This window comes from Pipra filicauda, unplaced genomic scaffold, assembly GCF_003945595.2.
Source record: "Pipra filicauda isolate LSUMZ 115617 unplaced genomic scaffold, ASM394559v2 scaffold1_size10287979_pilon, whole genome shotgun sequence".
Lineage (NCBI taxonomy): Eukaryota > Metazoa > Chordata > Aves > Passeriformes > Pipridae > Pipra > Pipra filicauda.
The window spans coordinates 6,621,341-6,693,429 of NW_024104310.1; positions in this window are offsets into that span (position 1 = coordinate 6,621,341).

The following is a 72,089-nucleotide window of genomic DNA, read 5'->3' on the forward strand; positions in this document are numbered from 1 at the left end:
TTGCACAGTGTGTTATACAAGGGACAACAACTCTGCTTTACTTGTCCATTCCAGATGTTTCATATTCAGCAAAGTATTTGTGATAGGAAATTTCATGTAGACTTCTGAAAAACATAGTAGGATGTGATCATTCTGGAGAGATGGAGAATGGTGAGAGTGCAGAGGTACAGTGAATGCAGTAGGAGTGTGGATAGAGATGTTAATTAAAATTCTAGTATCTAAATAATATCTCCTTTTTGTAGAAGTTTGCTAAGAAAGACAAAAAAAAAAGGAATTTTTTTTTAAATTTTAAACTCCCTTGAAACAGAATACCTCAAGCGGGGTCTGGTTTGTTGCTGAAGTCTTTCTCAGGGATTGTATTCTGACCCACCATAAAATGGTTAACACTGGAAAGCTAAAATATCCCTCTCCTGGACATTCCTCCAATGTGTCCATTTTCACAGGCTCTGACTCCTGCACTCCTTGAACATGGGAACATTTTCTGGTTTCCAAAACTGCAGGCTTATATTAACTTTCCCCTAGTCAGGTCACCAGCAAAGCTGTGTAAACAAATGACCTGTAGCCATAATCTTCTTCAGTTCCCCCTATTGATTTCACTCTGCTGTTTGCCTGCCAGATATTAGCAAAGCTTCCTTCAGAACTGGAGAAACTTCTGAATGCTTCTTAGAGGGGGTGAGTCAGGGTAGACTCAAAACAGCCTGTTAGTATGTTATGATCATTGGCTGGGGTTGAGGAAGTGTACTGGTTTGGGCTGGGAGAGAGTTAAATTCTGCAGTCATGTGTTTTGGCTTTGTGATGAAAACTGTGCTGATAACACACCAGTGTTTTTGGTGTTGCTGAGCAGGGCTCACAGAGCCTCGAGGCCTCTTCTGCCCCTCCACTGCCACGCTGGGGGTGCACGAGGTGTTGGGAGGGGACACAGAGGGCACAGCTCACCCCAGCTGATCCAAGGGGTCTTCCAGGCCATATAGTGTCATGTTCACATATAAACCTGGGGAAGGAGCAGGAAGGGGGGGATGTTCAGGGTTATGGCATTTGTCTTCCCAGATCTCATGGTGGAGCCCTGCTTTCCTGGGCTTGGCTGAACACCTGCTTGCCAGTGGGAAGCAGTGAATTCATACCTTATTTTGCTTTTGCTTTATCTGTTAAACTGTCTTCAACCCATGAGTTTTCTCACTTTTGTCCTTCTGATTTTCTCCCCCATCCCACTGGCAGGGAGGGAGTGAGGGGCTGTATGAGCTGAGCTGCTGGCCAGGGTTAAACCACTACAGGAAGGCAACCACACTGATATGGCCAATAAAATTCCTTTAAGGAATATCACCCACGATATTTTGATTTTGAAAGTGTTCATTTTGCAGCATCAAGGGGTCAACAATTAGGTGGACCAGTTCTCTGCTGCATTTTGAGAGCTATTAACACCATGACTCCAATGAGCAGAGCTATTTTGAGGTGGCTTCCTCAGAGATTGGTCTTGCTTCACCACTGTTAAAGGTTTTGTATAAGTCATTTTGCAGTGATATAGAACATATAAGGGTGAGGAACATTTTGTGGCATTATAGATGACACAGAAATTTTCAGGCTAGAAAATAAAGAGGATATGGGTTACTCATACTGAGAGATATGGATTGTGTACTTAACTGGTCATGGTTCAGCAGGATGCTTTTAGTCCAGCTAAATTGAAGGGAATCCCTCTGGGATTGAAGAATGCAAGGCTGTGCTTACAGAATAGCAAGCTCCGTGTTTGAAAGCACTGCCTTGAGGAACGACTTCAGGGTCATCTGTGATAACCTCTCAAGATGAGCTCTCACCGTAATTCCATGGTGAAAAAAAAAAGGGGATAATCTTCAGAGCAGTTAAAAAGATAGGTGATATCAACTGGGACAGGGAAAATACAGTCTTGGGAGAGAACTGTGCTGAGTCCAGTCGTGTTTTGGGAGAGCAAGTGTGAAGAAGAGTTCAGAGAGACACCCAGAGATGGATGATGGTATCTGGAAATCAAATAAATTCGACCCCAAACTAGACTTCAGCTTCCTAAGGCTGGAGATAACTGACCATTTGGCTGTCTGGAGAGAGATGGTGGGCTGGGCTCTCTCCAAACAAGCTGTTGAGCCTTTGCCATAGCTTATCTTCAAGGAGACCTTATTTAAGGATGGAGCTGGAGCAGTGGTGGCCTCCTGGACCAGGTGAGGCTCTGGCTGTGATGCCCCATTTTCCTTACTTCTTTTCAGATCTGGCAGCTGTTGCTGGACCCCAGTAACATAAACTTAATGAGCTTCAGGCCATCCTGAAGTGTCCCAGGAAGGAGTACAGGAGTACTTCTGTACAGGAGTCTTTGGGTTTCTTGAGGAGAAACTTGAGGAGGAATCATTGAGGCTGGAAAAGACCTCTAAATTGAGTGTAGTCCTTACCCCAGCACTGCCATGTTCACCACTAAACCACATCCCCAAGTGTCACATCCACATGACTTTTGAACACTTTCAGGGATGGTAATTCCATCACTTCCCTGGGCAGCCTGTTCCAATTCCTGACCACTCTTTCAGTGAGGAAATCATTCCTAATACCCAATCTATACCTTCACTGGTGCAACTCAAGGCCATTTTTCCTGATCCTGTCACTTGTTACCTGGGAGAAGACACCGCCCCCCACCTGTCTACAACCTCCTTTCATGTAGTTGTAGAGAGCAATAAGGTCCTCCCTGAAAGTCATTTTATCCAGGCTGAACACCCCCATCTCCCTCAGACGCTCCTCATCAGACTTGTGCTTCACTCTGTTCCCCTCTCTGGACATGCTCCAGCATCTCGATATCTTTCTTGCAGTGGAGGGCCCAAAAATAAACAGAGCACTCGAGGTGCCTCACCAGTGCTGGGTACAGGGGGACAGTCAGTGCTCTGGTCCTGCTGGACACACCATGGCTGATACAATTGGCCCTCTTGGCCCCCTGGGAACACACTGGCTCATACTCAGCTGGCTGCTGACCAGCACCCCCCGGTCCTTCTCTGCCAGGCAGCTTTCCAGACACTCTTCCCCTGTTCATGACTTGCTGGCCTGTGGTTCAGGAGGCCACTTAGATGAGGCAACGCTCCCTTTATGCCAGAGATTCCTGTTCCTCAGGTGTGGGTGCAGTGATATGTCTGCTCATGTGCAGGTGAGTGTGCAGCCACACATCCCTGGGACGTCCAGAGCAGTGCCCTGACTCCTCCATCCACTCAGCCAGATGGATTTTGATTTCCCCCTGTTCATTTGCCCTTCAAATTCTTTGAAGCACACATACAAGAGGGAGTTGGTTGCCTTTTGCTTCCCCTGCAAAACAAAAGGAGAGACAGAGAGAGAGAGAGAGGGGATTGTATATATAAAGGAAAAGCTCCAAAAGAACAACCTTACAGCTGATAGCTCAGCCAGAGTCTCCTCCAGGGAAAGGAACACATTATATTAACTGTGATACACTAAGGAGCCTCGTGCATACATCACTTTCCAAAATGTTTTTAAAAGTTCATTAACTTCCAGTGGAAAGTTGTGGCTGCATCAGTTGCCTTCGAGCCATTTTCGCCGACTCTTGGCCCTGGCTGGGGAATACTTTGTTGATTTAGATGGGTCTATTAGAAAGTGTAAGCCTTCAGGGATATATAAAAGGGAAAGCTTCACTCTCCTGAACATTTCCTTAGTGCAGCACTTTAAAATTGCACGGGAAGCAGGCTTTGAATGCCTTGCTGCTTTTTAACGGCTGGACTTTCAGCTTGAATGTTTCAACTTGGTTAGTAACCTGTAAATGACACCAATAAAAGGAATCTGAATGGAGAGGGAGGAGACAGAGGAAAAGATGAGATTCATCCAGCACTTCTACAGCCTCTGGGAATTTGTTTCTAACCAGTAATGAAAACACCTGGCACCCAGTGAGGTCCACGCACTGGAAAATTGGATTTGACCGACTTTCCCAAGGGAAAAGTTGTGGGTTTGGTTTTTTTAGGGGGGGAGGTGGGGGCGGGGGGAGGGGTGGAGGAACATGTCTATAATGCCAGAGCAGGGAGAATAGTGGGGTGGAATATTATCAGGGCTGTCTCCACTGCTTTTTGGAGGTGCTCTCCCAAACCAGCGCTCCAAGAGCTTCAGATGGGGATGAAACAACTCCTCCCAGAGTCTCTCAGGGTTGGGAGCTGTGCTGTCCACAGAGGACCTGGGGATGCAGCCACAGGACAGCGCTGGCTGAGAGCTCCTGAGCTCCTGCCACCATCCAGAAAGATTTTGCTGGTGTTACTGCTGGGGGAGATGGAGAAGGTCCTGGGCAATCAGGTAAGGCCTGTCTTAAACACGTTTCCTTGTGAAACTGTTCACTAAGGTTGACTACAACTTCCAGGGAGATAAAATTGATCCCTCTCCCTCCCTCAACAAATAATTAAATTTTCTATTTTTGTTCCTGTTTCTTTCATAACCTCAACCTCCAAAATTTCCTCAGATACCGTATTTTCCCTTCCTTTTTATTTTCTTTTCCTCCAATTGGACTGATGCAACATTAGAAAAAGAAGGGCATTAAAAAAAAGGGAGAAGGAGATATCAAGGTGCAATCTTCATTTAAAAGCAAAACCAATACCAACTGTTTGCTAAATAAAATATATTTAATGCATTTATCCTTTTTTTTCCTTCCTTCTTTTTAATCAGAGCAAATATTGCTCAGTGGCCAAAGAGAAACTTCTGTATGCTTCTGGCTCTGACATACACTGTATGAAGTTAAGCCTAATACATATTTATTTAAAATATTAATGCAGATGACTGAGCGCTGCCCCACTGATAAGTGTGTTCATAGGAGACTTTTGTGCACGTTGTCTTCTGTTGCTCACTGAGCCTCATTCAGGGGCCTCGTTGGAAGGAGAAATATACTGGAGAGTAAAGGTTTGCTTCCTACCCAATAGGAATTTTTTAATTACTGTTTTGACAGGGAACAAGTTTAACTGGCTCTTCAACCACGGACTATAAGGTCATTGCTATCACAGACCGTAAAGAAGATACAAAAATGAGGTAATAAAGTATATGGGCTGTGTATGTCTGGTAATTTAACATTATTCTTGTAACCCTGTGAGTCACCTGTGACTAATTTAAAAACGCTGATGCACTTAGATGAAAGCCACAGTAAACCACCTAAATCAGAGTCTGAGAGCAGTAAACACTGGGGGTGGGGAGCAGGATGGAGGTGAGGAGTGGATCCAAGCTTTTATCTGAAAAGATGCAGTCAAGATGTGCCCTGTTGCAGATGCTGAGAGGATATCTGCTTTGCACAAGCATCTCAGTGTGCTGTTCACCCACTGCACACCTGTGCTGTGCCCCAGAGCCCTCCCACCAGGGCAGGAGCTGAACCAGGTCAAATCCAGAGGATTTTGGGTAGGCACTGATTCCTAGGGGTGACAACAAGTTCCAGGGGGTGCAAGTACTGGTCTCCCACTGAATGGGCTGTGGGAGTTGCTGGGTAAATGGTCCCAGGGCAGCATCTCTTCAGCTGCTTGCTAAAGCTGTTTTATCCCAAATAAAGAGGGAAGAGACATGAACTGCTGCTTCTGCTGCTCTGTGGCCAAGAGACACTGCCTGTGTCAAATTTGGAGTATTGCTCTTTATTGCTCTTTAGATTTCTTTTTTCCTTCGTCCTTTGCCATCAGCTGCTTGTTGGTTTTTTAGCAGTTGGTATAATGGGGGTGGAGGAAGTTCTTTTTGAAAGTAGGTAATATTTTCAGGCAGGTCTCAAGAAGACAGGCATCAGGTTTGGGGTGCTGGCTGCAAGGGTGGGCTCCACCCACCTTTGCTGTGACTGAACTTTCAGCAAGAGTAGAGTAATTTTGTCCTGGTGAAACCAAAGCAAATCAGCTCAGCCTCCAAAATCCTGTCTGTTCCCAGTCCTTGCCTTGCAGGGACCAATGCACAGCTCACCCTGGGGTGAGCCAATTCAGGGAAATGAACCAGTGGGAAACTATTTGCTTGTTTGGGATGTTTTTGCTGCCTTAGCTCTCTGAACCAGCTGCCCACAGAGGGAGGGCAGGTACCTACAGGGAGAGGATGGGATGCCCAGGCAGGACTGTGTGGAGGGTGGGATTCCCAGTGATGCCAAACGTGGTGAGTTAAAGATTCAGGGAATGTCCTGCATCTGGAAAGACCTCTTACTTCCTCATCTCCTCTACCCCATGTGTGGATGCAATGAGACATTTTCTGTGCTGATGTTGACCACTTTTTTTCCAAGCAGAACGGCACCATCAGGGCTTTTTAAATGTAATACCTCAGTTACTTTCTATCCACAAAGACAAGATTTCCACAGTAACTGCAGTACACAGACAAACATTATTCCTATTACCATCATTTTGGGTTGTGAATCAGTACTGGCTCTGAGGAACCCAATTCTGGAGCTCTCTTTGAGGGGGGGAATGAGGTGAATTCCTGATGTGGAAAGCAGGCCAGGAAAGGACAGCAGATATATAATGATGGGGGCCAGGGACAGTTGAAGGAAACAGCGATGGTCGATAGATATTGATCCCCCTCTTTGATGTGCTCAGCCGCTGCAGGCTGGGGAAGAAAAGCCTTTTGTTCCTCCTGGGAAGGTGCAGGAGGCGGGTTGTGCTCGATGGCCCCAGGGAGCAGATGGGCCAGAGATTTTTTTTGTGTGTCATGTGGCACAGAGAAGGCTGGTCTCTGGTGGGGAGGAAGGGATGCTCCCACGCTGAACAGCCCCAAACCAATGTTTTCTGTTGAAGCCTCATCAGAGTAACCCAAGGCAGCATTACCCAGGCCTTCTGCAGGATTGCACAGCCCTTCAGGGCATGGGCCATTTGATTTTGGAAACCAAATCATTTGAGCTGATGGTAATGGGGATCTGCTTGCCCTGCTGGTAAATCTGCTCCAGGCTTCAGAGTGGTTCTGCCTTACCTAGTGCAGGACCAGTGGCTTTGGGGGTTTCCTGCAGAAGGTAGGTGCAAGAAGAGAAAGGCATGATGGACTGCAGGGGGACATAGATACAGAGTCCCTCAGAAAGGATGTTGGAGATTGAGCCATCAGGGCTATCCAAAAGACCCCTCAGCGCAGGTTGGAGAGAAGTGGATCTCTGTTAGAGGCCAGGTTGGTTATCCTGGTCTCAGGAGGCAAGGTGATGACCTGAGCAAAACACCCTCCCTTATTCACTCCTTCCTTGATGAAGCCATCAGACCAATCCTGCCACCTCTGGACCGGGAATCTGGAAATGCCAGTTTTCCTCCTGGCTCTGACCTGGCCTGTGGTATGATTTTGGTTGAGTCATTCCACCTCTCCCTGCTTCCCTTTCCCCTCAGTGCTTTGTCTTGTCAGATGAGCGCGTGAACTGTTTGCTGGCAGTGCTGCCTCTTGTGTGTTTGTTCACATGTGGCACAATGAGACACCAAACCCCACCATGACCTCTAACCCTCACTGAAACACAGATAGCAGTGATTTATTTCAGGCAGTTTTCACAAGAAAAGCCTTGATATTCAGCCCTGAAATTTTTGAATTCCCCGGGAACGCAATTTCTGCTCCCCAAAATGTTGCAACATTGGCTTCACTATGACACAGAGTGAAAAAGGTGACTTGGGAATTAGCCTCACCTGAGTGTCTTCACAGAATAATGAAGTCTGACATATGGCAACAGGGTCTTGGGGAAAGATTTCAACATTTTTGACAGAAATGATAACATTTTCAGCTAAAACCTTAACATTTACAAATGGTGATTCGAAAGGGAGGGGGATTAAAAAAGAACAAGCTGTTTGCTTAGACTTGGTGAAAAAAATAGAATATCATTGAAAGTTCTGGGTTTGAGTCAAAAGTTATGTTTTGACAGAATCTCCTATTTCATGAAGAAAACCCTCTTAGTTGCGAGACATCGACTGACTGACTCTGTTCCTCCCAGAATCCTAAGAAGACACATAGTTCTGCACAAAATCAGGGAGAGACACCAAGCCTGTTCCAAGCAGCTTCCTAACACGCAGACTAATTCTTATCTCTCACTTTTGATTTCTTCACTTTGTAACGTATATTTTGAGAAATGGAGGCAAAGCCTAGGAGCAAAATTGCCCAGTGTGTGACTTTGTGACATATAATCAATTGTCTGCTCACTGACTACGGTCTAGCTGTGTTAATATGTCCGTGAAGTCCTTCAATTTATCAGGCAGGGCAGAGGCATCTCTGAACCTGGAGCTGGCTGGCAATAATAGAGGGGGAGCAAAGTAACTGAATATAGCCACTCTTCCCTGAAGTAACTTATCATTCAGTCTATATTCATGGATCAGTCTGTGCTGGGGTTTTCAGCCTCTGTCAAGCTTGCAAACTGTGCACTGATTTTCGCTCAGGATGTGTGAAAAACAGTTTGGGTTGGGAAAATGTTAAGCAGTGTATAGTAATAAGGTGCTTCTAGATAATATATTTTGGTGGAAATTTTGGAAGAAAAACCTTTTGTGGGCCAAATATTTTCTTTTTTTGGTGGATTGGTGATTGCCTGAATCACCCATTAAATCACCCATTAAATCATCTTATCCTGTGGGTAACTGTGACACAGGCATCATCCAAGGAAAACCATGTGGAAATCCTTTTTTATGTGATTAAACCACATCAGAGATGCAATTGCAGACCTGCCAGGAAAAACCTTCTTAGGGCAAAAACGTGGACTCGACTGAGTCTTGGAGTTTTAAAATATTTGCCTTTTGGATGCTCAGCATCCATATGGGAAGCAGGCAGGGAGCTGAGACATCATGTGACCGTTACAAGAGGGTGGCAGCAGCAGAGGTGGCTCAAGATATAAACTTCAGTTTCTTCTCATCTTGCTTCCAAATCTGCAGCGAACCATGGGATGGATGTGTTTGCCCTTTGCAAACATCCAAGCTTTCCCCCCTGTTCTGCCCTTTAGCAATGGCAATCAGAGCATTTCTCTGCTGAGACTTTTATTCTTTGTTCCTTTGTTTTTTCTCTGCTCCCTCTTTATTTGTGTGCTTCAAGGAGTTTAGTTGGAGAGGAGGTGAGCTGTGCACCCCTCATCCATGTAAACTTTGCTGGGCAACAGCCCCCAGTGCAGCCGAAGCTTGGACTAGATTAAAGAAAAATATTATGGGGATTTTTAATTTCCCCGTGTGGAGCTGGGAGATGAAGAGCCACCACGAGAGAAGTTTGCCAGGGGCAGTGAGTAGATGAGAATGTCAAGCCCAGTGAGAAACTACTGAGAAGTACCGGAGCAGCATTTTTATTCGGAAGGAGTTCTCATCTCCAGCATTTGCCGCTCCGGGCTCCAAGCTGGAGTGCAAAATGAGATCCCTGGGGTCCCACCAACAGGACAACATCTAAAGAGCCTGCTCAATTACAATCACAAGGCTGTTGTCACTCCCAATCTTGCCACGTTCTTGGCGTGAGGGGAATGAAACATGAGGATGGGGGCTCCACTGCCAGCTGCCCCGCGCAGGCTGCAAGGGGGGAGAAGGTTTCCTTGGAGTGATGTCAGGTGTTTGTTGAAGCTTCTGCTAATGTGACCCTCTCCCTGCTCAGTTTGCTGTGCTATCCATCATCTTTTGGTGACTAGTACATCAGGATTTGTTTCCTAAGCCCTGATTTGTGTCACTTGGTTCTTCACAGCACCTCTAGTCTTAAAGGAAAACAATTTTCAAAAGCACTGGCATAATTCAAATCATAAGTTCCATCAGAAATTAGGAATTAGGATCCTGCACAGGTAGAATTCAAAGGGAGTTAAACCAGGGCCCTGCACAGAAAGGCTGGGTATCCCCCCAGTCCTTGCCTGCAGAGATTCCTGTGGTTATTTCGGATCTTCACAGCAAACAATCTAACAGGAGTCAGACAGGGCAGGTAGCACCAGCATCTGTGTTTTAAGATTTAGGATGGGACAAAAGTCTTGTGATATATTTCTGTTATCTTTTTTGCACTAAGAGCATTTTCTTGCTCAAGGTACTGGAGATACACTTCCTAGAATACATCTCAGAAAAATCCTCAGTCTACCAAGCTTAAAGAAGAACAGAAAAAAAAAAAAGACAGTTTGGACATGGCAGGGGACTTGCAACTACATGATCTTTAAGGTCCCTTTCAACTCAAATCATCCTGTGATCCTATGAATTGAATTAGTTTCTTTTCAAGTGAAAAAAAGTTTTCAAAACTTAAAAAAGTATGTATTTTTCAGGGTCCTCTGTTACATATCTATGAATACACACACTTGCTGATTTCAACCAAATTTGGCAGGAGAGGTGTCCCAGTCTTTCCTAAGTATTTTGAGGAAAAGGAAGGCTGAACTAAGGAACCTATAAGGGTTAAACTCCTAATACATGCCCCACAGTGGGAACAAGGCTCACCTTCTCAAATATCTGTCTTTCAAATTAACCTCCCTCTTCTACATTAAAATCCTGGGACACAGATGCAAAGGAAGACAGGTTTCCTCAATTTGTGCTTCCTGCCAAATATTCAGGGAGTGTCTGGCTAACAGTTGGGATTTTAGAAACTAAAAACGAGCTGAAGGCTCAAACCCCTGTTGCACATCAAAATGCCAGAGCTCTTTGGTGTTGCTCGGTCCTTCTCCCTGCACTGGTTAACTTGAATTAGCTCGTTCGAGAATGATGCCTTTTATCTGGCTGTCACATGCATGTTCTGTGTGAACAGCAACAAGGAGAATAGCAGAGGAATAAAGGCCTTTGATGGGGATTTGTGGAGGTCACGTGCCTTAATTTTGCAGGAGTGGAAGTGTGCATGGAAGGCCCATGGAATGTGAGCTTGGCAGGCACCTGTAAGTGTGGAGAACTGGACGAAACGGAGCAACTAAGGGGAGAAGGGGTAGTTCCTGAGGGGAGACAAAACAGATCCAGATGCACCTTTACTGAGTGGTCTTTCCCTTTCAGAACCAGTGGATCAAAAGGTCTCTCCCTAAAGCAGCAAACAGGCTGAGAGCTGGAAGTGCATGGGCAAGCCCATGGTCCAATTGTCCGATTCCCACCACAGTTTGGTGTCACAGGTCCTTTCCTTTGAGGAAACATTTCAGATACTCTATCACTGGCTGGTTACCAAGTGCTGGGTTGACACAGAGCTTTTAGGTGGCTGATAAGAGCTTTAGGAAAAAGGTGAGACCAGCTCCATCAGCACTGTGGGGTTCCCACTGGGCAGAGTGACCCCCACCAGCACAGACACATTGCAACCATTACATCCATCAGGAGAGACTTCAAATCCAAAGCAGATCAGTATTTCCCTGCAAGATCAGTCCTGTGGGGTCTGTTCAGTGGACTTGGTACCAACAATGAGAATCACTGCAGATGACCCCTGTGAGAAGTAACCCTTAGACTCCACTGCTAAGTAGATCTGGTATCTCCCCCTCAAGATGTTGGGACTAGAGGTGGGATCAGTCAACACTTCTTCGAGGCCTGGAAACAGGGTATTCCAAGTGCACCTGAGGATCTGGAGACAGGCAGTGTGTGGGTGCAGTAGAAGAAGGGATGCATTCAGTGAAGAATGGGTTCAGGTTCTTATTCCTGCAGCCAAAGGCACTGTGGTTCCCCTTTGTTTTATTGGTCCTGTCAGCAGGTTTTTGCTGTGCTGGCTGCTGTTTTCCTTCTCTCTTGAGAAAGCTCCAGTGCCTGGGAGCACAAGGGTACACCACTGAATTTTTCAGGACAGGGACTGGAACTGGCCACGTGTGCTGCTTTAAGGAGAGGCTAATGATCTGATCCCTGACAGTAGCATGTACTTGCACATGCCAAACTCATTTGGTTCATAGCAGGCAGCTTCTTGCTGGATCCTGAAACTCCCTTGCACCAACTGATATGCAAGGAAGCCCCTTCCTTTGCCTCCCTGCCTTCCTCCCTTGGCCCAGCTCCTTGCTTGACCCCTGACTGAGGTCACAGAGATGTTTACTCCCAGTCAGTCTCACCAGGCCTGCAAAAGCTACGGTAAATCTTGTCTCCTTCTGTAACAGGAGGAAAGTTTGGGTGATGAGTGATGGAAAAAAACCACGTGAAAAACCACGGGGCAGACACTGGGTAACAGACAGAGTTCGGGACTCTGTTTTTGGATGCTCTCATTCCCATCCCTGTATCTTGTTCCCCTTATCTCCACAGCAAGTTGTGCCTTTTCCTGGCACCGCAGGATGCTTGAAGCAAAACAATGATTTTCCTATTCTCTCCCGTCAAAGGACTGCGGTGCATGCGTACCCTCACAGCAAAGAGTGCCCTGTTGAAGGCTGCTTGGCTCCAGCCTTAAAGCAATTTAGTAATCTGCCATCTTAAACTGTCTAATGACAGCTCTTCTAGCAATTGGAAGATTGCAGCCTTCAGTAAACTCTCCAGCTGAGTGAGAGCCGGTTTGTGCCTCTTCCACTCTCTCAGCAGGGCTTGGCACTCGCAGTGGAAGTCAGGCTTCTCTCCGTGTGCTTGGCATGGCACGAATGCAAAGGCAGGATGCTAAGGGTGCCTTGAAGAGTGGCCAGGGTTAAGTCTATATTGTTAAATAAAGTGGGCAAGGGCTTGCTCCCTGCTGCACGGGCAGCAGGTGGTAGAGCTTACATGCCCAGGCATAACTCTCCTTCTCTTCATGACAAGGTGACACCCAAACCACCAACAGAGGACATGCCCTTGGCTCAAGCATCAGCCTGATCTTGGGCTTGTGGCAAGATTTCAATGGTCAGAGCTTGGCCAGGGACTGTTTTTCTAATGGCCTGGCTGATCACAGGACAGGTTGGGGATATGCCTCAGCTTGCTGAGTTTGGTCACATTTGGGCAGCCCCACACTGCTTGTCGCGTTTGTAGCCTTGGCTCTCCATTGCTGTACTGGAGGAGTGGGCAAAGCAGCATGTGGTGGGTTAGCACATACTAATGTCTGCTGTGCAGCATGTTTGGAGGCTCCAGCTGGGATGCTGGAGAGATATAAATGCCTAGGAGGGATCTTTCCAGTCTCATCTTTTCTTTGCCATCAAACTGGGTAAAAATGGAAAAAAAAATCTGAGGTACTCCATGATACAAGTGGGGCAATAAGGCTTGGAGGGACCCAACAACTCCTGGAAATGCTGAGGAGAGTGACCATAAGGAGCTGTGCTGTTCTGTTTTTCTAGGAGCTGGATGCTCTTAGCTGAGGAGGGATGGGGCAGGCAAGGCTGAGGTTATCTCATCTCTAATGAAGCTGTCAGTGAAGCAGCAATCAGAGTACACTCACTTGCCAAAAGTAGGCTAAATCTGGCTGAAGAGATTACATTTTTTGACACATTCAAACCTGCCTGGGAAGCTGACAGAATTCTTGCCCGAGGAAAGAAAAAATGAATAAAAGGCATGGTGTACTACGTATAAGGCTGGGGCAGTATGGAGACTATGGGAAGAGAGGCAATGTGAAGGTGAGGTTTCACCCCATGACCACGAGGAAGGCTCCTGCTCACCCACCACACTCTGCCTCATTACATGCTTGGGTAGACCCCAATGGGCCCCCTTCCTGCACCACCTTGGTCATGCAGAAATTCATCCTCACCAGTGGGCCCTGAAAGCAAATTTCCAGGGCCCCACGGGTGTCCTGCCTTTTCTGCAGCTAGAAGGTGGGAAGTCTTACACTCTGATGAAGGAAGTCTGTGGTGCAGAGCTACAATGAAGTTGAAGTGTGAGCAGGGAATAGCGTGTCTGTGCTGGTAGCTGGCTTTGCTGGAAACAGCAGTGATAAAGTCAGCACAGCTCCATGCAAGGAGAGAGGAGAGGGAATAGCATCGTGGATATTACTGGCAATGGCTTGGCGTGCTTATAGAATTGAGACAAAGTCCTTTAGCCAAAGCACTCTACAGGTTTACATCAGGGATGGTTTCTTGTTCATGGAGGCAGAGGAAACTCACAGATCCACTTTCACCTCGGTTCTCCAACAGCAACTCATCCCTGGTACAAACTGTAGGAGTCTTGTCCCTCCAAAGCACGTGGGAGCAGCCCCCTCTGTACCTCAGGGCTGTGATGGGGAGGGGTATGGGAGATAAAGTCAGCATGTGAGGCTCTCTGCCTGCAGTCATGCTGCTGAAGGGATGTGCCAGGGGATGGCTGTGACTCCAGCTGCATCAAGGCAGACGTGCTCAGTCAGCTCTGGGACCTCGCTGGGGGACCATAGCATCACTTGCTGACACCACTACCCCTCCCTGCATGGGGCATGGCAGCCAGAGTCAAAGCCTGAACTCACAGAGGGTTTTGACTCCAGCTCTTCCCACCGTGACTTAGACTCTGCAAGGCAAACCTATGTATTCCCAAACTGATGCTGGAGCCAAATGATCCTGCAATTCGTGAAGCAATTTGATTGCACAGCCCTACTTGAGTGTTATCACCCCAGCCAGCTCTAGGGATGAACACAAACTGAAGCTGGGCTGCAGCCAACGAGACCAGCGTTGGGCTGAATGTGCATCTCTGCGACACTTGGAGCTCTGACTTTCATCTGTATTTCTTTACAGCTTATCGTGTTTGCACTAGGGCTCCGCAGATAACAATCTATTAACTGTAAAGTGAATTAGATCACTGCCTGGTTATTTTCCTCAGCTGAGGCCAAACTGCTCTTGTCCATTCAGGAAATTTGTGCTACTTTATTCTCTCTGTGCACGAAAGCATGTCACTCTAATTACCTCCCGTCTCATTCAGCCCAAGCAACTCCGAAACGCTTGCGAGACAGGAGAGCTATAACCTCATTAGAGCATGTTATCGTAAGAGATCAGACACTGGCAGGGGTTTGTTGTGACGAGCCGTTCACAGATGTTTTCTTTTGAAACTACAAAAGGGGAAGAGGAATCTGAAGCCGGTGATGGGGAGCCTTGAAATAACCCCTGCGGTAGCGAGGACCGCGAGCAAGTGCACGAGGTCACATCCTGCTCCTCGCTCGGTCTGCAAGGAAACCCGGAGGGGGTGTGGGGAGGCAGCAGGCAGCTTAACACCCTGAAATGTGTTAAATGTCCATCCCTCCCCCGATCTCAGCATTAGGAGAACACTTATCAAATGTGCAGGTAAACTGTCTGTCAAAGCAAACAGACCTTTCTGGCAGCAGATAAGCTGCCAGCACAAGGTGAGTGGAGCGGGCTGGCAAGCAGCAGTAGGGGTGGATTTGTGGTGCTTTGTGGCTTTGCTGCCTCACAATCCCTTTCCCAAATGCCTTGGGGTCTCCAATCCAGAGATGCTTAACAACTGCCCTTTGGGTTTTTTCCCCACACATGATGAAGATAAACTTTTCCTTCTCCTCTGAGCACAGCAAAGTAAAATTTCAAGCAATCCAACCCATTATTGGAAACCATTCACCAAATGAAAGAAAACCAAACTATTTTTGGTTTCATGTGGACATTTTTAATTGAAAAGTCCATTTTGTTCAAAGTTAGGAGAGAGGCAATCAGAAGTTGCCGTGAACCTGCCAGTGACTACGTGTTGGGGCTGTCCCCAAGCCCTGTGCCCAATCCTTGGAGAAGGAGCCTGGTCAGGACTGGTTGTGCTGATGAGGAGTCAGGACCAGCTGGTCATGGCCAGTGAGCACAGCCCCATCATACCACCTGCCTCACCAGAGCTTTAAAGTTATAAGTGGTGCATCTTCTTGCTGGAAGACAAGACTTTGGCCTTTAAGAAACATCACCGAGCAGCTTCCCAACAAATCTAAACCTCTTCACTTGGGTCAGAATAAACTTAAATGATCTCTTTTATTATTAGCTGTTGGAGAGAAGCTGAGGCCATTTATGTTTAATAAAGCCAGTGCCCGTGAGCAGCTCATGGCTGTTGCATGTGCCAGGCCCATCTGGCAAAGGCACAAATCCCACCTTGCCAAGGGCGTCCAGGCACATTCTGACAATTTATTGATGAAAGCAATTTAATGGGATGTTAATTTAAGTTATCAGCACAGAAATGGGAAGGCAGCTTTCAGGAACAAGAGGGTTAATGTGGATCTACTGACATCCCAGTCTTGGTCCCATAGGATTCATCCACTCAAGATGGTGGGATTACAGCTTGGAGACACAAGACCTGTAGCTTGAAATTGTTTTATTTGGCGGAATCACCACAGGCAGAGCTGCTACAAATGGAAATGTTCCCTGCTCACTGCTTCAGCAACTTCTTAGCTTAATGTTTGTTTTGACCCCTTGCTCTCTGGCAACGTGGCTGCCCCTAACGCAAGCAGAGCCAGGACAGCCTCACACAACACCCACTCCCTTCCCCTTGCCTGTTTGGGTTTGTGGGATGCAGTTTCTCCCCCAGTGGATTCTGAAGTGAAACAATGTAGGCCCTCATCCAAAGCCCTCTGAAATCAAAGGGAGGTTTGGGTTGTAATTTTTTTCCCTGCCTTTGATTTCTGCTGCTCTGGATTACACGAATTGCCAGCAATTTCCATCAGGTGAGAGATGATCAGCGCTGGGCAGTAGCCAGACAGTCTAGCTGAGTATCTGCACGTGCAGATGCACTTTAGCAATGCTGTCCAACAGATTTGGCTTCCAGTGGAAGGTCCCATTCATCTCTTGAACATGGCTCAAGCTGAGGTCCTCACTCCAAACTCCACTAAAATTTGTGGAATTAAGTGCAGACCAGAATAAACCCCAGAACACAATGCACACACATTCTCTCCTCCAGACACCTGCAACAGACCCCAGTGATAAAGTCACAGGCAACTTTCTTTCTGAGCTACAGTACATATTGGTGAAACCACAGTCCACTTCCACTTTTCTCCCTTTGAGACACCTGGGTCAACTTTTGATGCTGCAGTTGCAATTTGGATCCAGCCACGAGTTAACAATCAGGCAGTGACCTCGAATAGGGCTTGAGGGGGTTTCCTGCCCTACTGGGTGTCAGAAGATGGCATCCAGGTTTCAGCTCTCCTTCAATGACAGGATGGACAGAAAAGCATAGGTCTGGCTTTTCTTTTTCATCTTTCTTTCCTTTTTCTGAGTCTTCCATTGGAAACCACAGCCCAGGTGATGAAACCTTGAGATGGAGAGTGGTTAGACTTTAGTTGGGCCAAACAAACAAGCGTTGGCTGCCAGGCCCTGAGCAGAAATCATTCAACTGCTCCCTGCTGTGGTGCATGGAAAGCTGAGGAGCTGATCCTCCTTCAGGACAGATGCCATGACTTCTCACATGTCAGTACCTACAAGTACAACCCAGGGGGACTCCATGCATCCCTGACCTCTGCAGGAGGGTGGTATTTGAAGAGCAGAGAAAATGTTGCGCAGAGGTACGCAGGCAGACAGTGACTGAGAGCAAGAGGAGGGTGGCTGTAAGATGCAAAAAGAGAAAATCTGCTCTGATGGACACATCAAAGCCCAGAAGTGGCTGAGGTAGCATTCCCAGTGGCAGGACAAAAGGTGACTTTTGCAGCAGTGGAGTCGCTGAGTCTGTCCCGTATCCCTCAGTCTCCGCTCTGGCTGGCAGAGCTGTTGCAAAACCATCTCTGCCTTCCAGGCTCTGGCTTCACATCAGCCCAGCACATGTACAGGATGCCTTCCAATGTCTGCAAACACAAAGCCTGAAAGGAGCCAGTCTGCAACCAAACCCCTTGGGCTATTTGGGGAGCAGAGGCCACAGGGTGACAGGGGGAAGAGGATAGATGGCAAAGGGGGCAGAAGCCTGCTTAGCCCTGGGGAGCCAAGTGAAACACAGGGGCATTGAAGGCACGTACCTCTTACAGTTGTGGAGTGATTTATTGAAAGCTTAAAGAAGGAATTGCCCGGCGCTCTTCGTTTCCATGGTACCATAAAAAATGGATGGGAAGTGACTGGGCTGTCTTGTAGTTTGAATGTTTCATTGGCATGTCGCGGAAACCTCCAGAGGATGCCTCGAGGGCATGAGAACCGGCTGATGGAATGTGCTAGTTTGTTAATTTAATAGGATACAGCGTTTTCCCTTAACACTGCACATGCAAATCAGGGTGGTGAATCAGGTCAGCACATCTCCCCTGTGCTGGGACTCCGCTCTCACACGGCATCTCCTGCAGGATGCTGGGCTGCCCCAGCCCCCCTCGCAGCACTCCGCAGGATCAGGCTGCAGGAGAGATTTTGGAACTCCAAAGCGTCTAGTGGGAAATGAGAAACAGTATTTCTGTGGTGTGAAAGCCAGTCTGAGAAACGTGGTGGTATGCAAGGCAATACCAGCTCTGCTGGCTGGAAGAGATCGATGTGCACATCGACAGGACTATTAAAAAATGCAGGTTGCATGTGATTCATTGGGGACTTCATCAGTGATTCCTTCTAGATGGTTAAGACATGCCAGATTTATTTGGGATTAGCAAACTTACTATAGCATTTTCAAACTAAGCTACTGAATACCACAGTCAGGATGTGACTCTCCTAAAGCTCACAGGGTGCTTCTTCAAATCCCATGGAAAGGGTATATAAACTGTATATACAATTTTAGAATCCTTTCAATAAAACTCAAGTATTTTGATCCCCATCAATATTAACAAAAGGAGGTTGGTGAATCTTACACAAATACTCTGTGTGTGAGTGTACACACGTGTGTGTGTGTGTGTGTGTGTGTGTGTGTGTGTGTGTGTGTAGTGGTCATCCTAAAACCCAATGCACAGGTCTTGCCTCACCCATCACTAGAGGTGAATCCAATATTTCCATTGAGCTGAACGACTAAAGCCTCAGTTTGGGAAGGGTTCAATCCTGTCACAGACACAGACTCTTCAGGGGATAGACATAATCCAAAATTAATTGAATTCAGTGGAGCTCGCTCATTTAAAGCAGCCAAAGACATTTGAACTTGATGACTTACCCTGGCCCTTCTCCTCACTGCAGCCAGGAGAGGATCCCAGCTGCAGCTTTAAGATAGCCGGGACATCTGGAATTGCTGTCCTCGAGCAAGCATCATTTCATACTTCCTGAAGCTTATGCAGCTGTCCTGCAAAGCTGCTGTGAGACACTGGGCATGGGCTTCATGTCATCAACCTTCCTGTGTGGTGGTGGGGACCACAATGCTGGCACTGATGTGCTTTGACTGCTCTTGGGGGAAGTGATCTAACAGATCCCAGCTGGGCACACCCCTCACCTTGCTGTGGTCTCCACCCTGTGAATGCCTCCCATGTGTGGGTGGCTGGGCTGGCCCCACTCCAGCTACGCTGCACAGCCAGACGGTTTCATTCTCTGTTGCCTGTTGGCTTTGTGCTCATCTTCCTCTCTGTACCTTGTGCATTCCCAGAGCACATGGCTGGGTTTCAGGCTCTTTCCCCCACACTGGAGCTCTGCTGCTCCACCAACCAGGGGAAAAAATGGTGAGACATTCCCATCAAGCTGCAGAGGCGAGATCTCACAGTGCCTTTTTTTAATTTTAATTGGGGAGGGAAATTACTAATTTCTGTTGAGAACTTGCTGTTAGGTGGGAAGTGCTTCTCTTTGAACTCAAGAGTTTTGTTCTCAACCATACAGACCTCGAGGATCCTGGAAAAGAGGTTTTGTGCTTTGAGAGGAGCTCCACCAACCTTCCCCGTGTCACCCCAGCTGCTCCCAGTATGAGCCAGGAGGATAAACACGCAGCGAGAACCTTTTCCAGAGGACAAAAAAAAAAAAAAAGGAACAACTGTCACAAAAATCTGACTGAAGCTCATTCCCAAACAATTCAGTGCCAGCTGCACAGCAGGAAAGCGGATCCAAACGGACAGTTGCAGCAGTCGTGTTTGATCTCTTACATGGAGGAGGCCAGAGGCTGCATCAGTGCCAAGTCCAGCTACCAATAGCTGGCGGCTGAACTGGGACTCTGCTCCTGGCAGGACAACTGATCCTAATTTAATGACTAGGTGGTGAAGAACGTGCCACGCCTCTTTCCCCTCAGCGATTAAGCCCTTTTGGTGCTGCATTTACTCCACCTGACCGCCATTGTGTGCTTCCCTGTGGCTACATCTATATTATGGTGGGTAGCTGGGGGGCTTGATTTAGCAGAGCTGAGTGTCTCTGTCATTTCTGGGGCATTTCCAAGCCAGCTAAAACCAGGACGTGCAAGAGCCCAGGCTGACTGCAAGTGCACATCCAGGCTACACAACACCCACTCAGACTTGAACCAAGTGTCTGAACCTTTTGGAGTTCCTCCAGCAGTTGTTCTGCTCACGGGTGGCATTTTAGATAGACACACTATATGATAATCTGCTTAGGGACATGGTTTTAGATGGGTAGGGACTGCCTACCCTGGAATAGAGGGTGAATATAGCCAAAAAAATTTCAAATCATCCTGATAGCCCCTTTTCCATGACACCAGGATGTATCCTATAGATTGTAAAACCTGCCTAAAAGCTAGAGAAAGTAGCCCAATACTTTGTTTCATCTACTGTTCCCTTGTGTAAAGAATGTTTTGGTCTGTTTGCTCCATGTTCTCATGTACGAGGTGGAGAGGGAAGTGCAAATCTATCACAGAGACGTTACGAGAGGTTTTTCAGCAGCCTAGCTGCGACAAGATTGTGCTGCAGCTCTGTGGCACAATATCTGTGGGATGCTTCGTTACAGCCACGGAGACAGATGGCCAGTGCAAAGTGAAAAATCGAGTTGCATCAAACAAACTATCCAGCAAGCACTTGTCGGGATCCTATGCAAAACACGGCTACTCTGCACCTGCAAATCCATACGCACTTGTCCCATCAAGCATTCTCATCCTTGTCCCTAGAGTGACAGCAAATCCACTTTGACCTTTTTTTCCCCATCACCACTTGTCCTCCAGAGGTTTTGAGAGGGTGTACAGCATCCTGTAGCTACCAATTCCCAACATGTGTCCGGTTTAGCAGCCTCTCCAATGTGTGACACTGACCTTGCTGTGTGATGGATGCCAGGCAAAGAGAATTAACCATTCCTCTGTTCTTAGTTAGGAAGCAGTAACCTTCCTGTGCTCCCTGATGTACCAGATATGTCAGAGCATCCTACTCTGACTTCAAAGGAATGTCACAGGAATAGGAAGCACACAACCAGCAGCAGAGCAATTAGCAATATGATCCGGTAGAGCAGTTCCCCTGCTCCACTTCCTAATGCCACTTAATGTGTTTCCATTAATGTTAAAACATGTGTTAAAAGAGATTGGACACTGAGAAATGGATTCCCTTCTAGAAAGAACTGGACACCACTTTGCTGTAGATTCACAGTCAAAAATCTGAAAATCCACAGCTGTGGATTCACAGCAAGGTGAGGCAGAAGAAAAGAAAAGAAACCAGCATAGGGAATGGATTTAAAGCCTGCACTGGGGAACGCTTTTCTCTAGCATGGATCTTTCCCATGCAAGTCAGTTTATCTGAGTTTAAATACAAGAGAATCAAACTCTCTGCCTGAAATCCTCCTCTCTCTAAACAGTGGGACACAGGCAATTAGCAATAGAAATGTAAGTAGTCCCAAAGCAGTGGGAAAAGTAAAGTCTGGTTTCCCTTAGCTATATCCTACCACCATAACTGTAGTTCCTGTATGGAATGAGATAGTATGTGCATCCATTTATCATTGATGTTGATGGACTAGCCAGTTCTGCATGTGAAATGGCCAGCTGGCTACCAACATTTCTGCTTGCTTTTCCCTTATTTGCTAAGAATCCATTACTCTCTACTAGCCTGGGATCTGTGTAACCAACACCTGAATCTGGAACACTCTGCTAATAGGCAAAATATAGAGAGGATTTATGCTGCAGGAGTCCTGTTTCTAAGCCCTTCTAATATCCCAGCCCTGTCCCTGCAAAGCTGGGCTCCTGCTTTACACCAAGTGCATGTTCCCCTTTCACCACGTAGAGTGCATTTCAGGACAACTTTCTCCAAGAGGAGATATCACCTGACACCTCTACAGGTTAAAGAGGGACAAGGAAGAAGACAGGCACCCAGCTCAGCTGTCTTGCTTCTATCCCATTGCTTTGGTGTTGCAGAAGGCCAAGTAAAATACAAGAGCATCAAGAGCTCAGGAATGCCAAGGGGGGATGGTCTTATCTGGTCCCTGAAATCTGGCCCTTACTCTTGACTTTGGGAATTGTTTTGATTATTGGTGCACATGCCTCTGGAGGAACTGCTCCCTGCTAATATGTGAGGAAGAAGGAGTGATGGGTGGTGGGTTTCTTTTGAACAGCAGGTTCACCCTTTTGTGTCTGCACCTGCCCAAAAGGAGGGCGTTCTGCTGCCTTGTGAGGAGTGAGACCTACTGACAACAGCCACATCCAGCAGCTCTAGCCCATGAAGGTCTGAACTCACATCTGCATTAGCAGCATGTAAAAGCTGGAAGCATGCTTGCATTGTCCACTGCTCTTTGTTATTTACTGCCCTGGTGTTTAAAGGCTCCACAGGTTTAAAGCAGACATGGAAAAAAAAACAAGCCGGCAAACTACTGCAAAGTATGATTGTAATCAGCCCAATAAACCACATCCACGCTACCCACGGGCAGAGGGCTGGATGCTGATCCCCTCTACACCAGCCCTCAGATTTCTATGCAACAAAACTGCCTGTAGCTTGTGTTTGGAGAAACAAGGAGAAAAGGATTATTGCCCTCCCTCCTTCGGCTTCTCAGGCTGTGAGTGCTCTGGGGCAGGACCTGCTTGGTTGTTTGTACAGCAGCTCAAAAGGCACAGGAGCTTTGCTGTTCCTTGCAGGGGCAGCACCGTGACTGCTGGGTTAGCATGGACTGGTTTATGTTTTCCTTTGTCCTTTCCGTGCCCTGATTTCAACATCGAACAGCATGTAGCAAGCACAGGGATGTTTTCTTACCATTGCCCTGGGTGATGAGCAGATCCTGCAGCCTGGACAGCAGGTCATGGTGGCTCACCCTGTCCTTGGAGGGTGCAGAGAGTGCCCAGCATTGTGCCAGGATCAGGGCTGGCCTCAGCGTGGGGGCTGGCCTGACCCAATTCACCTCCCTGCTCCAGCGAGGAAGATGTTGCTGGTGCTGAGAGGGGGCAGACTCAGTGGGGAAGAGGGGGAGATGGAGGGAAAACATGCACACCAGCATCCCTGCAAATGAGGGCAGCCAGGGACAGTGCCTGCTTGTAGGCAGGAAAAAGGAAGGGAAGATGGAGCAAGGGAAGAATCAGAAGATTTCTTCAAGGAACAAATCCTGTAAATGAGAAAGGTGTATTTCCCCAAAGCCATTTTTTTTGCCAGCATGTGGGAAACGCAAGCTCTCTCCTTCTTATGCAGGTGTTTAGTGTGTCTTACAGCTCACACAACAGATTTAGGCTTGTGGCTCTTCGAGCTCCCCTCCTTTCTCTCCCTAAAGTGCCCTCCATGCTCAGCTTTTCATTCTTTACGTCTCCAACTCTAATTAGCTTTTCTCTCCTGCTGCTTCTGATGAATTGCTCTGGTTTTTTTTTCATATCTTTGGGGCCCTGCTGCTTCTTGGGGAGCTAGGCTAGAGAGTTATATTTCTCGTCTCTCTCAGTCATTATGAAAGAGAATCCTCTCAGATGAGAACATTCATTAAACTGATTTGGGATGCCTGGTCTATCTTCACTGTGTGTGTTTGCTTTAGTGTGGGTAAAATAATTAAAATGCATGGGAACCGTAGGCTGGAATAATCAGAAAGGCTGTCCCTAACCTGAGGAAATCTGGGGGCAGAGTACCCATTTACTTTTTAGTAGGTGTCTACACTCTAATTTTAAAACACATTTGAGTGTTTCTTTTCTCTTTACTCCAGTGTCTTTTCATATTGGGGTGTGTGGAAGACACAGGTTCTGAGGTCATGGCAGGACCTTGACGTTTAATAAATCCTTAATGCAGATATGGTGGAGGAAGGAAGAATGCTTATTTACCCTCTGAATTTGGACCTCTTTAAAGTTCCCAGACCCCAACTTGTCTCCACAGCAGGACAAACTCAAAAACTATTTCCAACATAAAAGCTGACATGAACCTATTTCCAGAAGATAGGAATTTAAGGGAGAAAAATATAGAAAATATGGAACACACGGAGATGACAGTGCCAGGAGTGGCTTTTTATTCTGCTGATGGAGTAGTCGAGCAGTCCCTGAGATACACCCTGCAGTGGATGAGCATGAGAATTGAGTGGTTTCAGTGGGGATGTCAGCAGAGATCTGGGACCCATGAAACCTCACCTTTACCACAGCATCTCTTAGTCTGGATCAGCCACCTCCTGTCTATATTGTTCATACCAGTCTGGTAACACTTTTCCTTTTTTTCTACTTCATGTACTGTTTTGAAGTGCCTTGGGGCAGGGATGTTTTCTGGGGGGCACGGCACCCGATGCTTGGCAGCCCCACGTGAGAGTTGAATGGTGCTTGTGCCACTACCGGGCTACAAAGAACCCTACTTTGATCAGATGCCACTGAGGTCTCTTCTTGCCCTTGGAAGTGAAATGGTCACAGCTTGCACGAGCCAAAGGGAGGCTCACAGGGCCCAGGAGAAGCAGAGCACAATTAGTCTGGCCTGACTCCATGCTAATGTGCCTAATTGGCTCTGCGCTGGTGTCCGCAGGTGAGCAGCTCTGTGGACATGTGTCTAGCAGGAGAATTAGGTTCACTTCAAGACTTTGCATATCAGTGGGTTGCCTTGGGCTGAGTTACACTGAGATACCAAGCCAGGGCAATCTCAGATACCGTTTAGAGTCACAACTGAACAAAGACCAACTATAAAGTGGACTGTAGTGGCCAGGACCTCCTACAGCCTCCTTCCGGCCATGGTGTCTGGAGGGGTTTTCCACCAGGCAAGCACTGCTGGTTCCCTCCCTGTGCAGAATCCTTGCACCAGGTCCCAGATGGGACCAGAGAGCACGATCTCACAGCAGAGAAGTGGCACATTCTGATTCCACAGAAGGGTGGTGTGAGACAAGTCATAAAGAGCAAGTTTCATGCTGTGTGTGACCCAGTGCACTTTGTGTGAGCTCTCTGGCTGGGTGGCCCGTGCTGAGGACATCACAGCAGTGTGATATCCCTGCATGCACATGCTCCACATGTGTTTCAAATAAAAGCAATGGATTTTGAGAGCGAGATTCAGCTGCCTTTAGGGAGATGTCTGCATCGCCAGCTGCTGTCCTTGCTCCTTGGTCAGTGGTGTCCAGGGGTCAGCTCATCCTAAAGGATGTAACTCCAGTGAGACAAATGGATAACACACTATAAATGGTTCTCACCTTGCTTATCAAGGGAGCTGGAATGGCTGGCTCAGGTGGAGACATCCAACCTGTAGGTATCTAAACTTAAACTGCCTAACGCAACAGGCAGCCTACTGGGGTCAGGGATGGCAAGGTTGGGGGTGCAGAGCATCTGGTTTGGGATACCTCAGCATCAGGAACCCATCAGCAGGTAGGCAGGAGAGTTTTTGTTTGAAAACAGTGCAACATGAACAAAAAGTCCTGTTCTACCTCCCTGCGCTGAGGGAGAAAGCTTGTGAGAGTGTGTGTTGTGTGTGTGTGTGTGTGTGTGTGTCCACACCAGTGTGGGCGTGAGTTAGGCAGAGTTACCCAGGGAGGGGGACTGTGGGAAGCAGAAAGAGATCATTTAGTAGCACTCACAAGGTATGTCCTGTACTTGCCTCCTCTCCAAGGTCTTGGCACCAGCACATTTCTCTGCAGAGAAGCCAGAGGTGCGTTCCTCCAAAGTGATACTCTATCAAACAGGAAAGCCATTTACTTTCTGCTGGCTCTGCAGATTTTCAGTGCCTGCAACTGCAGACCTAAAAGTTTATCTTACCAGAGGAATTTATATGGGGCTGTGAGATGGGCTGGTGTTATATGGCTCTAAGTAGTTACATGAAGCCTCTGTGGGCTAATAAAACAGTATTAATTGTATTGCTAAGGTTGCATTTTAAACATTAAATTATGGATGGCTTGATAGCATCGTGAAAGCCAGCATCTTGACATGACCTAACCATTATCTATGGAAATGGCTAAAATGCCTTTTTGCAATGTACTCTGGTTGATTTAACTCTTTGAGGTGACACTTAACATTAAATTATTTCCTCAGGCAGAGGGAGAGCAGTGGGGGCTTCTCCTTCCCCTTCTTCAGCATCCCTACTCTCTTCCTGAGCTCTTTCTGAACTGCTCCTAACCTCCCCAGCTTACTTTAGCCTAGAAATAGCAAATGGGGGGGGCAGGACAAGCCCAGATCACACACCATTCCCCACTTTGTCCAGTGCATCTGTGATGGTGCATAAGAGAGAACCCTGGCAGACACAGGGAACAGTGGCAGCAGGAGATGTGGGATTGCAGGGAAAAGCTCAGAGGAAGCCCCAACAGAGTGGGAGTGGGCCCTGGAGGGGTCCCTGCCCAACTCTGCCCCCAGCACAAGTTAAAAATGAGAGAGGGAATGCACTGGCCCTTGTTAATCTAATTAAAGGGGTCAGCCCTAAAGGCCAATTATTACACAGCCAGTGTCAACAGCAATTCTTCCCTTGCCGGCTGGTTTAGGGGTGGGGGGCAGGGCTGAAGCAGAGACTTTTGGGGCTGGGAACAGCATCTGCTGAGAAGGAAGAACAGGCAAACAGGAATTTCGTGGTTTCGCTACTATTTTATAATTTATTTTAAGAAATTGGTGGGTTCATCACTAGAGGTGACCATGTAAGGAGCAGACAGACATCCCCACCGTGTCAGGCCAGTCCCAGCCGCAGTGCCCCGCCTCCCGGTGTTACCCATCCCGGTGTTTTTCTCTGTGTCTCCCACAGCAGGTGAGACACACTGTCCCTGCGGGCTCTGGGGCGGGAGCCTGGCTGGTGCCACTCTCCCATGGCATCAGTGAGGGTCCCCAGCTGGCACCCCCGGCTGTGCAGGGCACAGCTGGGCGGTCGGGCGGCCGCGTGGGACCCCGCCGTGCCCGGCGTCCCACGGCTGACGTGTCAGACTTGGCAGCTCCGTGTTTGCAAAGCTGCAGCTCTGACGTGTCCCCGCTGACCCCGGCAGAGCAGCCGGCACGCTGCTCCCACTCCCGGCTCCCGAGCAGCTCAGAGCCCCAGCTGGAGGCCAGACCCCGAGGGGGTTTTAGGAGAAGCCCTTGGATCACACCGGGGCTGATGCACACAAGCTGCGGGAGACACTGAACCTGCAGGAGAGGAGAATTATACCTTCTGACACCACCCCTCTGGTGCCTGTACAACACTGCCCTGGGTACAGTGGGGTCCCTGATAGGATGGAGACCTCCATGCCCACTTGGATTCATCCCACAAGCCATGGGACCTCCTACTGTGTTTCCTCTCCACTCAGGAAAACATCCATGCACTGGCAGACATGGAAATGAAATGCAAATCTCTGCTGCCCACGGATCACGTAGGACACCTGTGCAGTGTGAAAAGCCCAATTGTGGCCTCTAGGAATCAGACAAAATAGGCAAAGGGCTAAAGCTCGTGCTCTGGTGACCTTGAATTTTTATACTAATAAAGCTACTTTACAGGGGTTTTATCATAAGGAAAAAAATCCTTTCATATGTTGCTGTCCCCTGACAACATTTTGACATCAGAGACCCATCATGCCTCTTGTATTATGGAGTGCTCATTTATCTTAGAAGCCAGTAGCAGCTGCTCATGTTACAAGTGGGAATTTCTTTCCTTTGTTTTCCTCGATGTTGCTCTCCTGAACTTTGGTTCAAGGGTTGATTTAAGTGGATCTGCATTACAGACTGATGAGATATTTCCAGTGAGTGAAACAACTAAAGGTGGCATGTTTAATGTCTTTGGTGGATCAAGCTCACCACTCATTTCTGGCTGCTTCAATGAGCCTTGCTTTGTAGAGTTCATAGTCTGAGAGCTGGGTTTATGTGGTACAAAGTGTACCCAAGGGAGTTACAGTGGTGAAAAATACATATAAGAATCTCATCACATTCCTCATGGCCCCCAAAGACCCCTGTTACAAAGCTGCCCTGGGAAGCCAAAATGTTACACAAATTAGCCCAGAAAAGAAAAGCCCAGAAGAGAAGCCTGAGTGCCCAACAAAACCAGTAATAACTGGAATATGAAGAGGAAATAAGGAAACCCTGCCACAAAAGCCCAGAGGATGATTTATGGGGAATGTTTGGTAATGTTGTTTAAATTTGATTTTTAAGTCTGAGAGCTGAGATTTCCTGGGACACATCTCTTCTTGGAACCCAGAGGAGCCATCCAGATGCTGGTAGGGCTGGAGATGATGAATGCATGTACTGAACTTTTGCCCCATCCCTGGAAGTGTTCAAGGCCAGGTTGGACAGGGCATGGAGCAACTTGGTCTAATGGAAGGTGTCCCAGCCCACGCCAGGGGGGTGGAACAAGATGATCTTTAAGGTCTCTTCCAACCCAAACCCTTCTCTGATCCTGATTCCGTGAAAGTTCAGGCATGTCCTTAAAGCAGCTCAGCTCTCTTGCATGTCTTACAAAATAGTTTGTTAATAGAGCTGTTCTCCTTCCTCAGGAGAAACCACCAATCCTTCATTCAACCTGAAATCCTCTGTTGAGTGTCTGATACTGGCAAGCTCATGGTGAACAGCTCAGGAGCTGTAGCTGTTGGGGGTCTGGATGGGGGTCTGGTTTGACTCAGGGAGGATGCCCCGTTCAGGACGATGTTCCTGAGGGGACAGAGCTGGTGACAGCACTGCTGCCTTAGCTGGTCCATCATGTGGTCTATGCAGAGGCTGCCTGGCTGGGCTGGGATGAGCCAGCTGGCTCTTCTGTGCATGGCTGAAGCCTAGTCCATGACCAGGCCCTGCTGGCCCTGGCAGTTTGGATACACAGAAGCCAGCCAGCTGGCTCTGGGAACACCACCATGGGCTGAAATACAGATCCTAAAGGCCGTGAAATGCAACCCAAAGAGGCTGAATCCCTCCCTGACCTGCATACTGTTTGGGAGTAGGGGTCAATTCCTCCAGAAGTAGTGGGAGCTTCTTGCCCTGTTCCCTCTGCTGCATCCCAAAGAGATGAAAGGCAAATCTCTGGCAAAAATTACAGCAGAGCATGGCCTGAGATTTTGCAGGAAGTTTTGGAGTCTGCTTCTTGCTGAGAGGGGGTTGCTGCAATCCTACGTGAACCGTAACACCAAGGCAGTCTGCACAAAGCGCTGAGAAGTGAAACCAGCACTCCCCACCCAGCTCCCTTCCCCGGTTCCCAGGCTGATGGAGACGGCTTGGCTCATCTTTACAGCTGCAGCCTCCCTCTGTTCCCAAGGTCTGCTCGGCCTCCTGGCTTCTTCTTTGTTCTTCAGACCACCAGGACAGAGACACATGCGAACCCAGCCCTGCCCTGGCTCTGCAGCGGTGGTCTCCATCTCCCTTCAACACAGACTTATGAATTTACAAGCAATCATTAATTCCTGCTGCTGCTTGCTTTTACTGTACAGGCCTTTTGTGATTTCCTTAGGAGCCCCAGCAGATGTCCATCACGGACATGTCCTTTCCAGCTGGCATTTAGCGGGTGCCTCTGCCGGTTGCTGGTGGTTTATTAATCTTCTCATTCCCAACAGATCCTCAGGGATATGATTTGCTTCTTGGCCTTTTAGCAGCAGTTAGTTCATGCCTTTTAATGACCATTTCCCCCAGTACCTACTCTTCAGATGGTGGCTTGTAATACCTTTAGGGAAGATTGGTATTGGTGAGCATCCATGTGACTATATATGTTGTGCCTGCATGTCTTAGTCCACCACTGCTGCTGGTACACAGTTAGTGACAACAAGAGGACATCGCTCCCATCGATGGGTGACCATTGAAAGATTTAGGAGGTGGGTTTGGAGCGGTATCTGAGAGTTCAGATACTTCTCTGAAGCTTAGCCAAACCCCTTTGGCCTGGAAACTGAGCTGGGAAATATAACGAGATTAGGCTGTCAAGGGAGATTTATGGCTCATCCTTCTCCCAGCTGGGTCAAAAATACCACAAGTGCAGCCTCTTTGAGAGAGCACCGGTGCTTCTGCTCTCAGCTGAGGCCAGGGAGGGGTGGACAGGTGGGATTTCCTTTCAAGTCAGTTGTTGATTATCAGTCTGGAGGAAGCTCAGCTTGTGCTTCAGGCCCATCTGTAGCTGGGGACATCTGCACCTTCATCACACACTCACCCTGACCCCGATGATGAAGGTGACATTTTGCAGGGATGGGGGGTGGGGGGGCAGCAGACCCTGGGGACACTGCCCTAGTCCTGCTGCTTGTCCTGGTTCACCAGCTTGTCATAGACACCAGATTTTGCCTCCAGCCTTCAGGGAGTTTCCTTGCTGCTTTGTCCACCGTGCTTCCACCATGGATGAAGTGGTGATACAAGGTTCAGGTCTGCCACTTCTGCTGCTGGCAACTTCCACCCTCTTTCTGTTCCTGCTTAAAAATATGGGTTAACAAAGACCTGGTGTTTTAAAAGTGGTTTAGCCAACCCCCAGCTCCTTCAGACTGACTTGAGCTAGGGCTGCATTGCGTGAGCAGCATGGCTATGGGAGAGATGAAGGCAGTCAGTGACAGGGGACTGGGTAAAGTCATCTCAGACAGTCCAGCTGGTGCTAGAAAAGGGCACATATCCATGCCCTAAGCCTTCTCAGGACACACTATGGGGCACCTTTCAGGACGTTTGCATCAAGCCACAATTTCTGTCACTCTGAATCAAATCAGACTCCGGGAATTGTGAAGAAGTGGAGAACAAAGCAGAAAATGTCATTATGCTGCTACAAATGTCTCTGGTGCTTCCACATTGACTCACTGGATGATTCGGGTTCTAAGGGACCTTAGGATGTTGTTGTCAGTAGTATTTGTCGTTTTGGTCCCACAGCAACAAGGGAAATAGGATGTTTAGGAAAAATGCAGAGAAAGTAACAAGGTTGGCTGAAGGTATGTAAGGAGAGATGCTCCAGTTTGGAAAAAAAATGGCCAAGTAGACACACAAGAGAAAGCTAGAGAATTCCTCAGGGATGGCTCATTGTCTTGTATAATAGAGGAATTAGGAGCAATGGACAAAGTTAGAAGCTGGCAGGTTCAACAGCTGCATCCTCCCACTGTCCTGCTCTGGGGTGTGGGTGCAGCTGTAACCCCTGAGGTCTGATATGGGCAGCTGTGAAGCTCATGGGGTGGCTGGCACCAAGCTGACCTTCAAGCTCAGCTGGAGAGGATGGCATGGGCTCACCAAGGCTTTCACACATGGTGGGTTTTTTAACCCCTGTGTTGAAATCTTTTGGATACTGTTATACAATTGTACCAGTGAAATTGCTGTTTATTTACAAAACAAGTTAATAACCACTGAAATCAGCAAATGCTGACAGCTGCTATGTATCAGGAATATCAGCCCACAGCAATAGTGAGGAAATTCAACATCCCTTCTCAGTGGTCCCAGAACCCCATCCCTCATCACTTTCCAGGTTTTTTTAAGTTCATAGTGTCCTCAGAAAGACTGACACTGAAAAGTACTTTTCTGCCACTGTCTGTCTCATAGGGTGAATTTGCTGGTGTTCAAAAGCAGCTTTTCCTGGTGGGTGGTGATAGATTCTCTACTGGCTAGTAAGAGATGAACTCAGTGTTGTCACCTTTATGCAGGTGCTTATTCTTAGGATTGATGGGGGTTGGATGGGCTCAGACTTGGTTCAGAGACAATCAGAAAGAATGTGCTCAAATTGCATTTTGTGAAGAATGCAGTGGAGAATTCTCTCATTTTTTACAAATTCTCCTTTTGGGCTTTGCAAGCGTTTTCTCTTCCCCCATTAACTGGTTGGCACAAGCTGCTCATCACCTGCTCTCCTTGTCAGGGCTGGCACTACCATGGCTTACAGTGCAATGGTTTATCATCACAACAGCACCTGAATTACTGATAATTCACTTTTATAGTGTACTGTGGGAGGAGGAAGCTTTTTTCCTTAAAAACCAATCATTTCTCTTAAGAAGTGTACCATGCAGGAGCTTGAGGGAGTAAACCCCACACATCCTTCCTGGTGTGGGACAAGCTCATGCCAGTGTCATCCCAGTTTTGGTGGCCAGGACACAAATCATAGAATCACAGAATCATAGAATGGTTTGGGTTGGAAGAGACCTTACATATCATCTACTTCCAATCCCCCTGCCTTCCACTAGACCAGGTTGCTCAAAGTCCCATCCAACCTGGCCTTGAAAACTTCCAAGAATGGGGCATCTACAACCTTTACTAAGGTTTTTTCATAGAGTTATTTAAATTCCTCATCACGGTGGCTTTTCACAGTCTCTCCTTTCAGCCTTCAGCAAGGAGACAGAGAGATGTGACGCAAAAAGAGACCTTTTTTTTTAACCATTCTGGATTCTGCATATGTTTTGCCCAACCTCTCTTTTATTTTGCTTTTCTGATTTCTTTCCTTTTCTTTCTCTTTCTTTTTTTTATTTTTTTAATTATCTCTTACTAAAACAAAGCAGTCAAACTGCTACAGAATTACATTTTTTCCCTGTAAGAAGCATCCCAAAAACTCTAACAGCCTGATTCTAACAATTTTCAAAGAAACATTTTTAATTTTTCCCTTGGGGCAGCTTTCCACTTCACGATGTATTTCCCTTCCTGATTTCTCAATGGGGTTTTTTCCAAACAATGCTTAAAATCAAAAGCGCCTCTTTTGTCTCCAAACAGCATTTTTGAAATTCTCGATTAGTGGAGAATCTCCCAACTTTTGGCTTCCACAACACAGTGAAAAGAACCATTTGAAGTTTTGAATGTGCTGCCGGCCGGCAAAGCCGGGTGTGTGAGCAGCTGCAGCCATCGAGAGCCTCTTCAGCAGCTGTGAGCAAGAGCTCCAAGTCAGCTCTGTCCACATCTGCTCCCACACAGGAGTATTTTTTTGCCACTTAAAGTAAGTTTTAATATTCCTGTGTGTGTCCTGCAGATTGTCCTCATTTGGGTGCAGCAACTCTCGCAGCCAGACCAGGCCTTTTGCAGGTGGATGGGAGCTGCCCGACCTCACCTGAGCCTCTTTCCCTTGGTGCAAGCTGCTGGTGACCCCAGCAAACATCCCTCTGGCCAAAGGATCAGTTTGTAGAGCAGATGGTCCCCAAGCACCTGAGGCCCTCCATGTGCCACGTAAGGCTGCAGCCCAGCAGGAGGGGGATGGGAAGCTCAGCTGTGGAGGGGCACCACTGCTGTGTCTGAACAGCTGGAAGCATCCATGGCTCTTTGCTATTTCTTTCCCTCCCTCTTTCTCTCAATTAATTTGCTTTCTCTTTCTTTCTCTTTCTCTTTCTCTTTCTCTTTCTCTTTCTCTTTCTCTTTCTCTTTCTCTTTCTCTTTCTCTTTCTCTTCTTTCTCTTTCTCCCTTGCTTTGCTTCTTTCAGTTTCTCTTTTTAATTTATTCTCCTTATGAATTGATTTAATTAATATTTATGTTAATTATAATTTTATTTAAATAATTAATTTAATTAAATAGATTTAATTATCATAATTTTAATTCATTATATTTAATTTGTCTCTTATTAATTTGTTAGTTTATCTCTTTTCTCCTTCTCTTTTAATTTATTTCTTTCTATTTTCTTTTTATTTTTATCTTTCTATTTCTCTTTTCCTTTATTTTTCTCTTTCCTTTTTCTTTTTTTGTTATCTTTCTCTGTATATTTTTCTTTTTCTCTTGATTTTTTTTAACTTTTCTTCCTCTTTTCCCCTTCCTTTTTCTCTTTAACTCTTTCTCTTTTTATCGTCTCCTCCTTTTTCTCTTTCTTTGTGTGCCACTATCTCCTCCTTTTCCCTCTCTTTTCCACTATTTTTTAATTTCTCTTCCTTCTCCCTTCTTTCTCTACCCGCCCAGCCCCCTTTGCCTGTATTCCCGAGCGCTCTCACCGGGATGTCGCTGTCTTTGCAGCCATTCCCTGAGGCATCGTGGAGCTGTGGACAGAGACCCTGGGCCAGCAGTGCCTCAGAGCTCATTTGCGAGCTGCAGGGGGCTTTAATCGAGGATTTCCCACCACCAGCAGGACTTCCATCCTTTCGGGAGCACAAGGAGAGCACTGGCACGAGAAGGAGGAAATTACCCTGGGGGCTCAACCACGTCTCTGTTTGTCACCTTCCTGGAAGACTGACCTTGCCCTAGGACAAATCCCCTTCCTACCACTCTGGCACTGGGGGAGATTTCCTTGGGACCATCCCTACCATCAGCTCTCGCTCTGGCTGGACGTGCTTTGGACTGGTGAGGTGCACACGAGCATCTGCATCCTTCCACGATGGCTCGGAAGGTGGCTGGCAGACTAATTTAATATAGCTTGGTCTCAGTTCTTTTAATTACGTCTTTATAGTCTTTTAATTAGCCAGAATCCTACTAATTTAAACCACTCTTGTTCGGAGAGACTTCTGCTGAGCAGCTGTTCTCACTCAGAGCTTTCTCTGGGTTAGGAAGAGGAGCCTGGGACGTTTGCTTCTCCCCTTCAGGCTGTTTTTCTTATTTTGCTGCATCAGCAAAAGGTTGCAGAATAGAAATGGTTCCTCTGAGATAGGGGAATGTGACTTACAAACCATTATTTGTGTCTGGAACCTGTTTACAAGGTTCAGACAATAAAGAAAACCAAACCCATGGTGTTTCCTTTTGCATATGATAATGCTCCAGTTTTCCTTCAAACAAGGCAGGAATTAGAAACTTCAAGGACTAGAATGATAAGCTGATCTGAAAGGCAGGGCTCATCCAAAATAAGAAAGGTCCTGGCAGTCAGGCTAACTTCCAGGGAAAGCAATTGGAAAGAGGTCTCCAGGAATTGCTATTTTATTCCTGTTACACACCAGACTGCTGGCTGCAAACCAGGCCTGTCCTAGGGACTGTACAGTCCTGACAAAAAAAATGGAGTCCCCTGGTGCACAGCACAAATTAAGGTCCCAGCCCAGAGGTTCACAGGGGACACATGAGCTTCCTCAGCTCCCTCTGCCAAGAGGGTTTGAGCTCAGGTGTCCTCTGGAGATGGCACTGGCTCCTCTTTGTCACTGATCTCCAGGGGAAAAGAAACAGAATTTGCAAAAAATGCAGCTTTCTAAATCACCATCAGCTGGTGCTCCAAGCAGTTTTGGGGAGTGCAGGGCTTGAGACCTTGGGGGTACTCCTTGGCTTCTGGCAGCACCCATCGCCCCTCCAGGGCTCAGCTCCAGGGCTCAGCTCCACTCTTGGAAAACATGGGGTGTTGTCCAGCTTCAGATTTTAACAGGAAAAAAAAAAAAGAAAGGAAAGGCTGTGCAACAGCTGTGAGGGATTATCAGTGTGTATCATGCTGCCCTGCTCTGCAAGAATAAAGTATGCTTTAAAGTTCAGGATAGGCATTATTGACTGGGTTTAATTGCTTATGTCCCATCCTAGGCAAGGGCTGCAGGTGTAATGCAAACACTCACAGAGGACAATCCCTGCTAAGAAATCAAAGTGCAAGGCAAGAGGCAGTGAGTGGGAGCCAGCCTGTTTTAATTCTTTAGTAATTCCTCCAAAACATTAGTCTTCCAAAAACAAATACTGCGGATGGTCCAGGGAATTGAAATCCATCACATCAAGGCAAGCAGACAACCTTGCTCTTGCTGCGAGTCAGGAGGGAGGTGGGAAGAAAAGGGAGAGCCGAGGGGGAAAAGCGTCACTGTCGTGTGGCTCATTATCATGCCCGTTCTGGCTGTTGTCTGAGTTTATAATCCGGGCTCCGTGGTACCATAAGAGCTCATTAATTTGGAGTCTGCACTGGTGAGTCAAACACAATTAAGAACAATCAGAGAAATGCCATCGCAAAATACACTTCATGCGTTTCTTTTCAAAGTTACAGTATCACTGTAATTGTTTGTGGTATGAATTCATGGTGCTTCTCTAAACAGGCTGTGGTCACTCTTGCAGAAAGAGGAGCCCTTTGTAGTAGGAGCGCTGGCTCCAAGCGCCGCCGCCAGCGCTCGGCTGCTGCTGCCGCCGGGGTTTTACGATGAGGAGGAGGTTTAGCAGAGTGCAGATAAGGACCAGCCTGGGTTTTGCACACAAGAGAAATAACTGACCTGTGCAGCTCGGTGCCAGCTGTCGCGGGGGTTGCAGAGTGCGGCTGGGCCTACGTATAGATAAAATTTATGGGTGATAAGAGTGCAGCAGTGGCTCGTGAACATACTGGCCTGGACACAGAGCTGGCGTATGACATCTTTAAACTGCTGTTTGTTGGTTGTTAACTCGATGGATGAGACACTTTTGTATATTATACCTTTCCTGGAGCAGCCCCTACCTGTCACAGAAGTGATGGGGGTATTTATCTACAAAAAATAAGTATCCAGACCCAGGTCTGAGGGTGGAGGGGGAGCTGAGCAGCTGGTAATTTGCTGTGTGGCTAACAGCAAACACACCAGGAGGGGTAGTGGGAAAGGAGACAGACCTCCCTTCCCTCAACCTCCCTGTGAGCCCACCGCTGTGTACACTAGGAAGCAGCCCAGCTCATAAATCCAGGGGACAGAGAGGTGAAAAAACAGTACTCAAAAAATTTCCACTGACCCTCTTTTTCTAGGGGTGATTACTTCTTTGACTAAGTGTTTGTTCCCTTGCCAAAACAGCTGGGAAACCAGATACTTCATGCTGCAGTACAACTAATTCCTGTTTGCTGATGCTGGGCTGCTTGTTGGGAGACTTTTTTTTCAGTTTTCAACTGCTTTCAGACAAAGCACGATTAAATCTAATTTTCCATTGAGGGATGGGAAAGAATATATTTCTGATTATGCTAAAGACTTTTAAAGCTGTGTGAGAGGACTTGTCACTCTGAGAAATATGTGCTCTGTGAGGGGAGCTCCACTGAAGGTTGCTGAGCACTGGGCTGAAGGAGGGGTGTTCCTTATCTTGTAGCATGGCTGGGAGTAAAACACATGCAAACCTATGACTGTGTGTTCTCTATTAGATAAAACATGAGCTTCTCTGTTCATCCAGGATAAAGTTTGGTGGAAGCAGGTGCTATGAGCAGCCTTGGCTGTTTGGTGCCCACCAAGGCTGGGATTTTCAGTGGGGCCAAGGAGAGTGAGATGCCCATGAAGAAGCAGATGCCTGCCTCATATTGACCTCTCTGCTTGCAAAGGTGCTTCTTTTTCTTGGGTGGGCCGAATTTTGCCAGCTGCTGTCACCAGTTAAGTTTACAGCCTTTGCTGATGCTTGAGGTGGCCGAGGAGGTGGCAACACAAGCACCCTGCCAAGCACAGGCTGGAAAGATTCACACCTCCATGATGGTGTTGTGTTTTTTCAGGTCTTTTGCTGGTGCATCCTTCAAATTCCTCGTGAAAGTGTGAGTCTGCCTGCAGGAGGGAAATATGTGAAAAGGGATTTAACTGGTTGCCACCCGTTAATTGTCCCATGGTGTTAGCCAAATACCTCAGAGGAGATTCCTATTATTATTGTTCCTATTATTAATAATAAGGATTTTCTATATTGTGGTAGTGCCTGAGGTGTAAGACCACCAGCACCCAGTCTGACCTATAAAAAATCAGGGATATTACAACCTTAAAACCAAAATGAAGGCTTTGGTAGGGATTTCTCAAAGCCAACCTGAAAAACAGCTGAGCAAACCTTCTCCCAGCCAGAATCAAAGCCCCTTCCTCAGCTGGCCACTAACTTTTTATTGCCTTTATTTGCATTTCTTTCCCACATCAGTCATCCCCAGGGTGCCCAGTGTTTCTTGCTGCAACCTGTAGAGGGAACTGTGCAATATAGCAAAATGGTCCAAAATGGTCTAGTGTGTCCCTTTCCAGGAAAGGGTGTTCCTCACCCATCCCCTCCATCCTTAGGCAGATCTCACTTTTGCCACTCACGTTGTTTGATCTCAGGTGGGCTGGTATAGGACAGGATTTCCCAGGCAAGGCAAGGTGAACACACACCAGCTGTGGGCAGCAGCCAGAAGATGCAAAACACCATGCAATTCTGTTTTCTTTTCTTCAAGTTTTTTTTTTATTACTTTTAAATTAAAAACAGCTCGTTGGTGGAATTTGTCCATTATTGTGACTCATGGTGTCTCCGTTTTTGGGGGCTGCCAGTAACAAGTTAGGAAAGGACCGTTTCAACCCAGGACAGAAATGTCCAGACTTTCCGGGCCCCCAGCCAAGGGTGAGCAGAGCCCAGTGATTCTGGAGAGAGCACTGGGCTCGGTGCTACAGCTGTGGTTTGGGTCCTGCTTTATTATCACTCATGACACTGAAATAAAATGACTCAGGAGACCGTGGAGCCAGACAAGCTTTCCTTGCTCCATGGCAAAGCAAGCCCACTCCCACTCATCTCCACCCAACACTGTGCTGTCCTTGCTGGAGGTGACAGCTCAAGACCACTCAGCAAAAGCCTGGGAAAATAAAAAGCCACCCTGTCCATGCAAAAGTCTGCCCAGCACAGAGCTCGGGGTGTCTTGCTCCTGCCCATCGAGGCAAGGGGCCAGGCAGACCTTCTTAGTCATCACTAGCTCTGCAGATATTTTCTTGATTGCATGAGGTGTCAATTCTGTCAAACTTCAGTTTTGCTGATGTGGCAGAGCACAGCCTGACTCAAAGCCTCTTGAAAGGAGCAAAGATCTGGCTGAGGCTGGAAAAGCCAGTGGTTTGGATCTACTTTTCTACTGATACTGATGATATGGAGGAAATGAGACCCAAGTTGGAAGTGACTGATGCTGAGGTCTGCAGATGCCCAAACCCTCCCCTGGGATTTCTCCCCTGGAGAAGTTTCTGTGTGTCCAGAAAATGCAAATCTCCTTGGAATGGGATAATATGTTGTTGTGGTGGGTGTATATTCCCTAACCGGAATTTCTCTTCGTTCTCCCGAGAAAAAAACCCAACAAATAAAATGGCAACAAAAGAGAAACAAAGTAACACACCCTCCCTCCAAATATATATTTGGTGGTACCTACAAGGCTAAAAAAGAAGTCAACTGAGTTTTAAGACCTGCAACTTTTAACATTTCTTGGATGACTGCAGCCTTGAACACCCTGGGTTCTCTCTCTGACCTACAACATAGAGCAACACAGAGTTCCCCTCATTTTTGAATATTTAATTTTTTTTCTAAGCCAATCCAGCTGTAAAGGTAAGGAACAAATCACCACAGCCTTGCTGAGATTTTTAACTTTACTCATCAGCCCCATCCCTGTCTGTGCATTGGAGAGAAAACCCCATCCATGCCATGATGGCACCACTCTCTTTCACAAGGGCCTTCTCCAGATCTCCACCTCATCCCATGGGCAATTGACGGTCCTTTGGACAGTTTGGGTAGGGCCCTGAGCAACCTGGGCTAGTGGAAGGTGTCCCTGGCCATGGCAGGGGGGTGGAACTACATGATCTTTAAGGTCCTTCCAACCCAAACCACTCCGGGATTTGATTATTCATTCACATTTCGCATGGGACCCTCGTGGTGGTGGGACACAGTTTTACTTTGGCAAGTGAATCACAGCCAACCACACACTAATAAGAGACTTCACAGACTGTGGTGATGACTTTTATCCGGCCCATTTTCAGGGCAGAGGCAGGGGTGAAGTGTCAATCTTTCCTTCTGCTCTTTACCTCTCCGAAGGGAGCAGCAGCCCTCGCTGGCATTAAAGACAACTGAGTGAAAGGGCACGAATATAGGCCAGACTTTATATAATTATATAGGGAGGAAAACTGGGATGTCTCTTTGTAGAGGCTGGGAATGTTCCACTGGAAAACTAGGTTAGACTGAAAAAAAGAAAGAGCCTCTGTAACCCAGAAATAGCTGGGAGGTTTAAGTATAATTTTCCAGCCCTGTGTTATTATGGTGCTAATTCAGGTCTGAGAAATAAATGTAGGTAAAGGTCTCCCAAGGTCAAGAGGAGAAACAAATTATACTTACAGATTCCTTTTCATTAAAAAAAAACCCTTCTCCTGATTGAACAATTTCCATTCACATGGGGTTGGCCCCCTTCACTGTGTGTGTGGGTAATATTTGTGTCTAATTGGTAGATATTAATTAATAAATTTAGAAATAATGCCATTTTTTGAGTCACATCCTTTTAACCGGAAGGTGAGTTTTGGGAGCAAGCAGAGCATGGAGGTCCCTCATGTGCCCCAGAAGCTGAGATGGAGGCAAGTGCTTCTGCCAGCAGAGAGCTGAAAGGAGGGATGGGTGAGTGATGTCCTGCCAGAGAAGAGCTGTGATTTCAGCCTTCATCCCTGCAGCCTTCCCCTAGGGAGAGAGCGATGGCACAGCTAAGGCCGAGCCAACTGCCTCAGGAAACGCAGAACAAGTTCACCACAATGGTTACTGCTCCCTGAATTTACATTTAATTTTTATTTGTGTGAGGCCAACGAAGATAAGCTCCCTTGCTGGATGGCCACCATGCAAGATGCTGCACAAGAAGGTGTACCTAAGAGAAAACAACCTCAAAACCATATCAGCTCTCATCATTCCACAAAACTTTGCTTTTTGCTGAGAGCAAAGTGACTGGAGCTGCCAATATCTCCGCCCTGTCATGGAGGGAGATTGCTGAGAAATGTCAGTGATGCAAGGAAGGAGGAAGAAGTGACTGCAACCATTTTTCCTGGAAAGCAAGACATTTCCTTTCCCCATCTGAAATGTGTGTATCTAAACAAGTTCTGGGAATTTGGGCAAAATGAAATGACCTGGTTATGCTTACAACAGAATCAAGAACCCAAAGCCTTGTTGCTTTGGCACCTTCCAACCCTTCACTTCATGCCAGCTCCCAAGCAGAGGGTGCATCTGTGGGGAACGATCACCAGCAACAGGTCTTGTTTCAAATGAATGACCACTTGCTACCCCAGGACAGTGTTTGGGTATCTGGTAGCAGCTTCATCATACAGACACCCTGAAGCCCAAGAACTGATGCCCAGATCTGAGACAACAAGGAAAATTCATGGCTCTAAAGTTCAGGGCAGAAAAATGAAATGCTAGAAATGGCTGAAACAGGTTGGAGGAATTTGGTTTTTTGACCAATTTGATTGGGACTTTCTTCTTTCTTAACTGTCAGGCTTTCACTGAGACTTGAGTAGTTTTTAACTTGGTTTCTTTAGAACATAAAGCCTGTGCAATCCCCAGCCCTCCAAGGGGCAGACAGAGTGGCTGAGGTGATGAGGTTGATGAGGATTTGGGAGAGGACCAAGGGCAGGAGGGAGGGCACTGATGTTACAGTTCAGCCACGATGTGCAGAGCCAGAGGGAAGCAGCCTCCAGCAGCCATGCACAGGATCACTTGGGTTTTAATTGCTTTTCTTCTTGGACTCTTTCTCCTGAATGTGGTTTCAGCAGCCCTGCCAAGTCCACCGATCTGCCCAGCCAAGGCTGCAGGCTGAAAAAGGGTAAATAGTCCCGAGCAGTACTTCTCACTTAGAACTGTTTCTGGAAGCCAAAACTCTGTCCCTTCTGGTTTTTATTCCCAAAGAGATGACAGGTGGTAACTCTCCTCTTTTGCTGTGTTTTTCTGAGATGAGTTTAAATCCAAGCCCTGTAGATTTTTAAACAGGAGAGATCAGGCCTTGTTCTTTACAATTGATCACCTCTAAATACATCAAGATGACATTTCTTTGGCAAACCTGGGCAAGACTTGGGCTAGATATGGGCTGGGCAAGAAACTAAATTCTTAGAAATCCAACTTCAGGCTGGATGGGGCTTTGAGCGACCTGGTCTAGTGAAAGGTGTCCCTGCCCATGGCAGGGGGATTGGAACTAGATGATTTTTAAGGTCCCTTCCAACCCAAACTATTCCATGATTCCATGATCTACAAAATCTCAGCTTTTGAAGAAAAGCCCCTAAAACTCCAAACCTCACAGCAGGATTTTCATTCTGCCATTTACACTGTAGGTCTTTAAAGGCCAAAAGTGATTTAAAGGCCAACTAAGATTTGCCCTGGCTGGTGCAGAATGCGTCAGGTAGCACGATGTGAGATGTGAAATGAAATGAAATCAGAAATACCAGCAAGGTCAGCTGTCACTGTGGGGCAAAAATAACCAGTCTTGGAGAATTTTCTTATATTTTGCTCTCCTGCATCATCCCACCCTGGGACAGGAGGCAGGGCTGGTGTATGGACAGTTTAATGAACAGCTTTGCTTGAGTTGGAAGAAGGTGAGTCTCTCAGCTTAAGCAAAGTCGTGGCTATTTTATCATCTGGGAGCAATACAGCTGCAACCTCAGGCCAGCAGCTGTGCTGTTGTGAGTTTTGGAGCCCAAAGAAAATGGGAGATAAAAGTTGCCTTTGATCTGACTGGGCTGGGTTTTTATTGCAAAGTCCCTCCGTTTCTAATTTACTGCAGTTTTAGGTCGGACAAGGGTGGGAATTGGGGGAAAAGGACCAACACAGCTTGTGGGGGAGGGCCTGGTCGTTTTGAAAGCTGTGTCTTAGAGCTGATATGACTGTCTGCTAGGTCAGACAAGGAGGAGAGACTATTACTCTCCCCCCACCCCACTCCTTCACAAGATATAGCCATGCCCGAAATTGCTCAGTATCAGGGACCCGTCCAGAAACCCTTCCTTATCTCCTGGCTAATCATGCCTTGATGAGGCCAAACTGGAGCTTGCTTCATCTCACAAAGGACTAAACAAACATTCTGGCTCCCGGTGATGCAACTCCAAGTTGATTTTTCCAGTTACTCAACTTCTCTCTCCCTACGTATAATGTGCTGAACTTTGAAATAAATGCCTCTCTCAGCGATTTCAGCAATTTATGTCAAGAAAATCTGGATGCATCAAAGTGAGACATAATATTTTCTGACACAGCACAGGAATAAAGCTGCAGCAGTACATGTAGCTCCTGAGCCTGAGCCTCAGCTCTGCCACTGACAAGGTCTATGGCCAAGGGCAAGGTAGTTGAACTGCCTGTTCCTCAGTTTCCCTGCTGCTGAAAAGGAGATTGTGGCATTTATCCCAAGCAAAGGAAGTGGGATGATATCATACAGTATACCTATAACAGTGGTGGAAGCTCTCTGTGAAGGAAAGGAAATGGGGACTCTGCTGTCTCAGCAGAGAGGATGTTTTATTCTCAATTTGTGCTAAAAACTACAGCATGTAAAGAGGTGTTGCTGATTATTCCTAAGAATCAGCAACATACATTGCATTCAAAGGGCCTTTTCCATATGCTATTTCTGTTCTCTTGGCTCCTTCCCAACATGGGTCACAACCTCCTGTCTCTTACAACTGCATCAATGCTGCTTTCCTATACAGGCTCCCCCTTCCCCACCCAAAATGTCTGTACAGAGTTGCAGGGAGCTCACAGGGCTCAAACCCCCAAGAGCTGGAGTGCCCAAGAGATGGGAGCTGGGGCCATTCAGATATTCATGAGAGCAGCTCCCAGCTTGAGGAATCAGACCCAAAGCTCTTATTTTTATGCAAACAGCCTCGCTAATGAGAGACAGCTCTCCCTCCAAACCCCTTGATGAGAATCCTGAAAGCCTACAGGGTCTGAAATTGGGAGCATCCTTGTGATTTATCTAAAAGTGAGGGAAATGCAGGAACTTAACAGTGTCTTGAGGTGCCTTTTTTTCACTCCATGAAGCCTGGGGTTGATGAACAAGATCTTTCAGGATTGTATAACCTGTCCACGACTCTGTTTACAGCAGGGCACAAAAATATCCAGCTTTGGCCACAAGATTCCCCATGGAAAAGGTGATGGTTTGTCTCACTGCTGTTCCCCATCTGGAAGGCACCTTGAGAATGGGGTTGCCACCCCCTCTGTCCACTGAGCACCACCTCGGAGAGGCTCAGCCCTGGGCTGGGGAACTGCCACCAGCAGGAGCTGGAGTCTCCACCACCCTCAAGAGAGAAAGGCTCAGCCTGAGACACCCCAGTTGGAAAACTAAGTCTTTGGTGAGGTCCTGGAAGAGGAATTCATTCCCTTTGCACTTTTCCACAACATTTTATAAAGTCCTCTTTAAGACAACCTGCCTTTTAACCCTTTTATCTTCACAACAACCTGACAGCATAGGGATCTGGTATTTCTTTTCTGATGTACAAATGGGAAGACTGAAGTGTAAAATCCCTAAATAGTTACCTCCATTGCATTCACGTAGATGGGCTGTGGCAGAGCAGAGACCTCACACAGCCCTCACCAAGTCTTTGGTTACTGTTCAGTGGAGTAAAATACTGTTCTGGAAGGCAAAATATTGTGACTTTTAGCTTCCCATGCTCTCTGTCACCCACTCTCTGGGTGACATGTTCCATGTGGGTGAAGCCTCTTTTGGTCCTTTGCCCAAGGCAAGGGTCTTGTGGTGTCCTCCAGCCTGGGGTGTTTTGTTTTCTCCCTTCTCTTCAGAGCCATGAGTGAAATGCTCACATGGAGGTTTTCTCCCCGGGTCCAGCTCCAACCAAGACATCTCTCCCGAGCCCTGCCAGGAGAGTGGCACTTGTGCCTTTGGCTCCTGGAGCTCAGCTGCAAGTTGGAGGCGCTGATCGGAGCTGAAGTGACCTCAACCAACCCGAGCTGGCACATCCACAGCCTCATCCAGCATCTGCAGACTCACAGACACGCTTCCTCACAGCCCAGGAACCTCCATCCCGGTTGCTCTGCTCCTCTGCCTGCTCCTGTAACTATCAAAGGAAATTCTGAGCCTTTTTCCTAACTCACAGAAATATTTTTTTAAAGTGCAGCTCCGAGCACAAAGGCGATGCTTTAACGTGAAAGTTCTAGTGGGGGGGTGCAGTGGAAGAATAAGCTTTGGGCAGGCTTGCCCTTTCCCTCTGCTTTTCCTGGGTATTCCCAGGTTTTAACTGGATTTTGTCCACCTCTGGACCTAAGTTTTCTCTCTCTCCCGCTCTGAATTCACCTTAAGTAAATAGATATATGTGTGTACTAAGATTTAGGCTGTATACCAGTATGTGTGACAGGCTGTCTCTTGCTGTCAATGTCAGTACACTTATCAGAATATTGATAAGTATTCTTTATATATATACGTATATATATGTATATATAAACTGTATATATACATAAAGTAAAAGCACACCTGAGCTGATGTGAAGACATGCAATCTGAGGTAGATGAGCACCAAACCCCAGAGATGGAGGTGACATGTCCAGGGACCAGAATTTGCATCTCAGCTTCCCTTGAATAACAGAGAGGGTTGGAGGGACATCTTGGGCTGGTGTTTTATCCATTTTTCGTCTTGGGAGGAATCCCCCTGCCAATGCACCTGTACAGGGACTACAGTGCCTGGGTGGGATATCACTAGGCAGTCAGCAGGAGACTTCAGAAAAAACAACAAACAAAATCTCCCCTTCCCAAAAATCCTTTAAAAATGAATCTTGGAGACAGAGAAGATTTAAAATCACACTGAGGCTTGCTGGTGGATGCCAGGAATAATATGCACCAGTTTCAAGGTCTGCCTATGAGTCACCCCAGGGTTAGCATCATCCCAAAATGCCTTCGAGCCCCAGGATTAAAATGACTTGTCCAGCAGGAATAATCAGAGGAAATTTGGTGAGGAATTTTGTTCTTGAGGGCATTCTGTGGGTATTTCCCTGGATCCAGCTGATGGGTCTGCTTTTCCTGACTAGGATAACTCCCTACTACTGCTCAGAGCCTGCCCTGCAGCCAGGGTGCACATTGCAGCCCACAGCATGGAGACAACCCTGTGTGCTCTCATGGGCCCAGGCAAGGGCTGTTCACAGGGAGCCCTGGCTGCAGGTGACATCCCAATCTGACTTTAGCCAAAAGCTGGTGGATGCCAGAGTCCCTGGGGATTAAGTGAAGCAGGGCTCTCACCTGCTGTTGTCACTTCTGCCTCAGTGCCAGAGCATCCAGGATCCCCTTGGCACTGCCTTTTCCTCCATGTTCCCCATGATAGTGCCAGAAGCAGCAGAGAGTCACCAAGGGAAGGATTAAGATGCAAGGAAAGGAAGGAGAGGATTTGGGATGCTGCACATATATGGGTTTGGATAACTTCTTCCTTCCTCACCTTGCAGGAAAGGAGTCCCTGTCCCTGTCTCCCAGCCCACAGGGATGTTGCCTATCCCCATCCTGGAGATAAGTCTGGCTGTAGCCAAATTAACAACGCATATTCAAGCTCTGTGCAAACTGTTTCAGGCAGGCATGGGCTTCTGCACCTCTCCTGGCTGCTGCTGGGAGTTGACGAAGGACCAGGCATGTGTCCAGAGGTGTCCTGGGGAATGTGCAAAGTGCTGCCCAAACCCAGCAAGAGAAGAGCCCTGCCCAGCAGCCTGAGCCCTGAGATACAAGCCAGGGCTCCTGTGAAATACCCAGGAACCAGCAGGGCATGATGAGGGTTTCTAGAGCAGTAGGACACCAACAGGACACATTCTCAGCCAGTTTAACCTTGTGAGCTCTCTAGGCTCAAGCTGTTGAGCTGCTTCTCCTCCACTGAGTTTCAGACCTTCTGTAAGATTAAACAACTCCTGAGCAACTATACTCCTCTTTTCGTCTCCTCAGCACTGGTTTTGGGCTTCCCAAATCCCATACTATAAATTAATGCAGATAGAGAGAGCCTTCAGAGGCAAAGTGCAGCTGTAGACCTGAAGTGACCCACAGCTGTGAGTACTTGGATGAGCCCCACCAAAAATAGAAAAGATCTGCTTGTAAAGACAAACCCGACCTGTAGAAGCAACAGGGAACAGGAATTTCTCCAGAGGTCAAGAGGAGCTGGCTGTTGTGATTTTTACCTCTTCATCAGTCAGTATCGTATTCTTGGCAGGAGTTTTAATGAAGAACCTGAATTGTTTGAATACAGAGCTGGAATGAAATGATGATTTCCCACAAACTCTTCCCATCACAGCTTCAGAGAAAGCTCTGATCCCCCAAGTCAGACCTGGCAGGCCACCAGAGTGTCCTCTTGATGTGGATATCTCTGTCTGGCAGTGCCCACTCCAAGATGCTTCTGCTTTCAGAGGGAGCAGGCAGCCCCGTTCATGGCCAGGACAGAGGAGGGACCTGGAGGACAAGTGCAGGAGTTCTCTTGGCCCTCTTCTAATTCAGGTATCACATCAGCATCATGCTCTAGAGTTTGCCCAGGCCTTAAAAACTGGAGCTCTGTTCACTTGTAATATAAGAAGGGAAACTCTGGAGGGCAAGTATGCAGTGTGGTTCTCACACTCACAAGCACGTCCACACAGCCTGCTTAATTCAAATCCAACTTTATAGTGAATCAAAGCAGAAAATCCAGGTAGAAGAATTGCTTTGATTCTTCTTTCTGAACCCAGACCTATCACATATTGGTGGCTCATGTTGCTCCTTGTACCATATCAAGCCTGGCTTCACCTTCACCACTTGAGGCCAAAACTTTGGGGTCTGCTCCTGTGACCTGGCAGTCGTTCCCATCCAAAGAAGCAGCCTAATGGCTCTATGGAAACGAGCAAAATATACAGCCCAGCTAATAGACTCCAGGACATACAAGCAAAATCACGATGCCCTGTAGCACTTGGCAGTGCTTGGCACACAGGTGCTCTGGACCAGAGCCCTGGGCAGAAAGCTCAGCAAGGAAGGGGGTCTTTTCAACAGGAACATTTCAGGGAGCACTTCCCTTCAGCTTCCTCTCTGCAGAAAGTGGATCTGGTTCATCTGAGGCACCCCAGCCACATGTGTTGGCTGCTTTACAGCAGTCAGGGAGATTAAATCCAGCTCTTCCTGTGCTAGAAGTGCAGGCCCTTTATTATCCACATGAAACCTGACTTCCTTCAGCGGACACACTGCAGGGTTGTGGCACACAGACGAGTCGTCTGGAGTCCATCCAGGTTGTGGCTGCTTTTTGCACACACAGATACACTCGCTAAAAGTCACCAAAATCCTCCTACCATCTGACTCCCACTGCTCTCTTCCCTGGATTTCAGCATTCCCAACAGGACTCCTGTGAGTTCTGTTATGAGGAAACTTTACACAAAGAGCTGTTGCCCAATCCAAAATATTCTTAGGTTAAAGAAGTGACATCCAATTAGACCCAGCAATATTAATCAGCCTGAGTGTGGTAGCATCTTTGGCAATGCTGCCACTGCCACTTCTCTTTATGAAGTCCTTCGTGTGGGATTTTTCTCTGTGTGCATTTTCAGTGTCAGTGCACATGTTTTGAAACCACAACAGTTTGTTCCTGAGAACAGGTGGTGACTGGGGGCTCTTTCAGTCAGCTGTGAGAGGAACCTGGCCAGGGTCTCAGCTGCTGGGGCAGTCTTCCATCTGCAGGGTCTGTGTGCTTTCCTTCATCAGTTGGTGAAGAAGACATGTACCTGCTAGAAAAGAAAGGTAAAATAAAGACCTCCCCTGCAAAGCTCCCACTGATCTAGTGGGAGGTTTCCTTGCCCATGGCAGGGAGGTGGAACTAGCTGAATTTTAAGGTCCCCCCCAACCCAAACCATTCTACGGTGTTAAAGGAGAATGCTATGGGGCTAAGATTAAAGGGAAAACCCTGGGCATGGAAAGTGCTGGGTTTGCTAGGATCCCATGGAGGAGAAAAGGTCACAGCAGAAAATGCCCCCCATGCACACAAATAAACTTTCCTCCTTGTCAGGACCTCAAGCCAATGTCAAATCACTGTTAATGGCCCGGAAGCAAACCTTGCTTAGGTACAGAGGAAGCTCGTGGGCCATGATGTCCAGATGCCAAAGAGGGGCTCTGGGGGACCAAAGGTTGCAGTGGGGTCTCTTGTGCTCTGGGGGACCAAAGGTTGCAGTGGGGTCTCTTGTGCTTGAATCCTACCTGAAGAGTGACAAGCAGATCTCATGTGGGATATGAGAGCAGAAGGAAAGTCCCTTGGACAGAAGGAACCAGCTCATCACAGCCCACAGCACCACCTCATACTAACAGCATGACCTTGATTGCTGTCCCCTGCCTCACCCCCCAGTACTCCCACATGCTGGTGCCACAGTTCCTCTCTGCCTGGATCCATCGCTGCTGTGAGCATCTCCACAAGGAGTCCAGCATCCCAATCAACATTGATGGATGTGGAAAGAGACAGGTCCCTGCAGACAGCATTTCACAGCCTTAAGAGCAGCCTCCTGCAGGGATGTTTCTTGCTTTGCATGGACTACAAGGATAGCAAGTGGTGATTATGCTTACAGTTGTTTCCCCCAGCAAAGTGCTCATATTGCATGGGTAAACTAGGATGGGTGGTCTGTAATGCAGATTTTAAGTTATTTCCTAAAACTTGCCTTTAGGGGAACAAGGAGACCTCAAGAGCAGGCCAACAGCAGTAAACTGCTCACCCCATGAACAAAGACCTTGACTCCATCAAGCTTCTCTCCCTTAAAGAAGTTTCAGCCAAGCAAAACTTCATCCCAGACAGCCCAGGGGAGGCCGGAAAGTCCTGCAAATACAATATGTTGGGATTAACAAACATGTTCATCAATAACAGGTAATGTGACCTGACAGGTATTGATTCAGCAGCGCGGCGTCACACTTGCTCCCTATGTGGGTCACTCAAGCACAGGCACTTCAAATAAGCATGCAGAGTGCCCCATCTGAGCACCCTGAGTACAGGGCATGCCTTCTGTAAGCAGCATGGGTCATTCCTCCTGCCTCCCCAGCCAGCTTTCATCTGAGGAAGAGGAACATCTTCATTACTGTCCAGCACAATGGTATTTCCGTGATGTCTGGGGTAGGGGGGTTTGTGCTTTTTGAAGTACAATCACAGGGCCATGTGTCTGTTTTTAGACCACCTCCATGTGGTGGTGGTCTCCCCTCCCCTCTTGCCCAAGCACATTTTACATTTGCTCTGGTTGTGGAAAAAATGGGGAATGAGCTGGGGAGGAAGGGGGGCTGCGACAACTGAGGGGAGGGGCTTGGATGGGACAGACCTGGACTGGGGAAGATATGGGAAAGGTTTTAGGCAGGAGGATTGAGAAATATGAATTTTAGGGTTAGAATGGTGAGAAAGGAGGGTAGTGGGACAGGACACTATGGAACAGGGGTGCCCTGCCAGGATGTCTTTTGAGAGCATGGCTATGTAGCCCCCCTCCTTCCCTTCACCTCTCCACCCCACCATCCCTCCACCTCTCCAACCCTTCATCCCTCCACCCTTCCAAATCTCCATCCTTCCAAACCTCCATCCCTGAAGCTCTCCACCCTGCCAGCCCTCCATACTTCCACCTCTCCATCCCTCACCCCTCCATCTTTCCACTCCATCCCTCCATCCCTCCACAAGCACACAGAGGAATGACCTCCCGTTGTCCCACAAGGAGCAATGAGACATCCATTTCCCACTATTTTTAAGCTCCAACAAGAGAACAGTACCAAATACATCCCATGCTGTGGTTTCACTGTTGGGTGAAGGATCTGCCTGTGCACCGACTCTCACTGCTTGGGCAGATGTTAAGAGTGAGTTCTCGGTTTGGCATTTCTATTAAACCACCTTGCTGTGTCATTTTACCTCCTTTTTCACTCCCCTCTCTCCAACCACAACAACCTCCAAGCCAGCTTGTGAGGGAAGAGGAACTCATGTTGACATTTTTTTCCTTTCTTTTGTGGTTCCTCAAATGATTAATAGAGAATGTGGGACTCGTGCACTTCCCACTTAGGAAAAACCGAAATAAGACTACAGGGAAATTCTCTGGGCTTCATCTTGCAAACTTTTAGCCAGATCATCCCATAAATGCAGAGTCCTGAGCTGTCTCCTGACTAAAGAAAACTAGATGTTCCCTTCCATTCAAAGAGGCTGTCACAAGGCAACTGTGCTTCATACAGCAATAGCAGTAAGAGAAACACCAATTTTATTCTGGTGGTTTTATAGTCAGCCAGAAAACAGGAAGAATTTTTCATGACAAGTTTTGCAATGAAATGTAGTGGTTTAAGGCTTTCTTTTCCCCTGGCAGGGAGCAGGGGGAGATGGTGGAAATCAGTAATTTGAAATATTTCAAACCACTCAGACATTGTTTAGCTTGCATCTAACCTTCCTGAAGCACTGCAGACACCCATGGAAAGGAGACAAAAATCCAGTGTGGGTTGCTACATAAAGAAACCATGTGTTTTACAGACTGGTTTTGCAAGGTTTTCTGTTCCAGGTCTCCAGGCTGGGAGCTCTAGGGGTGGGAATGGGTGCTGCTGCAGCTACTGGGCTCTGGGACCATCAGAAGTCATCATTAGTGCTTAGTAGCACCAGACCATGTTTTCAATACCTGTTATCTATGTTATGCCTGATCCAAAACTTGCATCAAAACATAGAACCTAGGACATCAAAAAGTCACAACTTCTCCTGACATTTCCTTACTTTAAACCTTACAGATGAGAGCTGCTGTCAACTTAAGGCTTTTTATGGTATCATTGTTTGGTGGACTTGGCAGTGCTGGGTTAGTGGCTGGACTTGATGATCTTAGATGGCTCTTCCAGCCTTAATGGTTCTGTGTTTCTGTGGTCATAAGGCTGAAGGAAAGACTCATTACAGTTGTGATTTGTGGATTGCAGACAGTGAGCAGCTCATTAGCACCCTCATTAAACTAGCTGTTGGATGGTGATATTAATATGAGTGATTAACATCATTATGGATATTTTAACATTGGAAATTCAAAAATGAGTCATTGGTCCTTTCCTGGATCGAAAGGCTGGTTTTAAAGTTTAGAAAACCCGCACGTTAAGTCTTTTAAGCTTTTTCTGTCCAAATGTGAGGCCTCAAAATATTCTTTTAAAAAGTTGAAAGCAAAGATTCCAGGATCTGGGCAATGGAAAAAAGCCCGAGAGATGACAGCCTGGGAGCCTTGAATCCTGCCACGGAAAAGATCAAAACACTGGATTCCCGTAATGCAATCTTGATTATGGGATGCTCCAGTGGTTTATTTTGTCTTGCAGGCTGTTTGTTGAACGGAGGAGAGTTTCTCATGGATGTGTCCCAGTGCTCTGTGTGTGCGTGGTGCGTGTTAGAGAAGCAGCTCAGCGTTTTTACCCGCTGTGTTTGGCTTGTGTAAAAACAAAGGGAAACCAGCAGCATCATGTGAGGCTCAGAGGCAAATGGTAAAAGTGAAATCCAAAGACTTGTTTTGGGACCAGGCTAGGGGACTCAGCTGAAATCTGCTACACATGCTGCTCTAGTCTTAATTTTTTTGTAATTCTGGAAGGGATCAGAAGGCAAAGCTGTTGACTTTGCTAAATGTTTGCAGGTCGGGCTGTGGGGAAAAATCCCTTCCATGCTACAGCTTTCTTATGCCAAGGAAAAAGAGAGCAATATCCCACATTAAGCAGGGGGAGATTTCTCCATTCTGACCTGTGGGAGAGGACTCTGCTCTCCAATAACTCCCTCAGCACAGAGATGGGGTAGGGACGGTGGCACAAGCAGGGAGAGAACCTGGACATAGGGCTGCTGGGGTATCTGCTGGGATATGGGGTGGCACTGAGGTCTCATGGGCAGGTCCTTAGTCATTTTATTTGAGAAAAAAAATTCTCTGAGGCTGTATTACCCCAGAAAAGCCACAGCAAGGTCTGATGACTGGTAGTTCAGGCTTGCATTTGGAAGAGCTTGAGGATGGGAGCAATCCTTAGCACTTCCTTTGGTGACCTCGTGGTTCTGGGCTCTGCATAAGCATCATCTGCCAGAGACCCTCACTGTCCCTTATATAAATGAAAATTGTGCTAACCCAGTTTTTATAGGAACAAGACAATTTTTACTCTTGATGTCCTTCTCTTTGTTGCAAAAGCACCTGCAAGCACCAGGGTCTCTCAGTGCTTTTATGTTTCAGAAAAACACATTGAAGAAAGGATGTTGGCCTTATGTGACTTACTGGAGCTGGAAGCCAGAGCCAGAATTAGGCCTCCAGTTCTCAGCTCCCAGTCCTGGATTCTCCTTATTAGATGACACCTCATCATTACAATAATGAGATCATCCGTTATTTAATTACATTCTCCTTGTTGCTACAAATCCTCTGTGTGGCAATCCAAGAGCTCGCTTTCTAAGGTTAGCAGGAACACAGAGATATGTTTCCTGCCTTGCTTTTAAGATGTATATCACTTGCATCTGCCCTGACATCAGCTTTTTCCTACTGTGGCCCTGGAAAAGCTGAACTCACAAGCATGCCCATGCTCTGAGCTGTGAGACTGCCAACACTCACCTCCTCTTTCAAACATTCAGATGTGAGTTTAATTTTGTAAACCCGCGGGATTTCTTAAAGGCTGCTTTAGTGAAGTGAAGTATCTACAGGATCAAGGCTCCTGAGGCTACAACCCATTTGTGTGTTGCAAAGATGTGGCTCTTTAGGGTGCAAACCAGGAGGAGGTTCCCTGCTTCAAGGGGGTCTGGACATGATGGAATCTGACTCTGTCCAGCTCTCCTTGGCTTTGTGCAAGAGACATTCTTGCCTTCATCATATTAAATCACAGACCCTGAGAGTGAGGAGATGCTACCTCTGGGAACACCTGTTGCTTTGTGTGCTAGCAGAGCTGTGGCAGAGTTAGGTCAGCTTTTTATTACCCTTCATTTACTCCTGATACACAGAGGTAAACAAGGGTTCAGGGAAGACCATTTAGTAGCAAAAATCTAGATGAGTTTGTTTACAGGGCTTGACCCCACCACAGCTTTATTTAGGGACCAGCACTTTATTTAGTGGCAGCAGCAGCAGCACCATGGAGAGACCACAAGTTATCCACCATCATTAAAAGTTATTCCACAAAATGAAGAGCACTGTAAGAGAAAAGTCTGGGATGACTTCTTGGGTCATGGCTCCAGGTTGCTTCCAGATTTGCTTGCAATTCTCCAGCTCTCCTAGGGATGGCCAGGGTTGCATTTTTGGCAGCCTCTGTGGCCCTGGGCGAGACTGGAGATCACTGAGTTTCTGGGTGTGAGGAGAAGGCAGGCTGTGCGAGTCACGGCATGGCCCGTGCTTGGAACACTGCCTGACATGGCTCCTGCCAGCCCTGGCTACCAGGGCTACCAGCTCTTCCCAGTACGATTCCTGTTTGTCTTGGCACTGTCCCCTCAGGTATGCTGGCATTCCCAGTTAGGCAGCCCAGGTACTGAGGAATGTGTGTGATTTACCCATGGTCATGCTGAAGAGTTTGGCCAAGGAAGAATTTAATCTCATGAAGGTTTATGTCTTAACCACACAAACATTCTTTTTTAACTTCTTTCACTTCTCATATCTCAGGAAATTGAGTCCCACATCTTTTTTTACATTTGTTTTCAAGATGTCCTTAGCTAGGTTGCCTGCAAGAAACAAGCAAACAAAGGTTCCTCCTCATTCTGGGTGTTAATTTTCCATCTCTTTGCCGTGCCAGGATGGACACTGGTGGTTGCTAAGCCTGAGAAGATGCCCCAACTTCTCTCTCTCCCAGCCTTTCACCACTTCATTACAACTTTACTCCACGCTGTCAGAATCGAGCCAGTAACTCCCCAGGGCAGGGCTACATACCTGGGCAGACTGGGAGGGTCTAGCACACTTTTCAGTGCTGAAATAATTAACAATTAAGTCATTAATTAATAGCTCGCATGGATTTCCATCGGCACATGAAGCGCTTTTCAATGGCTGGGCGAGTAAAGGATCCTCTCATATTTAAGTTTGGAGCAAAAATTCTAGAAGAAAAAAAGAAAAATCAGAGGCAATCCGTCTTACACCTCTGAGAGATGCAGAGACTTCCCGTCAGACAGACAGATGCTGTCTTTCCTCCAGACATCTGGAGAAGGGTGCTTTGATGCTGATGGTGGGAAATGTTCTTGGCTTGCTCCGGCTGGATGAGAAACCGCTGCTATCTGAGACAGTGAGTTTGCCATGTCTGTCCTCCCACCAGTAACTGGGACTGGAAGAAATCATGGACTGGGACAGAAATGCCACTCAGTAACTGCGTTAGGATGTGCCGTGGGGAGGGAATATCATCCCATTAGTATTCCCGGTAAATCTGCAATTCATCTAATTGCTCAGCCCCTTTGCTTTCTCTCATCAGCACGTGAACCTGAGCTCTTTGATGGGTTCAAGCAGTGATGATAAGCATCTGTGAAACAAGCAGCATGCTGGAAAATGAGGGTGTAAAATACCTTGCTTCTATTTATTATGATGCTACTCCTGCAGTATTTTGCTTTAACACCCTCTTCCCATTTCCCAGAATAGGGAAAAGGGAAGAGTGAGTTTTACACACAAGTAAGTGCAAACCCTGCCTTCCACCTGAGTGGGGTGCTCAGTTTGTCTGCAAAAATCCCTGCTTTGCTAAAAACATCATGTCCCACTAGAAATCAAAGACAAAAAAGTTTAGTGGAAAATTTCCAGCCAGTTCAAGTGTCAGTTCCCAACCCTGAGTTTAGCTACCCTGGTAGGACAAATAAGTCCATCAGACACTCTGATCCTGAGATAATATGGCCGTGTAGTGCCTCAGACAAACAGGTTGACTCAAAGTCCAGAGTTTAAAATGTGTTTGACTTCAGTGCAATAAAATCAAAAAGGAAACAAGAAACCTGAAGCAGCACCACCATCGTTAACCTGTGGTGCTGCTGAGATGAATGTCATATTTGTGTGCCTGAATGCAACTAAACTCCTCGGGGTGGTCTTTTATGTACCTGTAAAGCAGTGTCTACATGTACAGCACTCCGTAAATAAATAATGCACAGCAATAACGGTTAATAAAATAGGCTGGATGGTGGGGCAATTTTGCTGTTCAGCTGGATTGCTGCTGACAATTCAGAGAGCTGATTTATGGCTTTGAGGTCATTCTGGGAAATATTATACCATAGTTTTGTCATCCTGTTGCCATGTTTTTCTGATTATTTGTATATTTTTCAGTTGAGCAAAGCTAGCACTATTCCATTTTGCCCAAGATTTGAAGTCAGGAGAGAGCGTCACAGTCTTCTTTGTGCTCCCACAGTTTCTTGCCAAACTAGTGGTTTTCTATTTGTGGTCTGTGAGTAATGGTGGGTGTAAAGGCTATTTCAGAAGGGTCTGTAAAGAGCAGCAAAGGGATTTTTTTTTTTTCCCAGAGGTCTCCACAAGCTTCAGGCTTAGACAGTATCTCAGAAAATATTGAAACCTATTTTAAAGATGTCAAGGAGTAGGGCTCTCCTTGTGTTCATCACCACCATCTGTTTGCACCTCGCTTTCCATTTGTATTTCTCTCTCCTTCCAGACCTCTGTATTTCATTCTGGCTTTGTGTGTTCGACAGCACAGCACCATGCTATGAGAGCTGCTCTGGTAAGGTGGCTTGCAGCTTACAGTGCTGGGATGCCTGGTGGGGCAGTGATTACTCCTGAGGTTTTCACCATATTTTCACTACAGTGTGAATATTTTTCACTACAGTATCAAGAGGGAATTCCTTGAAGATCTTGGGTTGAAGTCCATGAAGGAGGCTTAAGAGCCCAACAATCCCTTTCAATGTGGTTCCTTTCTCTCTTCCCACATTTAATGATTTATTTTATGGAATCATAGCATAGTTTGAGTTGGAAGGGACTTTTATGGATCGTCTAGTCCAACTCCTCTCCAGTGTGCAGGGACATCTTCAACAAGACCAGGTTTCTCAGAGCACTGTCCAGACTGTCACTGAAGTTTTCAGGGATGGGGCATCCACCAGCTCTCTGGGCAACCTGTGCCATTGTTTCACCACCCTAACAGTAGAAAGCTTCTTCCTTGTATCTGGACTGAATCTATCCTCTTTCTTTTTAAGACTGTTACCCCTTGTTCTATCACTGCAAGCCCTACTAAAAAGTTTTTCCCTGTATTTTTCTATGCCCTCTTTAAGTTCCGAAAGGTCTCAGTAAGGTCTCCCCAGAGCCTTTTCTACTCTCCAGTTTGGGAGCAAGACATGCCAGCCAGATGTCTGAGATACTGTAATTTCATTGCCATCACCAGCATTTCTGATCACTCCTATCTTTAGTGTTTCAACTTTATTAGATAAAGCTCTGCAGTAGATCTGAAGATGAAGCATTTAATCTGGAGTTCTGCATAGGGACCACAGCTGGGCTGTCACAGTGGGGTAGAAGAGATGGTTTAAGAGGCAGGTCCAAAGGCTGACAGCATCATTGGGCACCAATTTAGACAGCATAAGCAGAAAGCTCAGTACCCTCTGCTCAGGTTGCTGTTGGTGGACATCAAACTGATCAATACAGCCAATGGGCTGTAAGGAGTGACTCGTTGTGGCCTGAAGAAGACACCTGCAACAGCTGAGATGAATCATGCCCCGCATGTGTCTGTTCTGCCCATTGATTATGAAGGGGACCTTGAGGGACTAACTCAGCTGAGGACATGTCTGAAGTTAGATAGGTGAGTGTCACATCCTCACTGACTCTTCTAATCCTGGGTTCATCCCTGTCCTGTCAGCTGGTCCCCTCCAGAAACTCCATCCTCAGACACCGAAGATCTCTTGCCTCCACTCCTCTGCTTGAAAGGCTCTGAGAGCCAGCCAAAACTTTGTTCCTGAGACAATTAGAAAAAGGCTTGTTATTTCCATTTGTGTCTCACTTTTGTTTTGCTAGGCAGAGCACACCAAACAACTTCAGCCTCCTGTCACCAGACACTGCAGCCAGCTTTCCACTGCACCTGCTCCGGTATAAAGTTGCATAGTGACAATTCCCCATCAGCAGTGATGTTTGGAGATCTCTATCAAGGCAGGTGTTCAGCAAATGGCCTCTTTGTAGGGGGAGTACCCCACTCTACTAATTGCCAGCACAAGAGCTTTACAACGCAGTGACACCAGATTTTGCAGCTTAAGGCTCTTCATGGGGTGAATATAATCTTCTCCTGCACCTGTAAGTGTGTTTTAAGAATGCTATCAGGCATCTACACAAACTGGTCTGTGAAAACAGGTTGCAATACAAAATATTTCTGCTCATCAAATGAAATGGAGCGGGGCACCTTGGTTTGCCTTTTCAGAGGTGTGGGTGAAAAAAATGGTCACAAGAACTGTGATAGCAAACACCAGATAAACCAGTGCTCCTGCAAACTGCTGTATCAGCAAGTAGGGAGTTGGAAAGTGGAGCTGGACAACAGGCAGAGACTGTGATTTGTGAAGGAGTTTTGATGTGTTTGGTCTTCCTACTATAGCCTCTTTTAAATGAAGGTAGTACTTCTCACTGTACTTTTTTTCTGTCATTACTCTGAGATTCCATTTGGCCAAAGTTTGCCTTTATCATATGTGTTATGAGGATGTGCAAGTGTCAGCTCACAAAGATTATAAACCACCTTCTAGAAATTAGTTTGATCCCGTCTCTCCTTCTCTGCTGCATTTAACCATTAGAAAGGATCATCATAACAGGCATTAGCAAAATGACAGACAGGCAGAAATCTGCATCCTTAGCTAGAATGACTTTCCCCTTCCCACTTCCCCCTCCCAAACTATTCAGCTACATTAAAAAAAAAAACAACTAGATCTGAGCTTTGCAGCTCGACTTTCATGTTTGCTCACAGCCAAAGAGCTGAAAGGCCTTGGTTTTGAGAAAGCGAGTATGAAAAAGCACCTCCTTGGGCAAGAGGAGATTTGCAGCCTTTGTCATCTCACAGGCCACGTTTATTTGTTACTGATGGGAAAAAGCAGGTACTTTGTTCACCCTCTGGACGACCCGTGGCATGGAGACAGATGATCCCCAGCCAGCTTCCGTTTGATTGCTGCTGCTGCACCAGCATCTCCTGCATCCTGCACACACAGGGGCTGGCTTTTTGTTGGAAGCCAAATGGGTGCCAAAGATAAGCTTTCTCAAAGGAATGTCCCTCTCAGATCCTGCTCTTCCACCGGTGGCATGCTAATAAAATAAACTTGGCTGTGCACAGGGCCGTGTGCCTGGAGCCCAGCTCCCGGACGTGGAATTCCTGGCCCTCGCCAACTTTCCCCTAAAGCTTCGTTATTCCAATAAATCACGGAGCTGAGTTATGGGGCTCTGTTTGGTGGGGGCTGCTTTTAATTGCAGTTTTAGGAACTGTGGGAAAGCAGAATTAATGCCATATGTTTTTTAGGCTTTCGGACCAGTCGCGGGGTCTCGCTTTCAGTTTTGGCCGGGATTCAAACATCACAGCGAATTTTCAGGTTCCTCTGTGTCAAGCCACAGCAAGAGGGGGAAGGGGAGGAGGAGAGATGCTGGCAGGGTGAGGGAGGGTGCTGCTGTGTGGTGCTGTGCTGCTGGGGTGGAGAGGCAGAGAGAAAGGAGAGAGTGCTTCCAGAGCCGAGGAGAAGCACTCCAGGTAAAATCCATCCACTTTCTGGCTCTCAGCATGGACAAATGAGGCTGAAACTTGTGACAAAGGGGAACATACTGAGAAGGAGAATAGAAGACAGAACACTGGGGCTTTTTCCCTGGACACTGTGTTCCCTCACACTGCTTCTTTGACCGATTTGACTTTCCACCATGCTCTCGGTGCTGTGGCATGCGGTGCCCTCACTCCTCTCCCTACCGATGTCAGGCTGTGCTATGAATATGCATTTATAAAGGATGAGCTTGGAGGAAGTTCAAAGTAGGGTTTACATACCACAGGACTGACTTTCGTGAACACAGGTCAGCCCCCGAAACGATGGGACAAATGTCATAAGAGATCCAGGCTCTCTTTAGCTGTTTGAAGCCTTCTGGTCTCAGCCACCGTGCCCACTATCTCTGGGTACTGGTTCTTAGTAGTTCTTGAGTGAATTGAATCCCTCTGTCCAGAGAGGATGTGAGCATGCCCACCACTCCAGGTGAGCACCAGCCACCTAAAAACTCATCAAAGTCTCTATCTGAAAAGGTTTTGCAGACTCATTACACTTAGCACCAGGCATTTACAGATCCTCATGACACAATTGCTGAGGCTGTAAAGGGGTAATTTTGCCTTTCTGATGCAGATCAGGACTCAGCTGACCCTGCTGCAGGTGACAGAAGTGATGCCCTGAAAGCCTGGTCCAGGAGTGCAGTTAGACACCTTTCCCCTTCAAATTTCACCAGAGCAGTTATTTTTCCAAACACAGAAATAAGTGCAGCTCTGAAAAACAAAAAATATGTCTCTTTGTAAGCTCTGGGCATCATGGGAACTGAGGAAGGTGAGAGGCTGAATGGTGAGCACGGTCCCAGCTGAGCACAAAGGTCCAATGCAGAGAGGCAAACTCTCTATTTTCCTCCTCTTGCTGCGGTCTGCAAAAAGATCGTGGCTTTTTGGTGCTAGGACACCATCACGAACACACTTTTCCCTCCACTCTTCTACTCTGACTTGATTTTCTTTTGGCATTAAAACAACCTGAAAACAGAATGGGATATCCTACTCAGCAGTGGTGAGGGGAGAGAGAACTCATCCAGCACGTGTGGCCACGCAACCAGCAATGACAATTAGTCATCAATGGTAAATAACAAAAGGATGACTCCAGACAATCCAGAGGTAATAATTAGTTACCTCATTGGCTAATATGGTATGAGGACAGAGGGAATCTGTCAGATGACTCAGCTCTGATGGGGGCAAAAAACCTGTGCATAATTTCACAGTGGTTAAAGGATTTTCCATGTCTGAGGGCGATGTTGCCCAATATAGATGTTGTCATCAGTGTTACCAAAACGGCTCCCTCTGAAATTTATCCAGTAACCAAAAAGCACCTGCATACCCACAGAAGGGTTGTGACGTGCTTTAAAAAGGGTCTGAGGAATTGTTTCTACCAGCCCTGAGGAAGTGTAAATAGCTGATGACTTCTAGGTCTTGCCAGTTGTTGGAAGTTATACAATTTTGCGGAAAAAAAGACCCCACATATCAGAGATGCTGAGCATTGTTTTTTGACGAAATCACTCTCTGTCTTAAAATGTACTCACACAAGTACAAAAATTGTCACGAAAATCTTCCAGTGAAATATTTTAGCAGGTTGCATTTCTTCGGTTTCACTTCAACAACGTAAAAATGTTTTGGTGACATAGAGAGGCCTCGTTTCAACTTGATTTAAATCATTTTGTATTGTATTGCAATATTAATTGAAATACTTTCAACGTAGGCTATATTTTATTGTGGTGGGATTTATGTTGCGTGTGCCTTTGCTATGTTTAGTTTTGACATTATCAGGGTGAAATATTTCAGTGGTGTCAGACCGAATGGCTTTTACATTCTTGCTCCGCCAAACATTTTAAAATTTTATGGTTTTGTTCAGATTTGGAATGATAAATTGCAAGCAAATTTGTATGTTTCCTGGAGGACAAAAATTCTAATACCCAGCCAACTCTGCCTCTGTGTTTAGAAGTAAACCATGTTTTCTGGGCATTCAATCTGCAGATTTGGAGAGCTGGTCTGTCTCCCAGCTCCACCACTGCTTTGGGCAAGTCACTTAGGGCTTGACTACACGAGGAAAGAGGCTGGAACAGGTATTCATGATCACCCAAAATACATTACTTCATACGAAGGGTGAATTCATATCTACACCGGTTCTCTAGTCTGAGTCACCCACCCTAAACTCTGTGTTTCACCCTACGTGAAATGTCAGTTGAGGTCAGATGAATCTTCATGCTGGCTTCAAAAGGAGCCCAAGGGGAGCACCCAGCTGAAGACATCCAACTGTGATGAATTCCCCTGCTAGTACCTGGTGCAATGAAATTTGGCCCACACCTGTGCACGAAGGCTTTGGCTACACTGCTGCCCTCATGTCTCCAGGGTGTCAGGCTCTGTGGGGCAAAGAGGGGTTGCAGCCTGGACCCACCACAACGAGGGCTTAAAGCAAAGAACCACATCCATTGTTTGGTCTGAACACGGTCTCAAGCTCTACAAGTGCCATGGAGTTTTTAATTCGCACCAAAATTTAATTCCCCAGTCACCTCCTTAAAAAAAATCCCTTAGTCTACCAGTCCATCCAATTTTTCAGCTTTAAAATGAGCATTATGCTAACTCTTCTTGTCTCAGCTTGGCCTACCTTGGTATATCAGGAGCATCTCATTCCTTGTGTGCACTCAGGGATAAGTACAATGGAACTTTGATCTTGTTCAGACCTCACTACAAGCCAGTATTACCCAGCTATTATAATAGTTGTCCTTTGGGTTTCCTGCATCATGGAAACATTTTCTTTTCATGTGATCAAACGTAGCACCATTTAAATACTTAAAACACCTCCATGGCAAGGTGGATTGCTTTTTTCCCTAACAATTTGCCCAGTCACGCTGTGCATCCAGTTTGTAGTTCTGCACTGACAGCAGCAAGCTACTCAGTGTTTCAGGACAGTACTGGATACATCTCATGAAGACTTCATTCTGTTGACACCTAGGACAACAACCCCCACCTGACTTGCTGGGAACAAGGTCCTCGCCAGCTGATGAGCAAATCCTCGTCGTGTCTCATCGGGAGGGAGGGTGTCCCATCCCTCATTTACCAGGCTGGGAAACAGAGGATGAGTGGCCAGGGCAAGAAGGGACAACCAGGACTGCAGCAGATGGTTTCTCAGCCCAACCGTCTGGTCTGAGCGACGGCCCAGCTGCCTCTCTGGAGACGGTGAAATGAGGAAGAGCTGTCAAAGACAGACAACACAGCGGTTTCAGTTGTGCATTTCAGTTCACCTCAAAGACCTCGCTGCCTCGTTTTTGCAGAGCCTTTGTCTTAATTTCCTTCGTATGCAAGTATTCTGAAGCACCTGCTCACCTGGGGAATCCCTCAGGAGGTCCGCGGACCTGAGGGTCAACTCCTTCCACATCCAGGATGGATTTGCAAATCACTTTACTAGGACAAAAAGTGTGATGGGTTATTTACCCTGCCCTTTCTAGTTGCCCACCTTGCTGAAAGATAGTCAAACCAGGCCAGTATGGCCAAGTCTGGGAGACAAAACTCAGATCTCTTCTACCTTTCCTGACTTGTTTTTGAAGGCTGTGCAATTCTTTGCAGCTTTTTTGCTGGCTTCTTGGGCTTGTTAAATAACAAAACAAAAGATAAAAGCTCAAATAAAGTTGCAGCTGCTCGGCACCAGCCCAGCTCTTTAACACCAAAAGGGTGTGCAGGCAGAGAGGGGCAGCATGTGGGTTCTCTCCTGTGACTCAACAGGGGAAAAAAAGCATCAGAAGGGGCCGATTTTGAAATTGCCATGAAAAAATTGTTTGACACCTTGTGTTCTTTATCTTTCAAAGTGATGTGGGCAGCTACCCTCCTTTGTTGCCCTTCCACTTCAGAAAACAACTCTCAGATAGGAGGTGTTTTCTGCTGCTTGCAGTAATATCTGCTCCATTTCTGGGATTTCTGCTCCTTATAGGGCTCCCTTCATAGGTGCTACAACAGGGTGTTGGAGCTGCTGTTCGGGGTCAAGTTAGAGATAAAAAAGACAAGTAAATGTTTTGCTGATATTTCCCAACAGCCTGACCAGGATTTCTCCCTTCCACTTGATGGGTATTGGTTGAGGCTTGAGCTGCATCAACAACTCAACAGAGGTTTTGCTTCCCTCACGCAAAAGGTGTAAATGGATTTCATTGGAGTATGAACATGGTTGTACACACTGGTGCTCACTGGGTTGGGCCTGAACCCTTGACTGCTGTGTCCCACAGGTTAAAAGAAACAAGGAAGTCACACAAAGGCAATAATAGTCCAGTAAGGGCTGAGGTTACATGAGGCAGCAGCACTTTTAAGTAGGTTTTTGGCCTCTTTTTAAACCAAGCCCAGATATTGAGCACACAGAGCAAAAGGTCACAACAAAAAGCATCTTTGGGCTGACCAGACCCACAGCATCATGATGTGAAGCGAGACAAAGCACAGATCTCATCCTCCCTCGTCACTCAAGACCAGAGGTGAAATCAATCCAAAAGGAGCTAGGATGAGAATAACCTCTCTTTGGGCAAAATTTTCGCAGCAGCCAGTCTGGTCAAGAAAGAAAATGAGAAATTTGTCACCAAATCACATCCAAGCCCATCCCATGCCTTTATGTTTAGCATGTGTTTGATTCTGAGTGCTTTCTCCACCCTCCAGCCCCCCACCAAAAATTTACTAACAACCTAAGAGATATTAACATTAACTTCAGTAACATAGTTATCTGTGGATGAATTTATATGGACAAACTACAAAGAATTTAACTCCCTTTTCTGCAGGATGAGCTATGTCCAACTTTACTCCAAAACAAACCCACCTGTTTAAGCACCAATCTTTGTGCAGACATTTATTTTGAAATTAAAATGACTGAATTCTATCAAAGATTGACTTTCACCAGCAGGACAAAACTCATCTTGTCAGACCAACATGCAACACCGATGGGACAAACAGTGCAAAAACATAACGTCTTTATTTTCGTGTAAAATTTACATAGAGAAATTTACATAGAGAGCATTTGCTGTATGACTTAGAGCAAACAGCTTAATTTTGGGCTTCCATTTCCTCTTCTTTAAAGTGAGGGGGGTGCTATTTATGCATTTTTCAGTTTAAATAGCACCAAGCAGGTGCACCAAGCCCAAAAGGACTGCAGTTGTGGGATTTACTTGATGGGCAACAGTGGGAAGGGGACCAATGTCCTTTGGAGGTGACATCAAGCTCTCCATCACTTTGTATGGCTGTGGATAGACACAGAGGTTTGTCATTCAAACTATACTAACAGACTATGGAAATAAACAGGCACCCACCAAAACTGCCTTATTTTCATTATCTTTCTTAGGACAAAATGAATCAGCGCCCATTTAATACATGCTGCTCACCCTCATATTTACCATGGGGGGGATTTAAACATGATTAAAATCCTGACATTGGTCCATTAGCCCTGAATCCCACCATATCACTAGCCTTTTAGACCCCTAGAGCCCCAACCATATTGAGGTGTCTTCCCCCCTCATAGGAGAAGCTAAATTATTAATGGCAAGTGTGGAGTTAAAAGCAGGGTGAGCAGTGTCTAGGTTTTGCACACCTATTGCTATGAGCAGAGAGGCAATTTCAGAGGGGAAAACTAAAATAGCACAGCAAAAACTAAGAGGAAACCACCTTCCCTGGCTATCAGGAAACCAAAACCAAACAAGGGTTAACTGGGCAGATCCAGGACTGACTGTAAGTGGGAGGTTTGGGCTCTATTTTATTGTTGTCATTAATTTCCTTCCTTTTACTTTCAGTAGACGAGCACAGAGTTGTTTACACTAGACGCAGCTGTGCCCCACTGAGGTATACCATAAGTAACTTAAAGAGTTATAGAAAAAAGCAGCTGAAGGGACATGGATGATTTCTGGCACTAACAACAAGGGCTTGTGCTGTTTTTTCCCTTTGGAGCACACAGTGACAACACCAATTCCCCAGATCTCTGCTGGTCCATGTGTAGGGTGCTAGAAGGAGGGATGAGCCACTCTCACATTATGGGACATGAGATACCAGTGATATGCCACATTATTTCCTTTCATCATACCTGTATTGCAGAAATTAGTAAGAGAGACTTGGTTAGAGCAGTTATCAGTAGGTTCCAGAGTTAATGAACTGGAGCAGACCATGCCCCTTGCTGCACATCTCTGCTCAGAAGAAGGCTCTGTGCCCATTCTCATTTTTGCATGTTGAAGGGTGGGTTCCTTTCTCTCAGAGCAGGGGGATGGAGGCAGCAAAGCCTGCGTGACTCTGCCTGAACCACTCCCTTTCTTTATACATTTCCTTTCCTCCTACTATTTGACTGCCTCAGCTAATTAGATTATTAAAACATGTGCCTTTTGTGAAGCTCCAGGGATGGTGAGGACCTGACCTCAGGCAGCGGCTCCACACACAAACGCTCGGTCAAAGGAAAGGACGAGTTCTCCACATCCACCTCCACCCTGCTCCCCCCTCTGCTCCCTGGGACCTTGTTTATCTTAACGCCAGCTGAGTTTCCCAGGGAAACCCAGCACAAGGCACTTGCCAGACGCTCATTCCTTTGTGCAGCTGAGCCGAATGTATCTCTGCCAGACCGCTTTTGCCGAAACCCCAGTAAATTCACCAGGGCTCACTGCTCCCCTCCCAAGGCTGCTCTCCCAGGGAAACGAGGCACCTCTTCCTGGCCTTGATGAACACAGGCTGGCAGAAAGGCTGGGAGCCTCAGCAGGAACCCAAGTGTTTCAGACTCCTGGCACATCCAAAAGTCAACGCCTCAGCTGCTGCACGGTTTCCCTCCCACCCAGGTTTCTGCACAGCTGGCCAGAGGCTTTATTTATGGGCTGGGATGCTCAGCAGCGAAATGGTTGGAGCTCTTGGCATCGGGGGTCAGAGTTACCCTTCCAAGTTAACACCCATTGGGATGAATGGGAGCACACCCTTTTCTGCGGGTGTTATTGTTGCAGTCTGTCTGGCTGCAGACTCAGAGGCGAGAGTTTACCTTGGTTTGCAACCAGAAAGGCTGGAAACTGCCTCTCTCCCTCTCTCTTTCTCTCTCTCCTTTTTTTTTTTTTTTTTTTTTTTGTTTTAATAAAAGGAAAATGAAAGTTTACTTTTGCAGATTTGTGGGGTGTGGAACATGGAGGAATGGTGAAGCAATATAATTTGGGTTTGATGGTGCTGAGCACCTATGAAGTTTGCCTGGCTTTGGAGAGCAGGAGAGGGCTGGATGCTCTGGGAACTGAGCTCCTGGATTCAGCCTGGTTCCTGTTGGCAGCCAGGGAAAATTGCTGTGTTATCTTTTCCTCATATCTGAGAAAAGGCTGAACCTAATAAGGAGCTGGAGCTGCTTAATCCCCAAAACTGCCAGGGTTTCCCACACTTGGCTGCTGCAGATACACCCTGGGGTACAGACACTGCCCCAGCACAGCTCAGCTACTGTGTCCCTCTGAGAGAGGGATCTGGGCTACGCACAGGGCTGTACCATCGTTTGAACATCCCTCCAAGGGCATCTCAGCAGAGTCCCTGCCTTTCCCTCCAAAAACTCTGGAAGGTACAAACCATAAGCAATGAAAATAAGATGAGCCCTGACCTAGACTGAAGCATTTCCAGCCCATGGGTGCTTCAGCCATCAGCTGTTCTTATGGATACAGCAGAGGAGCTGCCAACCCCCGGTGGAAGAGATGTTCACCCCACCTGTCTGCCAGAAGTTGCTTTCCCCCACAAGCAGAAGGAGTTGGCTAGGGAGACACCATGTCTGCTCTTTAATCCCCAAATCCTATCCTGGCATGCCTTACCCATTTCGGCACCCTTTACCATTCCCTGGGAATCCACAATCAGAGCAGTTAAAACCAGCTGGGACCACAAACCGCTGCCTGGGGGCCATGTTTGCAGGAGGAGGTGTTTACTGAGCAGCCCAGAGGAACTCCACTGCACTAGCTGGTGTTTTGTGTCAGGATAGCAAACTTACCTCAAGGGCTCGTGTGCGCTTGAAAGGGTTCAGTGGGAGAAGCAGTAAAACACCTGTCCTCCAGGGAAGATTCAGACTTCGCCATCAGAGAAGAGCTTTGGTGCAGATAGTCTGGAGCAGTTCCTGGAATAAAATAAACTATCCTGGCACGAAGGGGTTTTCTCCCTTGAATACCGCAAGTTATACATTTAACAGAGGGAATAAGGACCTGTAATGCTGCACACCCTGCTCACAGGACCACTGGCATGCAGGGAACCCAGGGAACATAACAAAAAGCAAGCAAAAATACCTCTACAGCTCCACTGTACCCCCTTGCAGCTGCTTTCCCTCTGAGGTGCAAATGAGAGTAGAAAATATCCATGTGCCAGGGGTTATTTGCAGGAAAAATTACACTGGCTGGGGGATTGAGGGTGTTTCCATCAATGCTTTTAAGCATAGTAAAACAAGGCTGAGGCACAGGCTGGCTGGTGTGCAGCAGGAGCTGCCCTAAGGCCTCAGGTGCTTGGGATTTACATCCCCTCGGAGCTCCCCTTTATTTGTTTGTGTAGCCAAGGCCCCATGGGGATAACGGTAGGTTGCTCTGTGTGTGTGTGATGCAGACACACACCTGTATGTACAAACACAACTGTGGCTGGATGGATAACTCCAAGGCAAATCATTTCCCGTAACCTTCTCTTTCAGCTCCCAAAGGCGTCACAGCCAGGCTGGTGAGGGGATCTGGGCACCAGATCTGGGGATTGTGCTCCTCCTGACCCCTCTGCTCCGACCACCTGGTCACAGCCAACCTCTGCACCCTGCAAAAATCACACCTCAAGCTCAGCTGCCAGCACATGCAGGTCCAATTAGTACAAAATCAGGAGGCAAGTTCCCAAATTCCTGAGGTGAGAGAGAAAACCATCTACAACGGTCTCGTTTGCTTTTTTAATGGTTACCCTTAATCAAAAAGGCTTCAAACATGCTGAAAATAAATTCCAGTTAATAAAATCCTGTGAGGCTGTGGACTTTGAAGAGGTTTGGTTTTAAGAAAAACATTGGCAAGGACAGGATTGTCCAAGGATTTGGAGGAAACTGGGCAGCATTTCTGCAGAAACGAAACTGCTCCTGCACCGGGTGCAGCTGTAAACACCTGAGTGGCCCCAAGAGCAAGGGAGTTAAGTGAAATCACATGATCTTGTATAAAAACTTTAGGAATCGGATATGAACTGATTCTGTGAGCTGAGGGTAATGCAGACACATAATAAATAAAGGAAGAGAAACGTGGTTGCAAAGAAATCCACTCCTAAGTAAATCCTTATCTAAACACACTGCTCAGAAGCACTCAGCCTGTGCTGCTGTGACTGTGCTCCCCATTACTTTTCAGAGCAGCAGCAGATAAAATACAATAAAAAACCATCTTCCCACCCAGTTACAAGAAATAAGGAGGTTTTGCCTGCCTGAGAAATTTGTATGTTTGCAACCAGAGATGCAAATCATGGTCCGACTGGCAAATCCCTGTGTGGCTGTTCTTAGTTTTGCACAGCAATGACTTTGCTCTGCGCCGTTTGTTTTTCCTGGTTCATCTGGAAGTCAGGCAGTTTATGTAAAAGCAAAAGGTGATGCTTCACTCAAAAATAAACTGCTGCTTGAGTGATCATGGGCTGCTTTATAGACAGTCTGAAAACAACAAGAATCCAAGAAGAAATGGTGCAAATATCCATGTGCAAAGCCACCTTAGAATCATAGAATCACAGAATGGCCTGGGTTGGAAGGGACCTTAAAGATCATCTCATTCCACACCTTGTCATGGACAGGAACATCTTCCACTGGGTCAGGTTGCTCCAAGCCCCATCCAACTTGAACACCTCCAGGGATGGAGCAGCCACAGCTTCTCAGGGCAATCTGTTGCAGCACCTCACCACCCTCACAGGAAAGAATTTCCTCCTAACATTTAATCTAAATTTCCTCTCAGTTTAAAACCATTCCCTTTGTCCCATCACTATCTGCCCATGCAGAAGTTACTGTGGACATGTACTGATGAGATCTGCGTGAGCATCACTCTCCAAACTCAAGTTGTTGCAACAAGTTGTGGGTCTGTTGCTTTCAGAGCAGTGACAGTGGAAAATGCCCATAGTTGGGGTAATCCAGCCCAGGGGCACCCACAGCAGCTTGGCACCAACAACTTTTCCTCTTCTTCCCACAGCTCCAGATCCCACAAGCGGGGCTGGAGACATCTCAGGTATTTCTGCGCTGTGCTGCAGTGAAGGGACAAATTGCAGGGGATGCAAAGCCTTGGTGAGACCCAGCTGCTGGCTCAGCACTGGTGGGCCAGTGGCTGGCTGTGCACGGGTGAGCCAGGTTAGATGATGGGTAAAGTCACTGTGGTTTCGTGGTTGGAGCCCAGGCCAGCACAGCAGAAGAGCCGAGCTCTTGCTCCATCTGTCACCAGCTTCCTCTGCGAGCTGGAGTGTTTATTCACACACCCCAGACTTGGAAAAGAGCTCAGAAAGCTGTTTTCTTTCCAACCCAACTGACTGTGTGTTGGATTAAAGCGATACCGGCGAGAGTGCAGAACAGCCTCCCTCTCCGTGGCCGTGCCCGTGGAATAGAGACGCTCTCTGCTCTGCTAATATTTACAGGCAATAGATTTGGTCAGACTCTAATGATCACCTTTCTTGCTTCACAGGACTTCCTTCTCATGCCCATCTGTGGGGCTCATATCCTCAGCTGTCAGCTGTGTAAATTTGCTGAAAAGCAGAACTGCGCAAATAACTGATGGGGGTGAGGGGTGGCCAGACCGGAAAAAATAAATGTATTTGCAGTGGGGGTAACCAGAAACGGACATTTTCCAGCTAGGAAGGGGGAAATAGGCATTTTAATGAAATGGCTGTGTTTTGGGCCAAACAAGCACTTTGTCTGACCACAGCGATCTCTTAAGTGTTTTTATAAATTGCTCAGATAATTTGTTAATGTGAGAGAAGCTTCAAAGAGAAGTGAAATATTTCTACTAAAAAATAATGTCTTTTTTTTTTTTTTCACTCGGGAACAATTTCCTGAAATTGCTCTCAGTCGGCGAAACATTGCAGTCAAGCCCATCTGCATATTTTGGAAGAGAAAAAATTGCTTTCTTCCACCTCGCTTCTTCCCTGGCTGTTAACTCAACTGTATCCTCACCCATTTCATCCCCTTTACTTGTTTCCTCCTTTTCTCCTGTAACAAATGTGAATTTCCTGTCTTTTTTTTTTCACCCTGTCTAACCTGTTATCTGATCCGTGCTCTCTCAGTCCTGACCTCTCCTTCCTCCAACTGACCTCCTTATATCCATTTATCACCTACTCCCAAAACCCACCTCTTCCCATTTTCTTTCCCATAGTGGAGCATTCCCAGGGAGGCGGCTACTGGGCGTTACAGGAATAAGAGCAGGGAAAAGGGAATAAATCCAAATCCAAGCTGTACAGGGCTGGGAACGGAGCCCTGTGGCAATGTTCCCTGGGTGACATTTATACTTTGATAACCTGAGCTAAAACTCTGGTTCCACATCCTTAGATTGTGGGTGTGAAGTAAGCATTGTTCAGCACTAATCCCCAGGGATGTGGCCTTAAATTAACGAGGTCCCTTCACGACACTCATCATCCCTGCTCGGTGGTAGGTGCCGTGAATGGGGCAGTGGGACTCTGCCCTCCAGGTCTCCCTTCACCCCAGTGTGGTGAGATAAGGTCTCTGCCAGGCTCTGCAGGCTTCCCAGCTGCTCTGCACAACAAACATCCAAAGATGGCTGGGAGCCAGGGCTGGGCTGTAACGGAGATGTGGTGTTCATATGGCCGGTATCTGATCACGTACGGCAGGCAGGGATCGCTAATAAAAGCCAGGGCTCTTTGGAGGGCAACTTTGCAAGCAAGCAGGACACAAGAAAGGGAGCTAAATATTCCCTTTCCCCCCGCAACTCCTTTGTTCACAGTTTCCTGTCACCCTTCTTGCCATAAAAGAGCAAAGCAATGGGACATTTGAGCTCTTCTCCCTGGAATCCAGTGACAGGACGCATGGAAATGATTCAAAGCTGTGCAAGGGGAGGCTCGGATGGGACATTAGAAACATTTCTTTACTGAAAGGGTGGTCAAACACTGGAACAATCTTTGTAGAGAGGTGGTACATGCCCCAAGCTTATCAGTATTTAAATGGCATTTGGGAAATGCTTTAACTTTGGTCAGTCAGGTAGTTGGACCAGATGATCATTCATGGTCACTTCCAACTGAAATATTCCATTCCATTCCATTCCATTCCATTCCATTCCATTCCATTCCATTCCATTCCATTCCACCTCTCAAATGAACACTCACCCCTTACTGATCATGTTCGGACAGGGCTAAATTTTCAAAGCTACCAGTTTTGTTCTGGTTTTTCCCAATCCAAACTCACGTTAAACCCAGAAATATCCCCTTGTCACCTGGCTGCTCACAGGGCACAGCTCCTGACCCTCCTCGAGCCACGAGTAGAACCTCACAGCCTACCGGTGGTTTATCCTTTGACTTGGATCTTCCCAGGGGGGTTGCCCCAAACTGGGAGCACCAGCCCTGCAGACATGGAGCAGCACATGAGGTTGTTGTGGTGCAGGGGATTGTGTGGTGCTGGGGTTCCCCGAGGCACGGGGCATCCTCGGGGTGGGGAGGTGGCAGAGTTGTGTGTGTTACTGCCCTCCTGGGCAGCAAAGGTCTTTTAAACACTGTGACACCAGAGAGGAACCAACAGGCATCCTGGGGGGAAATGGTGGTCACCGAGAAAAGTTTCGGTTTTGTCTAAATTTTCCGTGGAAAAATTCCCCCTTTTCAGAGAAAAGCTACATGCCCACTTGTTATGGAGAAATGTATCTATGTACATATAAACACACTACTATACAAAATGTAAACACATTTCTGTGTGTATATGCACACACATATATGTATACATCTACATAGCCGTTTTGATTTGAGACATTCAGTGTCTGTTCTCCAGTAACAAGTGTTTCCAAATTATAGTGAATTTATTCACAGAAAAAGGACAGTTTTAAACCCCCTTTAATGAAAACCCAATTGTTAAAAGAAATTGATTTTAAAAGGAAAGTTTCAGCCACTGCTGCTGATCAGCATTGACTGAACCATCCACAGAGGAGCATTCACTGGAAGGGATGGGGCACAAGGGATATCAGCAAAACTCTTGTGGGGGGACCAGAGGCTTTGCTGCTCATTCTCAAACCAGCTGCCAAAATGGAATAAATGGGCCAGAAAGAGGACTTTTTTGGCATAAGAGTGTCTGTGCAGGGGCTTTTACTTATGGCAGGGAAGGGTGTAAACTTTGCTGCTCTATCTCACTGTAAATCTCTACCTGGCACAGCTCCAGTGAGAGTCTCCAATGAACTACCCATCGACAGGTGACTCTGGTGTGT